We start from the raw sequence: 60,948 nt of genomic DNA, 5'->3' as shown, positions 1-60,948 counted from the left end.
ACGACTGTCCAGGCTGACATCTGTGTGTGATCTCAGCTCCTGTAGCTGACACCGGACGGCCCTCCATCGCGGTACTTGAAAGCTTCACTGAGTACCTGAGAAGCAATCTTGACGTCAGAAAGCGTAATAACAATCTATGCCTTTCCCCTTCCGTTCAATACTCCGCCCCGGCACGTTCCAGGAGGCGTTGACCTACTCTTTAAAGGAGGTGCCCGAGGTCTCTCAGACCCGCCCCTATCACTTTTGGCTCTGCTACTCAACTTCCGGCCTCCGTGAATAATTCGGCGTTTAATAATGCATGAACGGAAGTTCCCAACCAGGCTTCCTGGAGGCCCCTTTAAACCGGCGCGTGAGCTGGGCGGAGTTAGGATAGGTCTCGCCCCTGTGTCCGAGCCGCGCGGTATCGCGAGATTTGCTCTGTCCGGAACTTCCGGGTCTTGTCTGCCAGGGTGGACTGGCTGTAGTTATGCGCCCCAGGTTAGTTTGGAATGTTTTTCGGGGCTTTTGGGCCCGCCGGCATGTCGTCCCGGGCCGCCGACATCTAAGCTGCAGTAACCTGCCCCTGGAGGAGCTGTTCGCCCGCGGCGGACCTCTGCGGACCTTCCTCGAGCGCGAGGTAGGCTCTGAAGCCCAGTTACAGGTCAGGCGGCCTGAGCTGGTGGCGGTGGCCAAACTTCTGAGCGACAAGGAGCAGGAGCTGCAGGAGACCCAGCACCTGCTGCATGGTAAGGGCCTGGCTTAGGGCAGCGGGATTCAGAGCCGAGTCTTGACTCTTCATTTGCCCTTTGCACCAAGCCGCCGCTCACGTCTCCACATACTCTGATTTTGAAGTTTTTACTCAGTTGCAGCTCTTTATGGTTTATACCAGAGGTCAAGACATCATTATGTTAGTTCTGGTCCCATCCTCTCCTTGTGCTCTCCTAACAGTGCTGTACGCCCTTTTACAAAACTTAAGTTGACTTTAATTGGTTGCGTATTTAATGGCAGGAGATGAGCTCACCGAAGACAAGGCCCTATTCCTGTTAAGGAGTCGAGAGCAGTGTTTCTCGGTGTGGTAGAGCGGCCACCCGCAAAAGTGACAGAAGAAATGCGTGCTAAGTAAACCCAGACTGGAACTCTGAGACTTGGAAACATGCGGCGGTTTTAACAAGCTTGCCAAGTGATTCATGCCCATCCTAATCTGGATTGGGCTCAGGTCACTTAATTTGCACAAATTCCTGGGGATGCCTAGTGGCTGGCCTGTGGCCCACAGAGGAAAGGTTCTAGAGAGGAGCACAGTCTACTGAAGCAAGAAATTTAATTCTGATACAGCCGATAAGTGAGAACATAGATCAGTAAAGACCTGGGAGAGCAAGGAGAACTTGGAAGGAGAAAGGCTTGTACAGGGATAAAGGCCCAACCTTAGATGATATAATAATAGTTTAACTTTTATCGATCCTTTGCCTACTCTAGGCTTTGCTTTTCTTTATCTATTAACTCATCCAGTTCACATAATAAACTATGAAGTAGGTTCTATTAGCTCATGCAACAGAAGAGGAACCTGAGATACAAAGAGAACATAGCTCTGCCCAGGTTAAACTGCTCTTAAGGAATAGTGCGTGAATAGGACTGACTCCATATCTCATGCTCTTAATCACTGAGTTCTGTGTTAACTGAGGATGGGGTTAGGTTTGGGGAGGGTGGGGAGTGGGGTTAACCATTTTGTAAGAGGGCTCAAATACTAACCTGCAAAGTTTGGTTTCATCCTTTTGGCAGAAGGAAGCCAGCAGAAGCTTTTGGACTGGGAGTGAATAATAGGAATAGCTTTGTTGCTTAGGAACTTTGATGGGTGGCAGTTTAGAAGCAATCTGGAACGGGACTAAAGATGCCATGGAAGACAGAAGGCTAATGCAACTGTATAGTTGAGGCTTAAGGAGAGTCTAAATTAAGTGATTTAAGAGAAGCTGCCCAGAGTGTTAAAGAAAAAAAAATCAGAAGTAGTATCTTTTAGGGGAAAATTAAATCAGTTTCATAAGCCAAGCTTCAAGTCCACATAGCAGCCACAAAGCCTCAATATAAAAAAAAATTATATTCATTACATGTTGAAATTGATAGTGTTTGGGGGACCTGAATTAAGTAAAATGTAGTGTTTAAGTTAGATTACTTCTACACTCTAGTTCAGTCTTCTTCATCTTAACCGGAACACTACATTTCAGAACTAATAAGGCCCCTTAGAGGTCATCCAACTGAGATCTTTCATTTTACTCTTAAGATTACTAAGATTCAGAGAAGTTAGGAGAGAGATTCTAAGAGAACCTTAGTGGTTGAACTGGGGCTCTAATTCGTTTTTGCTTTTTTTTAGTGAAGCACATTTTTCCATTTCACCAAATCTCATAACCCATTCTTACCAAAATAATTTCCTGCCATGTCACCAACACTCCCTGTATTTGTTTATCTCAATTTGCTGTTGTTATTATCTCATTGAGTTAATCCTTTTTTCCTTTATTCTGCCCATCCCTAAAACAAGCAAAAAATTCCTTCTGCATGCTGTTATTTTAACATTTAACCACATAATGTTTTAGGCTGTTATTTTTTGTGAGCTTTTCTCCCCTATAATAATATAAAGAAACTAAAATGATCTAAAATCCTGCCTTGAGGGCAAGTCTTACATGTTATTCCCAATTCCCAGCATAATTGGTTCTTAGTAAATGAATAAGACATTCCAGCCAATACAGAGTTTGATCTTTCAACAGAGATAGCAAACTATAATAGCTAATACAATTTCCCCTTCTCTCCTTTTTATAGGTTGCATGTTGTCCATCAGATAGAGGAAAGAGGAGGTATATTTTGTAAGGTAAAAGTGAAAACTAGATGAAATAAGAACTAGAATAAAGCCTGAAAGAGAAGAAGAGTACTTCATGTAGATACTCTGTAAATATCAGGCAGGGTCTAAATGTTTAGGTGGATAATTTTATATTAATGAAACATTTACTAATAAGACAATAAATAACTTTCTACTTTTTAACTCAGTTTTGGCTTTACTAATGGAACCTTATATTCCCCTCTGATCCAACTCATTGCATTCATCCGTTATCGTAGAGTCTAAGTTTGAAAACTAAAAGCATATTTGTTAATATGAATAGTTGGGAGAGGAAGAATTACAGAAAAGTTTAGTAGTTTGTTTGTATTTTCCTATAGAGATTATTTTTATTTCTAACTTCTATCCTTCTCATCAGGGAAAAAGTTTTTGTTTTTTAACTGCATGCTCATAAAAACTAGTGCATAAAGTGCTATAAATTAATGACTTATTAAAAAAGGATAATTGTTATGTTTCCCTTCAGCAATGACAGAACTTTTGCCTTGAACTCTGTTAGCTATTTAATACTAATTAAGGAAAACTCAACCTGCTGCCTTTTTTTCCTTAGATGAAAATGAGGACTTAAGGAAACTTGCCGAAAATGAAATAACTTCATGTGAAAAAGAAATAGCTCAGTTAAAGCATCAGGTATGACATTTGTGCAAAATTAAAACATTTTACTATTACTTCTATTATATTTTATTATAACTTTATAAAAGCAAGTCAAGAACTAATCAGCATGCTAGTATTTACAATTATAAACCTGGTTTTTAAAGCAGAAAAAGCATACTCCTTGTAGCTCTGTTTTTATCATACTAAAAGGATTGTAGAAGTCTGAAAGAAAGATGAATGTCACATTAATAGAATTTTCCAAGAAGGCAATGAAATGTTGATAATGTTTTCTCTCTCGTTTTTTAAGAGCGGTGAGGGCGGGGGTAGACATGAGTAGAAGAGACTGTGGAGCAATGGTAGATGGAAGCAGGAATATTTCTTTATCTTTTTTGTCTTTGACACTCTTCTAGAGTCCCAGCCTAGACTAAGCCCCTCAGGATTTGGAAACAGAATTGCATTTATATCTAAGAGTATTGGCCTTACATCTAGGAGAACTGCAGAAGAGCGTATTAAGTTAGATGAAAAATCATGAAATTAGATCCATTGTTTGTTAATTCTGTGAAGCAGAGCTTTAAGGTTTACAGCAGTTATCTCTGGAAATATAAATCAAAGAACATGATAAAATGAGGACAGAGCTTGGAACTGGGATGCTTAACTTAGAAATTCTCTCTCTCTACCTAAGTGTGGAACTTACCAAAAATTAATTTCCCCACCACCTACTCTAGAAGAAAAGTTCCACAATAGACTGAAAAGCCTCAGGTAACTTGCCTTCTACTCTATAAACGTTTTGTGAGGTAGAAGAATGCGTGTATTAATGGTTTCTGTTCGTTGCTTGTAGTTCACAGGTGTAAATTGCATCGTGCTAGTTTAGGATGTGAATGGTCACATTCTGTTGGCACAGGCTAGAGCGATGGAAAAGCAGGAGAACAAGGATAGCTCCTGACCAACACAACGTGGCGATGCTTCAGAACTCAGGGAGAGTTGGGTTCAAGTTCTAGCCCTTCCACGTTCTAGTTGTAGGGTATTGGCCAACTAGGGTTAAACTTATTAGTTAAGTTAAACTTAGAGAAACTTAGTTTTCACATTTTAAGGTGGAGCTGTTAATAGTACCTGCCCAAGATGTATTAAGAATTAAAATACATGAAGTCCTTAGCAGAGTGCCTCTCTATTATAAAGAACCATTTTATAAATGTTGGCAGCTTTTCTTTCTTAATTCACCTCATCAGAGAAATCTTAATTCTATGTGTCTGTGACTGATACACACTGAAGTGTGAAACATACAATTTTAATGGAAGGAAGACTGACTTAGGCACAAGGATCTGAGTTCCAGTAACTGACACTTGGCTTTTTAATTCATCATTGCACTCTGTTAACCTCATTTTCTTTGACTTGTAAAATGAGGGAATTGGACCAGATCATTTCTAAGAGCCTGTTGGCACAGGCTAGAGTTCCAGTTCCAAAATTGCAAGTGTCTCTTCCATATTAAAGAAGCTTAGAAAAAATACAGATGGAATCTGGGTGTTCTTTCCCTGCCATAGTAGGCTATAAATCTTCAAGGATTGCTTCTTCTGCTTGCTACACACAATACAGTGTCCTACTCACAGCAAGGACTTAATCATTAACCAAATAGAGAACTAATATAAAGTATATATGAGCACCAAAAAGAAAGAAACTTGTAAGTTTTAGCTGAACCTTATAGTATTTGTAATGTAGTTATAACATTAATATTTTTGGAAGTTTATACAGAGTGAAGTAAGCCAGAAAGAAAAACACCAATACAGTATACTAACACATATATATGGAATTTAGGAAGATGGCAATGACGACCCTGTATGCAAGACAGGAAAAAAGACACAGATGTGTATAACGGACTTTTGGACTCAGAGGGAGAGGGAGAGGGTGGGATGATTTGGGAGAATGGCATTCTAACATGTATACTATCATGTAAGAATTGAATCGCCAGTCTGTGTCTGACGCAGGATACAGCATGCTTGGGGCTGGTGCATGGGGATGACCCAGAGAGATGTTTTGGGGAGGGAGGTGGGAGGGGGGTTCATGTTTGGGAACGCATGTAAGAATTAAAGATTTTAAAATTTAAAAAAAATAATAATAAAATAAAATTCTATATCTAATCACTGAGCTCTTTTTCAAAAAGTTTTAAATCGTAATTATAGGAGGGGTGATATTTTTTATTTGCAGATTATCTTACTTTTGGTTCCCTCGGAAGAAACAGATAAAAATGATTTGATCCTGGAGGTAACTGCAGGAGTTGGGGGTCAGGAGGCAATGTTGTTTACCTCAGAGATATTTGACATGTATCAGCAGTATGCTGCATTTAAAAGATGGCATTTTGAAACCCTGGAATATTTTCCAAGTGAAATAGGTCAGTAAACTGTTCAGTTTGTTTTGAGAAAAGCATAGATTTTATTTATTTATCTATGTGTATTTTAGGGAAAAGGGTTGGAAAGACCAGGATTAAGCTTTGTAATTTTTGTGTAAGGAGGATTAAGTAGTTTTATGCGTATCATTTACTTAATAATTGTTGCTGTTCAGTTGCTAAGTCATGTCCAACTTTTTGCAACCCCATGAACTGCAGCATGCTAGTCTTCCCTGACCTTCACTATTTTGCAGAGTTTGCTCAAACTTAATAATGTTGAATACAGAAATATTACCAGTTTTGAAATGGCCTATAAAATACTTGTCATTCAATGGCTAATGGTCTTTTAAAAGTGGTCCTTCAGGGTGTTACTGAGTCAGTTTATTGACACCATAAATGCTTTATGTTTAATAATTATAACCAATAAAGACACTAAAACACTGAATATCATAGACTTGCTAAAGGCTTTCAGTGTTTCACAGTTGATGAGTTTATATAAGTTTGTAGCTCCTTTAATTATATTTCAAGATGGTAGAAGTGATGGTCAGTTATTTATAACTGGCAAGAATAACAAACCTCTTTCACCAATGTTTTCAAGGTGGCCTTAGACATGCATCTGCCAGCATTGGAGGTTCAGAAGCCTATAAGCACATGAAGTTTGAAGGAGGTGTGCACAGAGTCCAGAGAGTGCCCAAGACAGAGAAGCAAGGCCGCATCCACACCAGCACCATGACTGTAGCCATCCTACCCCAGCCCAGCGAGGTGAGGCGCCATAGCCCCCATTCCTGGGAGTCCTAGCCCAGCACAGCGCCTTGCCCCCAAGTAACACTCACCTCACTGAACTGAGTATCTCCTTTTCTTATTTGACTTTCATCTTGTATTTGAACTGATTTTTCAGATATATTATCACCGTCCAATAGGTATGATTTTAACAATAAATGGTAAGAATTAAGGATATATAAGTGAACGTAAGGGCTTCCCTAGTGGTTCAGTGGTTAAGAACCCACCTGCCAATGCTGGAAATGCGGGTTCAATTCCTGGGTTGGAAAGATCCCCTGGAGAAGGAAATGGCAACCCACTCCTATGTTCTTGCCTGGGAAATCCCATGGACAGAGGAGCCTGGAGGGCTGCAGTCCATGGGGTTGCAAGTTGAACATATTCAGTTCAGTTCAGTCGCTCAGTCGTGCCCGACTCTTTGCAACCCATGGACTGCAGCATGCCAGGTTTCCCTGTCCATCACCAACTCCCGGAACTTAACTCAAACTCATGTCCATTGAGTTGATGATGCCATCTAACCATCTCATCACCTGTCATCCCCTTCTCCTCCCACCTTCCATCTTTCCCAGCATCAGAGTCTTTTCAAATGAGTCAGTTCTTTGCATCAGGTGGCCAAAGGATTGGAGCTTCAGCTTCAACAACAGTCCTTCCAATGAATATTCAGGACTGATTTCCTTTAGGATTGATGGGTTGGATCTCCTTGCAGTCCAAGGGACTCTGAAGAGTCTTCTCCAACACCACAGTTCAAAAAAAGTATCAGTTCTTCAGCGCTCAGCTTTCTTTATAGTTCAACTCTCACAACCATACATGACTATTGGAAAAACCATAGTTTGACTAGACGGACCTTTGGTGGCCAGGTAATGTCTCTGCTTTTTAATATGCTGTCTAGGTTGGTCACAGCTTTTCTACCAAGGAGCGAGCGTCTTTTAGTTTCATGGCTGCAGTCACCATCTGCAGTGATTTTGGAACCAAAAAAAAAAAATAAAGGCCGTCACTGTTTCCATTTTTTCCCCATCTAATTTGCTATGAAGTGGTGGGACCGGATGCCATGATGTTAGTTTTCTGAATGTTGAGTTTTAAGTCAACTTTTTCACTCTCCTCTTTCACTTTCATCAAGAGGCTCTTTAGTTCTTCTTCACTTTCTGCCATAAGGATGATGTCATCTGCATATCTGAGGTTATTGATATTTCTCCTGGCAGTTTTGATTCCAGCTTGTGTTTCATCCAGTCCGACATTTCCCATGATGTACTCTACATATAAGTTAAATAAGCAGGGTGACAGTATGTAGCCTTGACATACTCCTTTCCCTATTTGGAACCAGTCTGTTGTTCCATGTCCAGTTGTAACTATTTCTTCTTGACCTGCATATAGATTTCTCAGGAGGCAAGTCAGGTGGTCTGGTGTTCCCATCTCTTTAAGAATTTTCCAGTTTGTTGGCGTAGTCAATAAAGCAGAAGTAGATGTCTTTCTGGAACTCTTGCTTTTTTGATGACCCAGCGGTTTTGGCAATTTGATCTCTGGTTCCTCTGCCTTTTCTAAATCCAGGTTGAACATCTGGAAGTTTATGGTTCACGTACTGTTGAAGCCTGACTTGGAGAATTTTGAGCATTACTTTGCTAGCATGTGAGATGAGTGCAATTGTGCGGTCATTTGAATATTCTTTGGCATTGCCTGTCTTTGGAACTGGAATGAAAACTGACCTTTTCCAGTCCTGTGGCCACTGCTGAGTTTTCCAAATTTGCTGACACTGAGTGAAGCACTTTGACAGCATCATCTTTTAGGATTTGAAATAGCTCAACTGGAATTACATCACCTCCGCTAGCTTTGTTCATAATGATGCTTCCTAAGGCCCACTTGACTTTACATTCGAGGATGTCTGGCTCTAGGTGAGTGATCACACCATCATGGTTATCTAGGTCATGAAGATCTTTCTTGTATAGTTCTTCTGTGTATTCTTGCCTCCTCCCCTTAATATCTTCTGCTTCTGTTAGGTCCATACTGTTTCTGGCCTTTATTGTGTCCGTCTTTGCATGATTTGGTGACTAAACAACAACAAAGTCATATAATCTTGCATGGTCAATTTTTCTCCACTACTAAGCTTACAGCAGGTATTTTGAGACCATCTAAAGGAGAAGTTTACGAGCTGCTTGCCTTTATGGAGACTTGCTTTGTGTGACTTGTTCCCAGAAGATCAATAGCAAGTATCCTGTTTTAACAAAGGGTAACTACTTTACTGACTTCCCTGGTGGCTCAGACGGTAAAGTGTCTGTCTACAATGCGGGAGACCCAGGTTCGATCACTTGGTTAGCAAGAACCTTTGGAGAAGGAAATGGCAATCCACTCCAGTACTATTGCCTAGAAAATCCTACGGACAGAGGAGCCTGGTAGGCTACAGTCCATGGGGCTGCAAAGAGTTGGACACGACTGAGAGACTTCAGGTTCATTGATTCAACTACTTTACAGAATTGCTAGTTTATAATCCAATCATATTGAAATAGTAACATTGCTACATTGTACACAATGAGTATTCTTTCTTTTCACCAGCGAATTCTCAGTCTATATATTTTTAAGTAGCTTAGTTGGGAAGTTATATTTTGCTTACATCACTTACACTGAAAAGTGATGGGAAATTTGTAACTTGTTTTTTAGAATGAGATAAGAAGCACATTAGAAGGAAGCTTCAGGATTTCTGTTTATTACTATTTAGAAAGTCTGTATTACTGTCTAATAGGGTACACGGAGTTCCTTTCTTTAGTCTAATTTTTGTAGGAAATCTAGGTGAAGAACAGGATAGTTAAGGGAGAGAGGGAAGCAGGATAAATGGCAAAAGTGACACCTTGATACTAGTCACTTTGGCTTTAGCATCTTGGAGATGGAGGTTTTCAGGAAAAGATGGAGGCTGAGGTCCATATGTCATCTCATTTAATTCTTCCTAGCAACAGTAAAGAGATTCATAGGGAGACCTAGAAGGCCTGTGAATGATAAGATGCCTGCTGCTAGAGTAGTGGACATCTCACAGCGTGGGTAGAGTTCATGCAACAGCTTTTTAACTGCCAGGACAGAGCATTATGCTGACATCAGATCCAGTGTAGTTGTGAATTGAGTCTGTATCCTTGACTTCTTGGTATTTGCCATTTCCATTCATCTCTGCTCTGCCTCTAGGTATGTTTAAGTCCTGTATTTAAAATGAAACAAAATAAAACCTTCCTATAGTGTTTTAGTGTCTTTTTTTTCCTCCGCTAAAGTCTTTTTGAACTCAGAAATCATTTTAGTGATTATATTCACACTTCTGTTAATAGCTGAGATCTGCCATTGGTAAGAAGAGGGTAATTTACAGAGAAGTCTAGTTTTTGAGGATTAGGGAGGGTTTGGGTTTTTTTGCATTATATTTTGATACTTATCCACTGTGTGCATGCCAAGACACTTTAGTCGCTTTGTGACCCTGTGGACTGTAGCCCATCAGGCTCCTCTGTCCATGGGATTCTCCAGGCAAGAATACTAGAGTGGGTTACCATTTCCTTCTCCAGGGGATCTTCCTGTCCCAGAGATTGAACCTACGTCTCTGACGTCTCCTGTACTAGCACGCGGCTTCTTTACCACTACTGCCACTTGGTAAGCCCCATGCTTCCAATAAGAAAAGTCTTTAAAAAAATGGTATCCTTTCAATTACTTTCTGTTCTTAAACCTTCCAAATCTTACGTAAATATTATCTATGACATGCATTTTTATAAATAATTCTCTTTGAACAGATCACACATGTAATTTTCAAAACTCCCAACTTTTCTCTTACGTATAGATTAACCTGGTGATTAATCCTAAGGATTTGAGGATTGATACTAAGCGAGCCAGTGGAGCCGGGGGGCAGCATGTGAACACCACAGACAGTGCTGTCCGGGTCGTTCATCTCCCAACGGGTGCGTGGTTCCTTCTTCAACATAAAAATCAAACTCTGAATGACTTTCCCTCTGAAACAGATCTTCAGTTACCAGCGACATATAGGCTATTAGGAACTGTTTATTTTCAACACTTGATTTATCTAGATTCCTTAGCTGAAACTCTTTAGGGTAATTACAAACGCAGGAATGGGGGAGAGATCCATTTCCAGGAAATTTCCACGTTAGTGATTATATCACTAATTTAAATCCTCACAGTGAAGTAATATCATGGGTGATTCTTTAAAAGAAAATGCTCTCAATCACCAGTTTTTAGTGTTTTTTGGAGGGAGGAAGAAATGCATTCCTTTGAGAAAATGAAAACTTGGACCTTCTACCCAGAAACATGCTTATATGCAAAGTTTCGCATGTAATTTCAGGGGCTTCTTTCCATTAAGTCCATCTGCAGACATCTGGGGGTTCTGTCCTGATTATAGTGTTAGGCAGTGGAGCTGTAATTTTTCTTAAGTCTTTAGAATTGTGTTAGATAGAACTACATGTGTTTTTACAAGTATTGCTCCAGTGATTTACACGTGAAAAAGAGCACAGGGATAGGAAACCTCAATCTTCCTATAAATGTTCTGATAGGCGTAATTCCCATGGTTGGTAGTGCTTCCTGGGAGTCCTTGCTTGGTTTTTTCCTTTTTTTTTAATGAGAAAATTCTCATGTTAAACTTTAAGATGATGTTTTATATAACACCTAGTATATAAACAGGAATAAAAAAGTGAACCTCAAAAATATTAATAGTGATTATCTCTGGTAATAACATTAACTTTTATAGTTTAGTTTGTATAATGAGTAGTTACTACTTTTTGAAAAAAATTGTGGTGACTTGCTAAAAGTACCAGAAAATAATCCATATTAAGTGACTAATGCTTACTGTTCAGTATGTATGCTTTCAGGATGTAAATATTTTGAGCTATATGTCCAATTTTCAGTTTTCTAATAACTGTAAAGTTATCTGTTATGTGTATAGTATTCCTTTCTTAATATCAGAGTCCTATTTTTTCCCCTCATAAAGGAAGAAGGAAAAGGAGTATTCCTTGATAATACATGAAGAAGATGTTTCTATGAAAACTCTTTTAATTCTGATAACACTATTCAGGTATTGTTTCCGAATGCCAACAAGAAAGATCTCAACTGAAAAATAAAGAGATGGCTATGAAAAAGTTACGTGCAAAACTGTACAGCCTGCAGCTAGAAGAAGAAACAAGTAAACGATACAATGCTAGAAAGATTCAGGTAAAACTGAATTTTTTTAAATGCTTTGAAAGGATAAAAATAGTTTTAGATTACCCAGTTTTAATATCTATTAAAATTATTTCACTGTATTTGTCAAAGTTAAAGTATAATTCATATCATTCAACCAAGGGCTTGTTTTATAGTAATCTCATTACACATTTACACTGTTTTTTGTATTCAAAGGTGTCTTTCTCAGACTTTTCAGCAAAGTTATCTTAAAAAGATATACCAAATTCCCGTTCATTTTGAATCCTTTCAAAATTATGGAAGAAAGTTGGAAAGGAAATTGAACTTAACCTTCTTCCTGTTTGGCAGTTGATTTTATAATTACAGAGCCCTTCTATTAACTCCTTTATTATGGAGAGTTGATCACTTTGTTATCACTGATGATAACCAGATTAACTCACAGAGATTATATATATTTAGCTACCACTTTCGGATATCAGCTCTGTGCCAGGCTGTATGTGTACACTATCACTGTGTAGTAGGTATTATCTGTATTTTATAAATGGGGAAACTAAAGTTTAAAGTTGAAATAAATTACTTGAAATTATAAAGTAAAAACTGGCAGAGAGGATTCAAAATTCAAGTATTAAGCTCTCTGACTTTTCAAGCCTATGTTCTTTTTTCTGTATCAAGTGCCCATGTTATTTGAGAATCCAAAATGTTTAAAATTTGGTTTTTAACATTGTGTTTCAAATTATAAACCAAGAGCTTAATCTCCAGGTAAATTAACTTTGTAGGTTTAGTTGCCATGAGTTTAACTATCTTGTATCCTTTTTTTTTCTCTTTTAATATGTAGATTGGCACAAAAGGAAGGTCAGAGAAAATAAGAACATACAATTTTCCACAGGACCGGGTCACAGATCACAGAATAAACAAGTCACTTCATGATCTTGAAACTTTTATGCAAGGAGAGTACCTACTGGATGAACTTGTACAGTCATTGAAGGACTATGCTAATTATGAGTCTTTAGTAGAAATTATTTCCAAAAAAGTTTAAGTTGATTTGTTATTAAAGACTTGTATAGCTTCTGAAAATTCTGTTATAGCAAATCAGGTTGTGTATACACAGTACTCTCTTGAAACACATGAGTTAACACAGTTGAGAGTAACATTTTTAATAAACATAATTTATGTACGTCTCTGAACGTATTAAGTGAAAAAATATATAATCATGACTCTGGCTGGATATTTTGAACTCTTCCTTACAAGAAGTAGACGAAAGAGAATAGTCCTTTGTTTTATGTAAAGTATTTAATGAGTGATCAGAAATCTGGTTTATCTCTTAAGGGAAACTTGAAACATGAAATGATAAGACTGTCTTCAGAGGATGGAAGCCTGAGAGGGAAGGAAAGCCCAGGAACGTCTGCTTGAGGCTGCACAGCTGTCAAGGACCTCTTGGTGTTTAGAGCAACACCAATAAGTCATGTGCTTGATAAACAGACCCTCACGGTTTTTCCATGGTGTGTGTGCTCCTTCACTTCAAAATATTAATAAATCCAACCCTAACTACAGAAAAGAAATAGGACATGTCAGTTATCCTGTAAAAAAGTGAGAAGCAGGAAATGCTGGCTCAAGAATATTCTATAAGCATAAACTCCAGGATGACAATTACAAAGAGCTCTGCTGCTGCTGCTAAGTCACTTCAGTCGTGTCCGACTCTGTGCGACCCCATAGCCGGCAGCCCACCAGGCTCCCCCGTCCCTGGGAATCTCCAGGCAAGAACACTGGAGTGGGTTGCCATTTCCTTCTCCAACGAGTGAAAAGTGAAAGTGAAGTCGCACATAGTAGATAATGAATAAATGTTAACTTTATGCTAGTCAGAACAAGTTAGGTAGGATTTCCAGAGGAGGAAAAGCAATTTCACTATTAAGGTTATATGATTTATATGTTAGAGAACCAGGAGACATTTAGTTAACTCTCAGAATTGCACATTTTTCCATATTTGTTAAAATCAATAGTTGTCTGAATTTTGATGGGCATATGTATGACGATTCAAACCTACATTATTGTCAGGTAACTCTTTCCTCTTTCTGTAGTCAACATTTGTTAGCCAGATTTCCTTTAGAGTTCCAGCATGTGCTAAATTTCAGAGTAATTTTACGTTGGTGGCTTCTTACTGCTCTAAAAGGGAGGTGTAGAAAAACTGTTAAAGACAGTTAAAAATTTAAGCTAGCCAAAGGTTATCAAATACATCAGAGAATTTTAATTTGAAGAGTACCCCTCTCCCCTGGAATGTTCTGCTCATGAGAGGCATTCTGTTCTGCCTTCACAAGAACAGCTGATGAATGCCGCTTTTAGTGACCTAAGCAACCAAGATTATGGCAAGCCATGTTCCTTCAACAATATTCACTATCCACATTGCAAGCCTGGCTCTACCGGACTTATCAGTTTCCCCTTGGGTCTTAGGTTTCCTTTTAGAATGAAAAGGACATGGCTGCAGGTCATTAAATATTTCAGTTCAGTCGCTCAGTCATGTCCAACTCTGCGACCCCAGGAATCACAGCACACCAGGCCTCCCTGTCCATCACCATCTCCCAGAGTTCACTCAGACCCACGTCCATAAAGTCTGTGATGCCATCCAGCCATCTCATCCTCTGTAGTCCCATTCTCCTCCTGCCCTCAATCCATCCCAGCATCAGAGTCTTTTCCAATGAGTCAACTCTCCGCATGAGGTCCAAAGTACCGGAGTTTCAGCTTTAGCATCATTAAGAACACCCAGGGCTGATCTCCAGAATGGACTGGTTGGATTTCCTTGCAGTCCAAGGGACTCTCAAGAGTCTTCTCCAACATCACAGTTCAAAAGCATCAATTCTTCGGCACTCTGCCTTCACAGTGCAACTCACATCCATACATGACCACAGGAAAAACCATAGCCTTGACTAGACGGACCTTAGTCGGCAAAGTAATGTCTCTGCTTTTAAATATACTATCTAGATTGGTCATAACTTTTCTTCCAAGGAGTAAGCGTCTTTTAATTTCATGGCTGCAGTCACCATCTGCAGTGATTTTGGAGCCCAAGAAAATAAAAGTCTGACAATGTTTCCACTGTTTCCCCACCTATTTCCCATGAAGTGATGGGACCAGATGCCATGATCTTCGTTTTCTGAATTTTGAGCTTTAAGCCAACTTTTTCACTCTCCTCTTTCACTTTCAAGAGGCTTTTTAGTTCCTCTTCACTTTCTGCCATAAGGGTGGTGTCATCTGCATATCTGAGGTGATTGATATTTCTCCCAGCAATCTTGATTCCAGCTTGTGTTTCTTGCAACCCAGCATTTCTCATGATGTACTCTGCATGTAAGTTAAATAAGCAGGGTGACAATATACAGCCTTGACGTACTCCTTTTCCTATTTGGAACCAGTCTGTTGTTCCATGTCCAGTTCTCACTGTTGCTTCCTGACCTGCATATAGGTTTATCAAGAGGCAGGTTAGGTGGTCTGGTATGCCCATCTCTTTCAGAATTTTCCACAGTTTCTTGTGATCCACACAGTCAAAGGCTTTCGCATAGTCAATAAAGCAGAAATAGATGTTTTTCTGGAACTCTCTTGCTTTTACCATGATCCAGCGGATGTTGGCAATTTGATCTCTGGTTCCTCTGCCTTTTCTAAAACCAGCCTGAACATCAGGGAGTTTGCGGTTCATGTATTGCTGAAGCCTGGCGTGGAGAATTTTGAGCATTCCTTTACTAGCATGTGAGATGAGTGCAATTGTGCGGTAGTTTGTGCATTCTTTTGCATTGCCTTTCTTTGGAATTGGAATGAAAACTGACCTTTTCCAGTCCTGTGGCCACTGCTGAGTTTTCCAAATTTGCTGACATATTGAGTGCAGCACTTTCACAGCATCATCTTTCAGGATTTGAAATAGCACAACTGGAATTCCATCACCTCCACTAGCTTTGTTCGTAGTGATGCTTTCTAAGGCCCACTTGACTTCACATTCTAAGATGTCTGGCTCTAGATTAGTGATCACATCATCGTGATTATCTTGGTCATGAAGATCTTTTTTGTACAGTTCTTTCATGTATTCTTGCCACCTCTTCTTTACACCATACTATATAATATACAGTATATAAAAGACTTAATTTCTCTCATTTTATTAGTTATAGGGGAAAATTAGAAAAGTTGGATTGAGGGATTTCCTGGTAGTTCAGTGGTTAAGACTCCATCTTGTGATACAGAGGGTGCAGGTTCTGTCCCTCTGGGGAACTAAGATCCCATATGCCTCATGGCTCAGCCAAAAGAAAAAAGAAGCTGGATTGAAATTGTGAAGGGTCTTGAATTTTAGATTTTACTCTGGGAACAGGAGACAGCCAGTAATTTTCTTACTCTCTAATAAAAGAATATCCTCTAATATTCTCTGTCCCTTCCTCTCTGCCCCCAGGAGAAAAAGTGTGAGAACTGTACTGATGAAGTTGGGAAAAGACCTTCCGTGAATTTTCAAACCTTCCCATTAGAACACCTTATTGGTGTGAAGTGAAGTCACTCAGTCATGTCTGACTCTTTGAGACCCCATGGACTGTAGCCTATCAGGCTCCTCCATCCATGGGATTTTCCAGGCAAGAGTGCTGGAGTGGATTGCCATTTCCTTCTCCAGGGGACCTTCCCAACCCAGGAATCAAACCTCGGTCTCCCAGGCAGGCAGACGCTTTACTGTCTGAGCCACCAGGGAAGCTTATTGGTTAGAAGAAATCTTAATACTTTGGTAATTTTAACAATATAAACTTAAGATATGTACCATTATCACTGTGTATTATGAAAACATATGAAGTAACTGACAAATTCTGGTCTAAATTGGCATTGGCTCCCACTTTATTCACTAATCTAAATTAGTTAATTCCTTCATAACCAAAAGTAATTTTTAGAACCCAGACAAAGATAAGAGTAGAGCAACATAATTTTTGCCAGAAGCCTACTGGAACTCTACACCTAATACTTCTAAGGATCTTAGAATTAACCATTTTAGATCTAACTGCCTTTTAGATCTTAGTGCCATTGGGTCTTGAGGAGACGAGAATGAAGAAAACCACTTTGTTTATAAAGAGACAATGTGAGAGGGTTGTTAAGACCTTTAAGGGTCTTAGAATTTAGTAGGTGTTTGTACAAACTTTGCATCTACACAGCTACCTGAATTACACAGTATGCGTTGTCACTCACACCTGCCTTTGCTCTCCCTGCCCTCTCTGCCTAAAATACACACTTCACAGACAGACTTCAAGGTCCACCTAAAGGGCATCTTAGCCCTAGGCCGAATTCACTACTCCGCATTAGTATTCCACACAGTATGACAACACGGATGGTAAGGCAATAAATGCCCTGGTATACTTCTATCTCGGGTATGTATGCTTAACAAGGAAATGGGAAAGGGTGGGTCAGGGAATGAAATCTCTTATTAACCCTCTCAAGTGTTCTTGCCTGGAGAATCCCAGGGACGGGGGAGCCTGGTGGGCTTCCATCTCTGGGGTCGCACAGAGTCGGACAGACTGAAGCGACTGCGCAGCAGCAGCAGCAGCAGCAGCAGCAATAAGCTCTTTATAAAAATTTTTTTTCTTCATTCTTTTCAAGACCTAAATGGCACTAAGATACATAAAAGGCAGATCTAAAGTGATTTATCTAGAAATCTGGTGTATTATTCAGAACCAAAACTGAACTTCATTACAAAATGGCCTATAACATCAGTTAATCAAAACTCATGCAGTCAGAATGGCAATTTTGAAGATGTATAAACAGATTTGTTGTTTAGTCTCTAGGTTGTCTCCTACTCTTTGTGACCCCATGGACTGTAGCCCTGCCAGGCTCTCTGTCCAGGCAAGAATACTGGAGTGGATTTCCGTTTCCTCCTCTAGGGGATTGTTCCAACCCAGAGACTGAACCATCCTCTCCTGCACTGCAGGCAGATTCTTTGGGATTGAACCACTGGGAAGCCAGTATAAGTAGATAATCACTGTCTAAAATGAAACTTGTCCTATTCCTCTACAACCTGTTTCTCGTGGTGTGATCTCAGTTTCTTTCCTGGCATGATCATCTTCCCTCTCAAATTTAAATTGTATTCGTCTTTGATTCCTCTTCCTCAGTTCACTTCAGTCACCGTCATGTCCGAATCGCTGCGACCCCATGGTCACTAGGCCTCCCTGTCCATCGCCAAGTGCCAGAGTATATTCAAACTCATGTCCTTTAAGTCAATGCCATCCAACCATCTCATCCTCTATCATCCCCTCCTCCCACTTTCAATCTTTCCCAGCATCAGGGTCTTTTCAGATGAGTCAGCTCTTCACAACAGATGGCCAAAGTATTGAAATTTCAGCTTCACCATCAGTCCTACCAATGAATATTCAGGACTGATTTCCTTTAGGATGGACTGGTTGGATCTCCTTGCAGTCCAAGGGACTCTCAAGAGTCTCCTCCAACACCACAGTTCAGAAGGCGGGCAATCAGCTTTCTTTATTGTCCAGCTCTCACAACCATACATGACTACTGGAGAAACCATAGCTTTGACTTGATGGACCTTGGTTGGCAAAGTAATGTCTCTGCTTTTTAATATGCTGTCTAGGTTGGTCATAACTTTTCTTCCAAGGAGCGTCTTTTAATTTCTTGGCAAGTCTGTCAACTGTTTCCACTATTTCCCCATCTATTTGCCATAATGTGATGGGACCAGATGCCATGATCTTAGTTTTCTGAATGTTGAGTTTTAAGTCAACTTTTTCACTCCTCTTTCACTTTCATCAAGAGGCTCTATAGTTCTTCTTTGCTTTCTGCCCTAAGGGTGGTGTCATCTGCATATCTGAGGTTATTGATATTTCTTCCGGTAATCTTGATTCCAGCTTGTGCTTCTTCCAGCCCAGCATTTCTCATGATGTACTCTGCATATAAGTTAAATAAGCAGGGTGACAATATACAGACTTGACGTACTCCTTTCCCTATTTGGAACCAGTCTGTTGTTCCAGTTCTAACTGTTGCTTCCTGACATGCATACAGATTTCTCAGGAGGAAGGTCAGGTGGTCTGGTACTCCCATCTCTTTCAGAATTTGCCAGAATTTGTTGTGATACAGAAAGTCAAAGCCTTTGGCATAGTCAATAAAGCAGAAATAGATGTTTTTCTGGAACTCTCGCTTTTTCGAGGATCCAACGGATGTTGACAATTTGATCTCTAGTTCCTTCGCCTCTTCTAAACCCAGCTAGAACATCTGAAAGTTCATGCTTCACATATTGTTGAAGCCTGGCTTGGAGAATTTTGAGCATGACTTTACAAGCGTGTGAGATGAGTGCAATTGTGCGGTAGTTTGAGCATTCTTTGGCATTGCCTTTCTTTGGAATTGGAATGAAAACTGACCTTTTCCAGTCCTGTGGCCACTGCTGAGTTTTCCAAATTTGCTGGCATATTGAGTGCAGCAGTTTCACAGCATCATCTTTCAGGATTTGAAATAGCTCAACTGGAATTCCATCACCTCCACTAGGTTTGTTCATAGTGATGCTTCCTAAGCCCACTTGACTTCTCATTCCAGGATGTCTGGCTGTAGATTGGTGATCACGCCATCGTGATTATCTAGGTCATGTAGATCTTTTTTGTATAGTTCCTCCGTGTATTGTTGCCACCTCTTCTTAATATCTTCTGCTTTGGTTAGGTCCATACCATTTCTGTCCTTTTTTGAGCCCATCTTTACATGAAATGTTCTCTTGGTATCTCTAATTTTCTTGAAGAGATCTCTAGACTTTCCCATTCTATTGTTTTCCTCTATTTCTTTGTACTCATTGCTGAGGAAGGCTTTCTTATCTCTCCTTGCTATTTGGAAATCTGCATTCAAATGGGTATATCTTTCCTTTTCTCCTTTGCCTTTTTACCTTCTCTTCTATTCACAGCTATTTGTAAGGCCTCCTCAGACAACCGTTTTACCTCTTTGCATTTCTTTTCCATGGGGATGGTATTGATCTCTGCCTCATGTACAAGGTCAGGAACCTCTATCCATAGTTCTTCAGGCACTCTGTCTATCAGATCTTATCCCTTGAATCTATTTGTCACTTCCACTGTATAATTGTAAGGGATTTGATTTAGGTCATAACTGAATGGTCTAGTGGTTTTCCCCATTTTGTTCAATTTAAGTCTGAATTTGGCAGTAAGGAGTTCATGATCTGAGCCACAGTCAGCTCCTGGTCTTGTTTTTGCTGACTGCATAGAACTTTTCCATCTTTGGCTGCAAAGAATATAATCTATTTGATTTTGGTGTTGCCCATCTGGTGATGTCCATGTGTAGAGTCTTCTCTTGTGTTGTTGGAAGAGGGTGTTTGCTATGACCAGTGCGTTCTCTTGCCAAAACTCTATTAGCCTTTGCCCTGCCTCATTTTGTACTCCAAGGCCAAATTTGCCTGTTATCCCAGATATTTCTTGACTCCCTACTTTTGCATTCCAGACCCCTCTAATGAAAAGGACACCTTTTTTGGGTTTTAGTTCTAGAATGTCTTGTAGGTCTTCATAGAACCATTCAAGTTCAGCTTCAGCATTACTCATCAGGGCATAGACTTGGATTACCATGATACTGCGTTGTTTGCCTTGGAAACAAACACAGATCATTCTGTCATTTTTGAGACTGCATCCAAGCACTGCATTTTGGACTCTTTTGTTGACTATGATGGCTACTCCATTTCTTCTAAGGGATTCTTGCCTACAGTAGTAGACATAATGGTCATCTGAGTTAAATTCACCCATTCCAGTCGATTTTAGTTCACTGATTCCTAAAATATCGATGTTCACTCTTGCCATCTCCTGTTTGACCGCTTCCAATTTGCCTTGACTCATGGACCTAACATCCAGGTTCCTATGCAATATTGCTCTTTACAGCATTGGACTTTACTTCCGTCACCAGTCACATCCACAACTGGTTGTTGTTTTTGCTTTGGCTCCGTCTCTTCATTCTTTCTGGAGTTATTTCTCCACTGATCTCCAGTAGTATTTTGGGCACGTACTGACCTGGGGAGCCCATCTTTTAGTGTCCTATCTTTTTGCCTTTTCATACTGTTCATGGGGTTCTCAAGGTAAGAATATTGAAGTGGACCACGTTTTGTCAGAACTTTCCACCATGATCCGTCCGTCTTGGGTGGCCCTACAAGGCATGGCTCATAGTTTCATTGAGTTAGACAAGGCTGTGGTCCATGATATCAGATTGGATAGTTTCCTATGATTGTGATTTTCAGTCTGTCTGCCCTCTGATGGAGAAGGGTAAGAGGCTTATGGAAGCTTCCTGATGGGAGAGACTGAGGAGGAAATTGGGTGTTGCTCTGATGGGCGGGGCCATGTACAGTTCAGTTCAGTTCAGTCGCTCATTTGTGTCCAACTCTTTGCGACCCCATGAATCACAGCACGCTAGGCCTCCCTGTCCATCACCAACGCCTGGAGTTCACTCAAACTTATGTCCATCGAGTCAGTGATGCCATCCAGCCATCTCATCCTCTGTGGTTCCCTTCTCCTCCTGCCCCCAATCCCTGCCGGCATCAGAGTCTTTTCCAATGGGTCAACTCTTCGCAAGAGGTAGCCAAAGTACCGGAGTTTAAGCTTTAGCATCATTCCTTCCAAAGAACACCCAAGACTGATCTCCTTTAGGATGGACTGGTTGGATCTCCATGCAGTTCAAGGGACTCTCAAGAGTCTTCTCCAACACCACAGTTCAAAAGCATCAATTCCTCAGCGCTCAGTTTTCTTTACAGTCCATCTCTCACATCCATACATGACCACAGGAAAAACCATAGCCTTGACTGGATGCACCTTTGTTGGCAAAGTAATATCTCTGCTTTTGAATATGCTATCTAGATTGCTCATAACTTTTCTTCCAAGGAGCAAGCATCTTTTAATTTCATGGCTGCAGGCACCATCTGCATTGATTTTGGAGCCCAGAAAAACAAAGACTGACAGTTTCCACTGTTTCCCCATCTATTTCCCATGAAGTGATGGGACCAGGTGCCATGATCTTAGTTTTCTGAACGTTGAGCTCTTAGCCAACTTTTTCACTGTCTTCTTTCACTTTCACCAAGAAGCTTTTTAGTTCTTCTTCACTTTCTGCCATAAGGGTGGTATCATCTGCATATCTGAGGTTATTGATATTTCTCCCGGCAATCTTGATTCCAGCTTGTGCTTCTTCCAGCCCCACGTTTCTCATGATGTACTCTGCATATAAGTTAAATAAGCAGGGTGACAATATACAGCCTTGACGTACCCTTTTTCTATTTGGAGTCAGTCTGTTGTTCCATGTCCAGTTCTCACTGTTGCTTCCTGACCTGCATACAGATTTCTCAAGAGGCAGGTTAGGTGGTCTGGTATGCCCATCTCTTTCAGAATTTTCCACAGTTTCTTGTGATCCACACAGTCAAAGGCTTTCGCATAGTCAATAAAGCAGAAGTAGATGTTTTTCTGGAACTCTCTTGTTTTTTCGATGATCCAGCGGAGGTTGACAATTTGATCTCTAGTTCGTTTGCCTTTTCTGAAACCAGCTTGAACATCTGGAAGTTCACACTTCACATATTGCTGAAGCCTGGCTTGGAGAATTTTGAGCATGACTTTACTAGCGTGTGAGATGAGTGCAATGGTGCGGTAGTTTGAGCATTCTTTTGCATTGCCTTTCTTTGGAATTGGAATGAAAACTGACCTTTTCCAGTCCTGTGGCCACTGCTGAGTTTTCCAAATTTGCTGGCATATTGAATGCAGCACCATGAACACAGCATCATCTTTCAGGATTTGAAAGAGCTCAACTGGAATTCCATCACCTCCACTAGCTTTGTTCGTAGTGATGCTTTCTAAGGCCCACTTGACTTCACATTCCAGGTCGTAGTGATGCTTTCTATGGCCCACTTGACTTCACATTCCAGGATTTCTGGCTCTAGGTGAGTGATCACACCATCATAATTATCTTGGTCGTGAAGATCTTTCTTGTACAGTTCTTCTGTGTATTCTTGCCACCTCTGCTTAATATCTTCTGCGTCTCTTAGGTCCATACCATTTCTGTCCTTTTTCGAGCCCATCTTTGCATGAAATGTTCCCTTGGTATCTCTAATTTTCTTTAAGAGATCTCTAATCGTTCCCATTCTGTGGTTTTCCTCTATTTCTTTGCATTGATCACTGAGGAAGGCTTTCTTATCTCTTCTTGCTATTCTTTGGAAATCTGCATTCAGATGCTTATATGGCCATGTACAGTAAATCTTTAATCCAGTTTTCTGTTGATGGGTGGGATTGTGTTCCCTCCCTGTTATTTACCTGGGGCCAAACTATGGTGACTATGCCAAAGCCTTTGACTCTGTGGATCACAATAAACTGTGGAAAATTCTGAAAGAGATGGGAATACCAGACTACCTGACTTGCCTCTTGATAAACCTATATGCAGGTCAGGAAGCAACAGTGAGAACTGGACGTGGAACAACAGATTGGTTCCAAATAGGAAAAGGAGTACGTCAAGGCTGTATATTGTCACCCTGCTCATTTAACTTATATGCAGAGTACATCATGAGAAACGTGGGGCTGGAAGAAGCACAAGCTGGAATCAAGATTGCCGGGAGAAATATCAATAACCTCAGATATGCAGATGATACCACCCTTATGGCAGAAAGTGAAGAGGAACTAAAGAGCCTCTTGATGAAAGTGAAAGAGGAGAGTAAAAAATTTGGCTTAAAGCTCAACATTCAGAAAACGAAGATCATGGCATCCAATCCCATCACTTCATGGCAAATAGATGGGGAAACAGTAGAAACAGTGTCAGACTTTATTTTTTGGAAGTCCATAATCACTGCAGATGGTGAGTACAGCCATGAAATTAAAAGACATTTACTCCTTTGAAGAAAAGTTATGACCAATCTAGATAGCATACTCAAAAGCAGAGATATTACTTTGCGAACAAAGGTCCATCTAGTTAAGGCTATGGTTTTTCTAGTGGTCATGTATGGATGCGAGAGCTGGACTGTGAAGAAAGCTGAGCACCGAAGAATTGATGCTTTTGAACTGTGGTATTGGAGAAGACTCTTGAGAGTCCCTTGAACTGCAAGGAGATCCAACCAGTCCATTCTGAAGGAGATCCATCCTGGGTGTTCATTGGAAGGACTGATGCTGAGCTGAAACTCCGGTACTTTGGCTACCTCATGCGAAGAGTTGACTCACTGGAAAGACACTGATGCTGGGAGGGATTGAGGCAGGAGGAGAAGGGGATGACAGAGGATGAGATGGCTGAATGGCATCACCAACTCGATGGACATGAGGTTGAGTGAACTCCGGGAGTTGGTGATGGACAGGGAGGCCTGGCGTGCTGTGATTCATGGGGTCGCAAAGATTCGGACACGACTGAGTGACTGAACTGAACTGAACTGAAGCTATGGTGGAAGTAATGAAGATAAAGGTGACCTCCTTGAAAAGGTCCCATGCGTGTACTGCTATACTCAGTGCCCTGCATCAGGCCACTTCCGACCCACGCCTCCGCCAGAGATTCCTAGACACTCACAGGCAAGTTTCGGTCAGTCTCTTGTGGAGTCACTGCTCCTTTCTCCTGGGTCCTGGAGCGCACGAGCCTCTGTTTGTGCCCACCAAGAGTTTGTTTCCCAGACTGTGTAAGTTCTGACGGCTCTATGGTGGGGTTAATGGTGACCTCCTCCAAGAGGGCTTATGCTATACCCAAGTCTGCTGCACCCAGAGCCCCTGCACCTGTGGCAGTCCACCGCTGACCCGTATCTCCACAGGAGATGCTCACAGTTCTGTCTCTGTCTCTGTGGGGTCTCTGGGTCCTGGTGCATACAAAGTAGTTTGAGCCTTCTGAGCGTCTTTGGAGGGTATGGGGTTTGACTCTGAATACGGTTTTGCCCCTCCTACCATCTTGCTGGTGCTTCTTCTTTGTTCTTGGACATGGGGTATCTCCTCAGAGCCGCTCCAGCACTGCACTGCTGCTGCTCCAGCGCCTACCATCTTGCTGGGGCTTCACTGCTCCTCTTCCTCTTAGGCAGTTATTGCTCACACCTCGTCTCTTACTAAACACCCTCATCTTCACAGATTCCATTCCAATCTTGTCCAAAATTACATCTCCTGGACTACTTGCATAGTCCCCTGCATCCTCTCTAATTCAGATCACACATACATAACCACCAGGTTCATCTTCCTAAAACACAAGGTTCTGATCTTGTCATACCCTACAGTGCACAGCACAGCCTCCATAACAAAGAATTGTCATCTGTCTAAAATGTCAGTAGTGCTGAGGCTGACAAACCTTGTCCTGTACTCTTACCCTGGGATACAGAAGTCACTCCTCTATTGTATAATATAGTCACTCTATTCTATAAAAATTCCACTGTAACTAGATGTGTTTGACTCATCCGGTGTTCACAACTATATTATGTACACCTTATCCTCTACCCCCTGTACTCATAATACTTTTATTCAAAGATTATTTACTGAGAATCTACAACTATTAGGTTGCAGGCCCAGATAGTAAGCAAAGGGGGCAGGCACCACATCTCAATTATTTCCAGACACCCCACATATACAATAAGGATTTGGTGAGAATAAAGACAGTTCTCTCTGCACTTCATTTTCCACCTAAAAACAACAATTCTGATACAGATTTGCAAAAAGAAAGAGGTACATACATCTGTTGACATCTAGTAAAATTCAGAAAGGCCCTGCCCAAACTTCCCACTAAGAATAAAACTAACAGGTGCTCATGAGGCTATTGAAAGTTAATTGTCAGTTAAGAATAACATTTCACCAAAACTGAAAAAGACTTATGTACCCCCAATGACTCCCCTGGTGGCTTAGATGGTAAAGAATCTGCCTGCAATGCAGGAGACCTGGGTTCAATCCCTGGGCTGGGAAGATCCCTTGGAGGATGGAATGGCACCCCACTCCAGTATTTCTGACTGGAGAATTTCATGGACAGAGGAGGCTGGGCAGGCAGGCTATAGTCTACAGGGTCGCAAAGAGTCAGACACGACTGAGCAACTAACACTTTCACATTTTCACTCTTCACACCAATGTTCATTGCAGCACTATTTATAATAGCTAGGACATGGAAGCAACCTAGATGTCCATCAACAGATGCGTGGTTATAAAGAAGCTATGGTACATATACACAATTCAATACTGCTCAACCATAAAAAGGAACACATTTGAGTCAGTTCTAAAGTGAGGCCGATCAACCTAGAGCCTATTATACAGAGTAAAGTAAGTCAGAAAGAGAAAAAAAAAAATTGTATATTAATGCATATATACAGGATCTAGAAAGATGGTACTGATTAACCTATTTGCAAGGCAGCAATAGAGACGCAGACAGAGATTTATGGACAAGGGCTGAGGAGAGTAAGGAGAGAGTGAGATGGAGACAGTAGCATGGAAGCATATATACTACTGTATATAAAATAGATAGCTTATGGAAATACACTGTATGACTCAGAGTGACTCAAACCAGGGCTCTGTAATAACCTAGAGGGGTGGGGAAGCGTGGGCGGGAGGTTCAAGAGGGAAGGGACATATGTACACCTATGACTAATTCATGCTGTATGGCAAAAATCAAACAAATTTTGTAAAGCAATCATCAATCAAAAATAAGTATAAAAAATAGCATTTCACTATAAAGCTCTAATAGTTAAAATCAATATTAACTTAATCAACTTAGAGAAAAAGACTATTTCAGCATGCAATAAAACATGCTTCAATCTTTATCTTACCTTACATTACAACAGTAATTTTAATTTCCCCAATATCTTAGTCTTTTTCTGAAAATAAATTTTAAAAATAACTGGAGAACCCCCTCCCTTCAAATTTCATATATATGTCTTCATCTAAAAATAAAGGAGGTGAATAAAAATTTCTAAGGTCAAATGGGAAGTGAAACTGGTGTGTTGTTTCCGGGGCTCTGAAGAGCTTTGGTACCATAGACCTTTATAGCTCAGTGCAGAAAGAATTCAGCAAGAGGCAAAGTGGTACATAAGAAGTGATTTACTAGAATCACCTGGGCTTCCCAAGTGACTGAAATGGTAATGTGGCAGTTCCAGGTTCAATCCCTGGGTGGAGAAGATCCCCTACAGAAGGAAATGGCAGCCCACTCTAGTATTCTTTCCTGGAGAATTCCATCAACAAAGTAGCCTGGCGGGCTACAGACTACAGGGTTGAAAAGAATTGGGCACAAATGAGTGACTAACACACACACTAGAACAGGATGCTTGTGAGGTTAACAAGTGGGTGGGAAAGGGGGTGTTGCACCATGAACTTACTGGGCAACAGTTTCATAATCAAAAGAAAAGTGGGGAGAAGAGCTTCTGCGTCTTTCTTGAGTAGATTTCATGCTTCCATCATTAGTTCCTCCTCCAGGTTAAGCAGAGGAGTTTTCTTGCCCTTACATGGTCACGCGAGGTCCACAAATAATTGTTTTTATGTTTTATGTTTTTATGCAGAGAGCATGTCCTAGGGATCATTTACTTACTGAGCTCACTGTGCATGATGGGGGTGTCACGCCTCCATTGTTTTATTGTCCTGGGGCATGTCATGAGCTTCTGTTACATGGTTTTGCTGCTAAGCAAACCTGCTTCCTTGAGTAATTATTCTTTCTTGAGTAATTATTAATAATAAGTTCTTGAGTAATTATTAATAATTTCTTGAGAAATTATTAACTTACAGGGGTCTCCCATATTGTTTACTTAAATCCCCTAGTTGGATTAACTATCATCACCTGTTTTGTCCCTTTACTTTGCCCCTGTCAAAAGCAACATGAAAATGTACATATAAACAATCAGGTCTCCCACAAATATTACTCCCCAGTGGAACACAGAGGAAAGTACATGCTCTATTCCCAAAGACTCAAGCTGGAATTTTTGCTTACTAGCTGTGTCATTCTTTGAGAATGAACTTACACTTTGAAGCACAATCAGAAAATGAAAATGCTAAGGTTATTGTGAGAATTAAAGACTAACATTTACAAAGTGCCTATCAGATCAAAAAGCTACCATAGTTTTAATATTCATTTAACAAATCATTCCCTTGCAAACATCCCTCAAACAGTTAACCACAATCTATAGGATCTGGCTTCTACCTGACCTTCACTCCTACAGTCTTTTGCTCTGCTGGCTCTAGAATTCCCTCAAGTCCTGGAATAAGCCATGCACCTTCGGCCTCCTTCCTCTGCTCATTATGCAGATCTTTGCATTGCCACCTCAGCATTCCAAACTTTGTCCAAAGCCTCAGAAACCTTCCTGAGCACCCAAAGTCCTTAGCCATGCGCTTCCAGTCAGCCCATTCTCTACCCTCTTATGTTGTTTTATAGGGCTTCCCAGGTGGGCTAGTACTACAGAATCTGCCTGCCAATGCAGGAGATGTAAAAGACTCTGGTTCGATACCTGGGTTGGGAAGATGTTTTATATTCTTATGTTGTTTTATATTCTTCTTTCATTCAATGAAACTGTCAACTGCCAATTTCTTTCCCATCAGAATGTAAACTCCCTGAAGGTCGGGACTTCTGTCTTTTCAACCATGTGTCTCCAGGACTTAGCACCCAGGGCCAGGGTGGGGTGAGAGACAGGACCCAGGTGCAAAATTTAAAAGGACGCCAAAAATTTCAGCAACCAAGAAAAATACTAATTTAAGGCAACATTCTAAAAAGTAAAAATAAACGCAGAAAACCACGATGAACTATAAAAAAAGTTTACACAAAGAGAGGATCAACTCAGCATTTGCAGGATTCACCTTGATCCCCGCCCTGCTTCACAAAGGACTTGATAACAACTTAACTTAGCACTTGTGTGTTGCATGCTAAGTCTGACTTTTCAACAACATGGACCATGGCCACCAGGAGTGGGTTGCCATTTCCTCCTGGGAGCGGAGCGGGGGGTGGGGCAGAATCTTCCCAATCCAGGGATCGAACGTCTTGTCTTCTGCATTTGCTTACCACACCAACTATTAACTCTCCTGGAGGCTGCAGAAAGGCAGAAAACTGCAAAAGACAGGAATTCGGACATTCGGGAGCTTACATCCTTTGGCTTCACTGTGTTCTGACCAAAATCGAAACTGGGGAATGCATTGTCACTTTTACGGACAGAGTTAAAACTTCAGCATGACACGTACGGAACAACTTGCTATAGAAGACTTAGCAATGAATACTTCCACCCTTTCCTCCATCATTAGAAAATCATGGCCAAGGGCCTTCAGACTCAGGGAGTCGGGTTTGGAACTCCTAGGACAGGATGTGGCATCCCACTCCAGTACTCTTGCCTGGAAAATCCCATGGGCGGAGGAGCCTGGTAGGCTGCAGTCCACGGGGTCGCTGAATCGGACACAACAGTGACTTCACTTTCACTTTTCACTTTCATGCATTGGAGAAGGAAATGGCAGCCCACTCCAGTATTCTTGCCTGGAGAATCCCAGGGACGGGGGAGCCTGGTGGGCTGCCGTCTGTGGGGTCGCACAGAGTCGGACACGACTGAAGCGACTTAGCAGCAGCAGGACAGGATAACTGATTCATTCATTCATTGATTCTGGAATAGGATTACAGTGTGTGCTTGAAAGGAAACCCAGGAGAGTAAAGTAGATATATATTTAATAAGCTTAAACGTCCATGATTAAAGCAAGGTGACTGAGGAACAATGATCGAAAATAAAAAAACAAACACGCTTACAAAAAAGAACAGACGGTCCCAGTCTCATCCCTTCAGCAAGGGCCCAAGGAGATTCACGTCAGTCGGGGTCTCCCGCCACCTGAGGAGGCAGGACCAGCTCCGCGCGCCTGAGGGACGCGGCCCCACCCACCGCTGCCGAGGGCTCTCCGCCACCCCCGCCTCCAGAGAGAAACGCGGGGTACCCCAGCGCGCAAGCGCCAACCCGCCAACTCCAAGGCGGCCGCCCACCACCAGCGCTTGCGCGAAAGCGCTGAGGAGAGGGAGGGGCGAAACTAGAAGGCGAGAGGAGCGCGCCTAAATCCTAGAGAGGCGGGCTAAGCCGAGCTGGGGGGAGGGTTCGTCTTCCGGAAAGTCTGCATTCTCGGACAGTCAGGAGTCGCCGCTCATCAAACTCCCGCTGGAGAGATGACCGGAGGAAATCAGCCGTGCTCTGCACCCATCGGACTTCCTCAGACACAAGCCGGAGCAGCCTTCAGGATGAAATTAGGACCTGCCGGAGGCCGGTCCCTCAGACTGCAGAGGAGAGCGTGGCGGGAACGCGCGTGCGTGGTAGGAGCCCTCCACGTGCGGCCGAGCCGAGGCCTCCCCGCGCTCCGAGGCCCCGCCCCGGCCCCGCCCCCGGCCTCCGCATCTTTCCGGACGAGCGGAGCTGGAGAGGGAGGGAGGAGGCTGGGTCTGGTGGCTCGGCTCCGCCTCGGCAGCCTCCCATTGGGCACGAGTGAGGGGACGCCCTCCCGCCGCCCTCCTATTGGGTCGCGCGTGCGAGCTGCGCGCCCCATTGGGTCGTGCGGATTTGGGCACCAAATTCAAAGATTTTAAAAGTACCAGCTGGCGCCTTTTGGAAGATAAGAGCTCTGAGAAGGTGGCCGCTCGCTCTCCTGCCGCGGCCGCAGCTCTCTCACCTGAGGCCGACCCCTCTCTTGCCCCTGGCATGAGCCGGCGGCCCTGCAGCTGCTCCCTACGGCCGCTCTCCGGTTCCTGCCGCTGCAGCTACGGCGCCCTGACAGCCGCCGGGCGCCCTTGCCCCTCGGACGGTGGGTGAGAGGAGAGGGTGCGAGCGGGGCGCCCCTTTCAGAAGGGGTGTCCGGCGGGGGAATGACGGTGGCTTGGTGGCGGGGGGGTGGTGGACAACGACCTGGATCCGACACCCTCCCGAGTCCAATCGTGCGGCCCCTTGCTGGTCCTTGGGCGGGCGGGGAGCGGGTCCCCCGGAACCCGGAGGAAGAAGGCAAGGGGGAGGCCGGAGAAGGGAAGCAGAGGTCCCGGGGCAGGATGGCTGGCGCGCCTGGGTCCAGCCGTGCCGGCGAGCCGGGGCGCCAGCCCCCCTGGGAGGTGTGGGTCGGGGCCTCCTCACCCTGGGCAGGGCTACCTACCTCCACCCCGCGGGCCCGGGCGCCAAATGCCCCCTGCCGCCCCTCCCCCACCCCGGAGCCTCGGCGCTGACAGGGCCCGCGAGCCAGCGGCCCTCAGAGTCCAGCCGGGTGCCCGACCCCTCACTTCAGCGCCCCTTCTCCACTCCTGCCCCGCACTCTCAGGTCGGAAGTCAGTCCTCCCAGGTTTTCGCCACCTCAGTCTTCCTGGCGGGCGCGGGAGATCGTGCTCGCTGTTATCTCCCGCCTCCGCCGGTCCGCGCCCTGAGGGCCACCCGTCCTACCCCTCGGGATTTCCAGGGTCTCCGCTTCCCCAGTCCCCGCCAAATGAAGGGACCCCTCTCATCGGGCCAAGGCTCTGTTGGGGATGTCCGAACAAAAACGTTGAATTTCTCCTTTTTTCCCCCTTGAACCCAGTGAGTGACTCAGTCTCAAGGCCTGGACTGAAATGGAAGGAGGGAAAAAGGCATTTTTAATGCAGAAACCCCGAATTTGTCCAAATGTAGCTGATTTTGAAGAATTTGGGAAGAAGATCTGAGAAGTGAAGAATTAGTTTGTTGTTTTTTTTTTCCCTGTGCTTCTGGAGACCCAATCTTTTATTCCAGCTCTTGGGTGGAATGGAAGGCACCCAAATGAACGCTTACTTTTATCCTCTTTGTTGCTGTCTCTTAAAAAGACCCAGCTGCATTCATTTTACTTTAGAAATTGTGAAAAATTTTAGAAGTTAACGACTTGATGGTGTATATTTGGTAATCACTGAAAGACGCTCCTTTCTTTAGAAAAGGAATCTAGAAGACTCAAAAAATATTTTAACAGGTTAAGTCTGTGTCTAGAAATCCCTGACTCATAAAACCCTCTGAAATTCTGGAGATTGGTAGCTTTAAGAAGGGATTTTTTTGGTTGCTTAACTCCAGTTGTCTTTACTACCTTGCCCCTCACGAGAGTATTTGCTGTCCCCTGGATTTTTTTCTATATTTGAAAATTTGAGAAAATGAAATTTAAAAATCTGTTGCATTCAAATATTTCTGAAATAGGCTTTTCTAAAATATTCTCTTGGGGATTATGACTGATTTTTGCAGTTTATGGCAGCAGGTTTGAGACTCTTAAAGGAATAGCCATGCCTCATTGATATTGGGCACATGCTGGTTATCATGTAGATACTGGAGGTTGTAGGGCTTAATTATTTAGCATTGGGATAGCTGTAAAGGTTTTTTAACTTTAAGCACTATAGTCTTTTTAACTATTATATTTTACTATGAAATGTTAAATCTACATTGGGAAGCTAAATAGAAGTTAACTTTGTACAGTTAACTACCTAATACCACTTTTTCATGATTGGACTATTGAGTTGGTAAATAAGAGGTTTTAAAAATGCAGTGGTGAATCTTTACCAACTCCATGAGGTAGATATTATGGATATAGTATCTCCATTTTAAAGAAATTGAAAGACCAATTCAGTGTTCTAGATCACAAAATGGCAAAAGGCTGAGCAAGGACTTTCATTTGAAGTTGGATTTGATTCCTAGGGAAAAATATAATCTGAAATGCATAAGTCTGTGTAGAATGGATTTTGCCACTTTGAACATGTTCGTGATTTAAATATAAAGAATATGAAGGGTTTGGCTTACAAAAATAGCACAGTGAAAATAGATTCTGTTTATTAAACTATATGTGATGGAAACTGTGCCATGCATTTAGTCCAGTTTGGTTTTCTTACCTGCATTTTATACATGAGGAAACAAAGCTTTAAGGATTAACTTGCTCGGTTTTTTTTCACCTGAGATGCTCATGATTTAAACCCAGGGTATTCACATCTAATACAGTTTATCACCAACCTCTGTTGACTTTACCCTTCTGAAAAGGTCTCAGATCTATTCAGTTATCCTTATTTGCCCTGCGGTCATCCTAGTCTTGGGTACCCAACTCTCTAGACTCCTGTGATAAGCATTTCTACCTAGCCTCCCTGCTTTCACTTGTATTGGATTAGCCAAGAAGTTTGTTCAAATTTTCTTACAGGAGAAGTTTTCAAGTTTTTCCACAGTGTCTTTTGAAAAAACCCAACGAACTTCTTGGCCAACCCTATACCTTCCTATTAATATAATCCAATATTTTCCACAGCTGGCAATCATTTGTTTATTTATTTGTGTGTTAGTTGCACAGCCATGTTCGATTCTTTGCAACCTCACAGACTGTATCCTGCCAGGCTCCTCTGTCCATGGGACCATGGGATTCTCCAGGCAAGAATACTGAAGTGGATTGCCATTCCCTTCTCCAGAGGATCTTCTCGAGCCAGGAATCGAACCCTGATCCCCTGCATTGCAGACAGATTCTTTACCGTTTGAGCTACAGGGAAATCCTAGCGTTAACCAGATGTCTCACTTAGAACCCCTCAAAGGCTCTTTATTACACAATGAATAAAAGCCAATCTACTCTAAAAATCCTATAGCATTCTATACTTCTTCAACATTAATTTTCAATCCTTATGCCCCTATCGGTTACCAAGTCACAGCCCTGCAGGCCTTCCTCTTCCTTGAAAGTTCAACACTTTTCCTTTCAGGGTCCACCTCTCTCTGGATTTTCACAAGGCTTTCAAGATATCAGGATTTCACCTTCAAAAGATCTATGGCTAGTTTCTTTCCTTCTCAAGACTCTGTCACTAAGTAGGCATTGGGCAAATGAAATGGCAGAGCTAGACTCTGTTGCTCATCGCTCAGTTGTGTCCAGCTCTTTGCAACCCCATGGACTGCAGCATGCCAGGCTTCCCTGTCCTTCACTGTCTCCAGAGTTTGCTCAAATTCATCTCCACTGAATCATTGATGCCATCCAACCATCTCATCCTCCGTCGTCCCCTTCTGCCTTCAATCTTTCACAGCATTGGGGTCTTTTGAGTCTGCTGTAAACATCAGGTGGCCAAAGTATTGGAGCTTCAGCTTCAGTCCTTGTAATGAATATTCAAGGTTGATTTCCTTTAGGATTGACTCTTAACCCTCATCTTTCTGATTCAAGAGGTCTCTGAACTGTGAGATTTATATATATACTTTTTTAATGATCCTTGTGACTCAGCTAGTAAAGAATCCACCTGCAATGCGGGAGACCTGTGTTTGATCCCTGGTTTGGGGAGATCACCTGGAGAAGGGAAAGGCTACCACTCCAACATTCTGGCCTGGAGAAGTCCATGGGGTCACAAAAAGTCCGGCATGACTGAGCGTTGGCTGAGTGTCTTTCACTTCACATTCTACCTCAAAATTTGGAGCACATGTTTGGAAATGTTGGAAATTGTTGACTGCTAAACAATTATAAAGTAGCTGAATCATTATTAGCTCTGAACTTAAGGAACTGTCCATACTCAGAACAATGTTGAATGAATGGGGTTCTTTAGGATAGTCTAGGAACTGAGTTGAAAAGGCAGCAGAGGAAGAATGCCTTGAGTTTCTGAAATACAGTTTCAGGCCTCTTCCCTTTAGGATTTCCCAGGTGGTGCTAGTGGTAAAGAGCCCACCTGCCATTGCAGGAGACACAAAAGACGGGGTGCTATCCCTGGGTCAGAGAAGATCCCCAGGAGAAGGGCATGGCAACCCACCCCAGTATTCTTGCCTGGAGAATTCCATGGACAGAGGAGTCCATAGGGTCAGAAAGTGTGGCATGATTGAACATGCCCATTCCCTTTAGGGAACTAAACAAAATAAAACGTGTCTTTGTTGGTGGCTTCTTTATCTTCAGATAACATGTGTGGTCTTAGCTAAATCATGCTTAATTCCTTACTTGAGGCAAAAATAAAAATCTCAGAAGTTTTTACTCTTTTCTGAGTACAAGAGAACAACTCAGAATAATTTGTTCTAGAGTTAGGGTTAACTGGGGGAATATTTATGTCCCTAAACTTTTAATTTAAACTTAGTTAGAAGAAAGTTTGTATCTACAAGGTGTCCTTTAGTGCTTAGTGGTTCTGTTCTAAGTAAAAACAGTAAATTCCTTATGAACAGATTACCAGTGTTTAGTACAGACCAAACATACTGACTGTACTTAGGTATATTTACTTATAGGGTAAATTGTTATCTACCTGTGATTGGTTTGCAGGAGGTATAGTATAGTAGATGGGGAAGTACATTAGAAGCGCATACAATCCATATACTCTGCCTTAAAAAATGCTAAGCAGTTTTCTTAAACCCACCTACATATTCCTTCCCAGCCACTACTGCCTGCCAGAAATCCTAATCATCTTTTAAAACAGCAGTTCTTAACTGAGAATGGGAGAGATTTTGCCCCTGCTAGCTTCCCCCACTCCAGTATTCTTGCCTGGAGAATCCCATGGACAAAGGAGCCTGGTGGGCTAGTCCATGGGGTCGCAAAGAGTTGGATACAACTGAGCGGCTAACACACACACACACAACTTCGCCCTACTCCCAACATTTGGCAATAAATGGTTGCTGGAGACATTTTTTGTTGTCCTGCTGGAGGAATAGTGGCTGCTAATGGCATCAGATAGCTAAAAGTTGCTAAACATCTGCAACAGACAGGACAACCCCCAGCAAAATTATCCTGCTCCAGAAGTCACTAGTGTGGTTAATTTGTGCGTGTGTGCTTAGGCGGATTCTAAACACTACCATGGGGGAAACCCCCAGTGGTTAATTTACAAATGATTAAATTTATTGGCTCTTTAGTCCTTTGCCTAAACTTCCTATAGATTTTGTGATTATTATATAAGACTTATAATTGTTCTTTAGTCGCTAAATTGTGTCCAGCTCTTTGCGACCCCATGGATTGTAGCACACCAGGCTCCCCTGTTCTTAGGTATTCCCAGAGTTTGCTCAAATTCTTATCCATTGAGTTGGTGATGCTAGGTAACCATCTTGTCCTCTGCCGCCCCTTTCTCCTTTTACCTTCAATCTTTCCCAGCATCAGGGTCTTTTCCAATGAGTCAGTTATAATAATTACTAACATTTAAATATATGTTTTTTGCAACTTTTATCAAAACTGTTTTGACCCTTATGCATGCTGTCTTCTGTTATCTTAACCAACCACATTTCTAGAAGTATTTGATTTCTCTAAGTATGTCTCTTACCTCAGGCCCCACTCTTGATGCATCATATTTCCTTATTCTATACGCATAGACTATTTGTTAAATAGTCCCTTTTGTCACTATTTTCTACTCAGATATGACTCTAAAAGCCAGATGGTATAGTTACACCAGATTGAAAAGCAGACTAGTGAAGTACTCCCTCAAGAATAAGATATATGTACTTACTAGGTTTTAGTAATACTTTCTCACATTACACTTGGATAATATCATAGCTAATTTCGTGGAAAGTACACGGTTCTGAAGAATGCAAAGTGATTAAATCTGTATCCCAAAGTTAAAGAAGTAGTGATTATATGGAAATTTTTGCCATGGGGCATAATGTTATGTTCTTTTTGTAGGTTGTAAAGAAGCAAGTTCCACTCTCTCTGTCACAATGAAGTGTGATTTTAACTATAACCATGTTTGTTCTGGAATTAAACCAGTCAAGCCTGATGACTGTAGAAGACAAGGTTCCTGCACTACTGCATATTTGGAGGGCTCTTCTAAAGACTGCATTAAAGACTATGAAAGGTTATCTGATGTTGGGTCCCCAGCTGTGAGCCCCAGGATTGTAGAACTTGAAACTGAAAGCAAGCCGTTGCATAACAAGGAAAATCAATGCATACAACGAACACTTGATAGTTCCAATGACATACAAGAACTAGAGACCAGCAGATGTTATGAAGACAGTGGCTACTCTTCATTTTCCCAACAAAGTGGCCTCAGTGAACATGAAGACAGTAGCCTTGCCCTGGTGGAAAGTTTCAGTGACAGTCCACAATGCTGCCTGCTACGAACACAAAGCCCAGACCAATATCCCAACAAAAACTTGCTGCCAGCTCTTCATTTTGAAAAAGTGGTTTGTTCAACGTTAAAAAAAAATTGTAAACGAAATCCTAAAATAGATTGGGAGAAGCTGAAGGAATTTATATCCAGTGGAAATTTTAGACTACAAAATATAATTGGTAGGAAAATGGGCCTTGAATGTCTAGATATTCTCAGTGAGCTCTTTCGAAGAGGACTCAAACATCTCTTAGCAAATATTTTAACACAACTCAGTGAGATGGACTTAGTCAAGTAAGTATTGTTGCTCTGAGTGTATGTATTAGTATAATCCATGAACATTTTTGTTAAATAGCTCAGCACTACCAGCTCATGCAATGATAGTAGTGTAGTCTTGCACTGTAGTTTTAATTGAGGTGATGAAAGTATGCTTTTAATCCAGTTACTTCAAATTTCATATTATGCTAGTGAAAGCTATTTCTGTTAGGTTGGGATCTTTGTTTCTTTTGGTTCTGAAGTTGTTCATATCTAAGTTACGTCTCCTGGTCATAACTATAAAAACAACAGCCTAGGGGTCTGCTGTACAGGTCCAATGGGAATTCGATTTTTGTGACACAGGAAAGTATGAAGTAATTATTTCTGTTCTTTTTAGACCATTTTCAAGTTTAAAAGTGATAAAAATGCAGAAACATACAAATGGGTCTGATTATGACTGTTTCTTAGAAACCTTTTACTGACTGCCCTTTCTTCCCTATCCAACCAGAGAAAACCTTTTAGGATGAGATAACAGAGAATTAGGGCTTCCCTAGTGGCTCAATGGTAAAGAATCCACCTGCCAATGCAGAAGACTTGCGTTTAGTCCCTGGGTCGGGAAGATTTGGAGAAGGAAATGGCAACCCGCTCCAGTATTCTTTTTTTTTTTTAATTTATTTATTTATTTTAATTGGAGGCTGATTACAGTATTGTAGTGGTTTTTGCCATACATTGACACGAATCAGCCATGGGTATACATGTGTCCCCCATCCTGAACCCTCCTCGCATCCCACTCCAGTATTTTTGACTGGGAAATCCCATGGACAGAGGAACCTGGCAGGTTGTAGTCCGTGGGATCACAAGAGTTGACACAGCTTAGCAACTAAACAACAATTGAGGATTTAAATGATTATCCAGAGTATTGGATTAGATTGCCTCCAACTTGGTTCATTTTTGGCTTTTTGAAAAAATTTTAGAGGTACTGTTTGTTACTTTACACTGGTCCATGAAATATAACTGAACCAAAACAGGCACAAGTATTGATTTTTATTATTGGCTAGCTTCTTGAGGGATAATCAACATCACAACATTTTTGTTAACAAAATGGCTTTTAAAAATTGATTTCTACTAGTAGCAATGTGTTGAATGTTTGAAATTTGTCTAATGTTAATAAATAGCCATAATACACAATGGGGTTTCCGATTTGATATTTGTGGAATATTGTGAAAAAATGAAGTGTTGGGGTTCCTAAGCCTAGATCTACTTAGAATTACTTGATGGTGAACTTTTTAAAAGGTGGGGTGTGTGTGGGGGACTCGAGCCCTGGCCCCCATTTTAGACCAATTAAACCCAAGTGACTAGGCATGGGCCATCCTTAAATCTTAAGTGCATGCCACAGGCATTTCTAAGTATAGTCAGGTTTGCGAAGCACTGCTAATATAAATTTTTTTTTGTACTGGTTATGTTTCTGTAATATATTCATCTTAGCCTTCATGGTGCTTAATTGTTCCCTTTATAATCATTTACTTTTCCAGTGTGTCTAAAGTGAGCACAACTTGGAAGAAGATTCTGGAAGATGACAAGGTGGCATTGCAATTGTACAATAAAGCAATACAAAGAATTACTGTAAGTCTTTGCAGTTGTTTTAATTTTAAGATATAAACAGCTAGTGCTCTCTACCTTTGAAATGGGAGAGGGAAATAGTAAAGATAACAGATGATCTGGAAATCCTTTACATTCATAACTCATTAAAAGAAAATTCAAAGATAAAAGGGCTGGGATTTTATCTGTTACAAAGTAGTAAAATTATCTACATATAGAAGATTTTTAGTATAGGAAGGGAATTCATTCACTTTGCAAAATACTTAGTAACTTTGGAGATGTTTCTGAGAATAAAGATCAACACACGATTAAAATTTCAGACTTAGCAGTTGGCAGACTAAGATCAAGTGTTGCTTAAATTCTCCAGATTCAGTTTCTTTATCCATAAGCTGGTGTTAATGAAAAATTTTCTACCTCAATAGATTGTTTTGAATCCCTTCATAGCACTGATGTGACATGTGAACGTGACTATTGCCACCTACTGGTGGGTGGGAAGAATGACCTTTGTTCTGGTGGTGCTTCGGCTGCTGCTAAGTCACTTCAGTCGTGTCCGACTCTGTGCCACCCCATAGACGGCAGCCCTCCAGGCTCCCCGTCCCTGGGATTCTCCAGCCAAGAACACTGGAGTGGGTTGCCATTTCCTTCTCGAGTGCGTGAAAGTGAAGTCACTCAGTCATGCCCGACTCTTCGCAGCCCCATGGACTGCAGCCTAGCAGGCTCCTCTGCCCATGGGATTTTTCAGGCAAGAGTACTGGAGTGGGGTGCCATTGTCTTCTCCGTAGTGCTTTATAAATCATGTATTAAATGCTGGGTACTAAGCATGTAGGCCTGGTGTGCTATGATTCTTGGGGTCGCAGAGTCAGACACAACTGAGCGACTGAACTGAACTGAAGCATGTAAAGTTGCTTTCTCACCGCTTCTGATTCATAGTTTCTCTCAGTAACTTAGTTGTTAGGCTTTAAATGTTTGAATAGTTGTGGGTGGCTGTGCTTCAGCACATGCAGGTAAATTGAATACAGGAATAAATCCTTTATATTCTCATTTGCCCTTTTTTACATGTACAAACATAATAAAAATTGATTATTGAGAATATAGAAGGATATTTTTTAATCCTATTCAAACTTTTTTTTTAATTAGGAAAAAAACATTAAGTTTTCACCACACGCTTCGACCAGAGAGTATGTTTTATTCAGAACCCCTTTAGCATCTGTGCAAAAATCAGCAACCCAGACTCTCCCCAAAAAAGATGCTCGAACTAAGTTACCTGATCCAGGTGATCAGAAAGGTTCTACTTACAGTCGACACAGTGAATTCTCTGAGGTAATTTTTTGTTTATCAATAAATTGGAAACATGAGGTATTTATTGTTAAAAGGATTTAGAGTAAGAAAACTGTTTTTACTCAAGTAATCAAATTAGGAAAGTACACAGAGATGTCTTTCTATGCCAAAAATAATAGATATTATTTGGCATTGTTTATGACAGTTCAGTGGTGTTGAGCTCTAATTTAGAAACACTTAAGAAAATAAGGAGAAACCTTGAAGTTTCTTCTAAAATTTAAATACTACATTTCACAATTATTGCCTTTGATAACTGAGGAAGAGAATTAAGCAAAAAGTCAATTTTATCAGGTACTACATAGACAGGGAAACATGGTAACCTTCATAGCTGCATAAAGGTAAATGCCATATAATGTGAAAGGTTTTTTTTTTTTTAAAGAAAAACTAGAGCTAGAGGTAAAAGAGCAACCAACTCCTGATTTCACAGAAAAGGTGGCACTGTTGTGGGAGTAGCATTTATGAATAAGAGCATATTTGTAGCATTAAGCAACAACCACTGGGTCAGTTGACAGTCTGTTCCCCCATTGAGCAGTCCTGAAAGGCAGGAGTTGTGTTGGTGCTTTATACATGTATTGGGGAAGTGCCCTCATTTTGACTAGCTAATTTACATTCAGTTCTTAGTAAAATATATGTATGGATTTTCTTCTTTCTAGGTCGCCAAAACTTTGAAAAAGAATGAAAGCCTTAAAGCCTGTATTCGCTGTAATTCACCTGCAAAATATGATTGCTATTTACAACGGGCAACCTGTAAACGAGAAAGCTGTGGATTTGATTATTGTACAAAGTGTTTGTGTACTTATCATACCACTGAAGACTGTTCAAATGGCAAACCCCTAAAAGCCAGTTATAAAATGGGTCCTTTGCCTGGTACTAAGAAAAGCAAGAAGAATTTACGACGATTATGATTGCTTATTACATCAATTGAGATTGATCATGAAGGCTAGTTAGAAAAGTGTTAGGTTTTAATTTGAAAAAAATAAAAAATGTATTGTGATGTTCAATTTTATGTTGAAATCAGTGTAATACATGGGATTTTTCCCCTCAGTGAAAAAAGAGGGCACACAACTTCTTAAAATATTTTACAATTTAATAGTGAAAAAATTTAAAACTCTCAATGTAAATCAGAAAATATAAATATTTTAAGAAAAAAAGGGGCTTTTATCTGCAGACCGGGCGGCCGGGTGGGCTCCGGGTCCCTGCCGACTCCCCAGACGCGAGCGCTGTGTCGGTCGGGCAGCGGCGGCGGCGGCGGCTCCCAGCCGAGTTCTGCCTCCGCGTCCCCGCCAGCCCGAAAAAAAAAAGAAAAAGAAAAAAAGGGAAATTATGAGGATTGTGATTCAGAGGTAAAATAAAAAATTCATTCCATTTTATGGTAAAGGAAGACCATGTCATTTTACCTAGACAGTCTTAAAAGTAAATCTTCTTTACCATCTATTAACAGGTGGTTTTATTTGCTTTACCAACTTAATAATATCTATTGAAATGTCAGCTTCTGGTGTCTCCATGTAAATGTTTTGTCACCTTTGTTTTACCTCTTTTTTAGAGTGTGTTTCCCAAAAAAGTATCCTTTGTGAAGTTTTGCTGGTTTTCCTTATTTGTAAAGTTTGTATGTTTTAATATTTTGTACATATGTAAATATTTCTGTGTTTTTTATGTCAGAGTAAGAAAATAAATGCCTTTTGTATATATATGTAATTTTTTTTCCTATTATGAATAAAATTGTTACAAGCTTGATAAATAATATGAGTCTTTTATGTAGGTAAACGTTTAAATCTTGGAAACAGCTGAAGAAGCTGTAGGAGACCGACGTGTGGAAAGGCATTGAGTGGGTCTTTGTCTCCTTATTGGGAACCTTGTGGGATTGTTATTCGGTCACCAAAGTGAAAGTGAGGTTGCTCAGTTGTGGCCGACTCTTTGCGACCTCATGGACTGTAGCCTACCAGGCTTCTCTGTCCGTGGGATTTTCCAGGCAAGAGTTCTGGAGTGGTTTTCTATTTCTTTCTCCAGGGCATCTTCCCATCTCGGGCTGAACCCAGGTGTCCCGAACTGTAGGCAGATGCTTTACTCTCTGAGCCACCAGGGAAGATGATCTAATCAGTCACTAAGTCCTGTCCAACTCTGCAGCCCCATGAACTGCAGCACGCAAGGATCCTTCGCCCTCTACTGTCTCCTGGACTTTACTCAAACTTGTAGAATTATATATTCTAATTTCAATTTTCTTGCCACCCAGTATCTTAGTAGTGGAGTTGGATCTTGAAATAAGCATTTCAAGATGGATCAAAGCATGATCATAAAACACACTTTGGGAAATGCTGGTGTATTAATTCACTCATTACTTTTTCACTCTCTTCTTTCACTTTCAAGAGGCTCTTTAGTTTTTGGGTTTTTTTCTGCCATAAGAATGGTGTCATCTGTACATCTGAGGTTATTGATATTTCTCCCTGAAATCTTGATTCCAGCTTGGGCTTCATCCAGCCTGGCATTTCTTATGATGTACTCTGCAGAGAAGTTAAATAGGCAGCCTTGACATCCCTTACCAATTTGGAACCAGTCCATTGTTCCATGTCTAATTCCATGTTCTAATTGTTCTTGACCTGCATACAGGTTTCACAGGAGGCAGGTCTAGTGGTTTTCCCTAATTGAAGTATGAATTTTGCAATAAGAAACTCATGATCTGAGCCATAGTCAGCTCCAGCTATTATTTTTGCAGAATGTATAGAGCTCCATCTGCTGCAAAGAATGTAATTTGATATTGACCATCTGGTGATATCCATGTTTAGTCTGTCTCTTGTGTTGGAGGAGGAGGGTGGTGGTTGCTATGACCAGTGTTTTTGATTAAGATTACCTTGATTTATCTCAATCAATGAGCTGCTCAGAGGCTTAAGGGCTTTGCCCTTGATCTCAGCAGAAAACCAAGATAGAGGATTTATCTTAAATGGATTATCTTAAATGGGTGTGTCTTTCTAATGGAATAAAATCTCCAATGAAATTTACAATGATTTTCTTAAAGGAGCTTTGTAAAATCAACAAACAAAAGCATTAAAGTATGTAATTTGACATACACATGCATGAAGCCATCACTTGCCAGATGAAGGTAATGAATATTACCATTTTTTCCTGCCCATTTGTAATCCCTCCTGTTAGTCCCCAGGCAATCACTGATCTGTCACTGTAGATTACTTTGCCTTTTCTAGAATTTTCTATAAATGAAATCACTTTGTACTATATGACTACTTTCAATGAATATTACTTTAAGTTTCATCCATTTTGTGTGCACAGTAATCCATCCTTTCTCTTAATAAGAAATATACTGTCAGATACACCAGTTTGTTTATATGTATGTTGGTGCCTCAGACGGTAAAGCATCTGTCTACAATGCAGGAGACCTGGGTTGAATCCCTGGGTCGGGAAGATCCCCTGGAGAAGGAAAGGGCAATCCACTCCAGTACTATTGCCTGGAAAATCCCATGGACAGAGGAGCTTGGTAGGCTCCAGTCCATGGGGTCGCAAAGAGTTGGACATGACTGAGTGACTTCACTTTCCTTTCCTTTCACCCTGGTAGTTGGATGTTTGGATTTTTCACCCATTTTTTTGCTACCAGAAATGAAGGTGTTATAATCATTTATATACAAGTCTTTGCAAGTTGTATTTTTAACTTCTCTTGGCAAATATCTAGAGGGGCTTCCCTGGTAGCTCAGCTGGTAAAGAATCTGGCTGCAGTGCAGGAGACCCCGGTTCAATTCCTGGGTCGGGAAGATCCACTGGAGAAGGGATAGGCTACCCACTCCAGTATGCTTGTGCTTCCCTTGGGGCTTACCTGGTAAAGAATCCACCTGCAATGCAGGAGACCTGGGTTTGATCCCTGGGTTGGGAAGATTCCCTGGAGAAGGGAAAGCTACTCACTCCAGTATCCTGACCTGGCCTGGAGAATTCCATGGACGGTATGTGTCCACAGGGTCACAAAGAGTTGGACACAACTCTTTTGCTTTCCAATATCTAGTAGTAGAATGTTTGGGCTATAGAATCATTATATGTTTAACTTTTTTAAGAAAATACCAAAATGTTTCCAAAGTGACTACCATTTTATTTTCCGCTGCACTGGATCTTCGTTTCTGTGCTCCTTCTTTCTTTGCGGTGAGCAGAGGCTACCCTTTCTTTGCGGTGCGCAGACTTCTCGTTTCAGTGGTTCGTCTTGTTGCAGAGCAGAATCTCTGTGGTGCCCAGGCTCAGCAGTTGTGGCTCATGCACTTAGTTGCCCCTCAGCATGTGGAATCTTCCCTGATCAGGAACCAAACTGGTCCCCTGCATTGGCAGGTGAATTCTTAACCACTGGGCCACCAGGGAAGTCAATGAGTACTGTTTCACATTCTCACACGGAGTGTGTGAGAGTCCCATTTACTTCATGTGCTCATCAGCACATGGTATAGTCTGTTTTAATTTTAGCTTTTGAATGTGTTTGTAGCAGTATCTCATTGTGGTTTTAATTTACATCTCCCTGATGATGTTGGCCATTGTTATTTGCCATTGTACATTTTCTTTGGTCAAGTGTCTATCAAATCATTTGTGTGTTATTATTGCTATTTGAGAGTATACAGTTGGTACAAGTGTTTTATCAGAGTTTGTCTTGTCTTTCATTTTCCTAGTGACTTTGGAAAAGTTTTTATTTTTGATCATATACAAATTATTAACATTTGTCTTTAACACATCATGCTTTGAGTGTTACATCTCAGAACTTTGCCTAACCTCAAAACACTGACATAAATCAGAGCAGGATTCTCTATGAACCACATCCCAGAGTAAGGGAAATAAAAGCAAAAATAAACAAATGGGACCTAATTAAACTTAAAAGCTTTTGCACAATGAAGGAAACTATAAGCAAGGTGAAAAGACAGCCTCCAGAATGGGAGAAAATAATAGCAAACAAAGCAACTGAGAATTAATCTCAAAAATATACAAGCAGCTCAAGTAGCTCAATACCAGAAAAACAGCCCAATCAAAAAATGGGCCAAAGAACTAAACAGACATTTCTCCAAAGAAGACATACAAATGGCCAACAAACACATGAAAAGATGCTCAACATCACTCTATCACAGAACTGCAAATCAAAACCTCAATGAGGTACCATCTCATGCCAGTCAGAATGGCAGCTATCAAAAAGTCTACAAACAATAAATGCTGGAGAGGGTGTGGAGAAAAGGGAACCCTCTTACACTGCTGGTGGGAATGCAAACTAGCACAGTCACTCTGGAGAACAGTGTGGAGATTCCTCAAAAAACTAAATAGAACTGCCATATGACCCAGCAATCCCACTTCTGGGCATACACACCAAGGGAACCAGAATCGAAAGAGACACGTGTACCCCCATGTTCATCACAGCACTGTTTACAATAGCTAGGACATGGAAGCAAGATAGATGTCCATCAGCAGACGAATGGATAAGATAGTTGTGGTACATACACACAATGGAATATTACTCAACTATTCAAAAGAATGCATTTGAATCAGTTCTTATGAGGTGGATGAAACTGGAGTCTATTATACAGAGTGAAGTAAGCCAGAAAGAAAAATACCAATACAGTATACTAACACATACATATGGAATTTAGAAAGATGGTAACAATGATTCTACATGTGTGATAGCAAAAGAGACACAGAGATAAAGAACAGACTTTTGCACTCTGGGAGAAGGCAAGGGTGGGATGATTTGAGAGAATACCATTGAAACATGTATATTACCATATGTGAAATAGATCGCCAGTCCAGTTTTGATGCATGAGACAGGCCACTCAGGGCCGGTGCACCGGGACAACCCTAAGGGATGGGGTGGAGAGGGAGGTGGGAAGGGGATTTGGGATGGGGGACACATGTACACCCATGGCTGATTCATGTCAGTGTCAAAAAACCACTACAGTATTGTAAAGTAATTAGCCTCCAATTAAATAATTTAAAAAAAAACAAATTTGCCTAACTTAAGAGCATATGTATCTTTCTCCTTTGTTTTCTTCTAGAAGCTTTATAGTTTTAAAATTCACATTTAGGTCTGTGGTCCATCTGCAGTTTACATTTGGAATGTAGTGGGAGGTATCATTTGAAATGAGTGTCCACTTGCTCCAGCATCATTTGTTGACAAGACTCATTTCTTTACTGAAATGTCTTTGCATCTTGGTCAGAAATCAATTTTACATAAACATGAGGGACTATTTCAGGACTCTATACTGTTTAATTGACCTGTTTGTCTCTTGAATTCCAAAACCACACTGCCTTGATCACTAGCTTTATAAGTCTTGGAATAAAGTAGTGACAGTCCTTTTCTATTTTAAAATTTTTTTCTAAGTTATTTGTCTATCATAGGTCGTTTTTATTTCTACATAAATTTTATAATTAGCTTGTCAATTTCTACAAACATACAAATTGGTATTTTGATTGAGATTGCAATGAACCTATTCATCTATTGGATTAGATGAGGATAAATTTGTCATTTTGACAGCACTGAGTTTTCCAACTTGTGTACATATTTGTTCTTCCCTTTACATCTTTTAAAATGTCTCTTAGCTGTTTCATCTTTTAATTGTCATGTCTTACACATCCTATGTCATATTTATTCCTGTTTTATATATTAATGCTACTGTAAATGGTGTCTTTCAGTTTTCAATTATTCATTGTTAACATATTGAACTGTAATTGACTGAACTTGTAGTCCACAACCTTGCTAAACTCAGTTACTGGATTTTCTGTGTAGATGATCAATGTTTTCTGAAAATTAGGACAGCTTTATTTCTGCCATTATAGTCTACATGCGTTTATTTCTTTTTCTTGCCATATTATACTGTCTTAAATCTTCAGTAAAATGTGAATAGAAGAGCCTTTAAAATATCCCTCGGTGAACCCAGCCTCTTGGTATTTACAACTTTGTGTAATCTCCTGCACTCCCTCGGGTTTGGTCTACATGACTAACAGACTACAGCAGAAGTGATGGCACGTCACTTTCAAGTCTACGTTGTAAAAAGCATGGTAGTTTCTACCTCCCTTTATTTCTCTCATCACCCACTGGGGGAGGTCCATTGTCAGCAGTCTAGAGAGGCCCACACTGTGAGGAGCTTAGGTCTTTGAAAGAATTGAGTCTGTGAGTCTTCTTGAAAGTAGATCTTCCAGTTCCAGTTCAGACTTCAAATTTTAGTCCCTGCTGACATCCTGAGTAAAAACTGAGTCACCCAGCTAAACTGATCCCAAATTCCTGAACTCCTCAGATAATAAATGTTTATCGTTTTAAGCCCCATCGTTTGAGAATGATTTGTTATGCAATTATAGACAACAAATGCAAAGTGGGCACCCCTTTCTAGGACCTTGGACTAGAGAAAGGTGAGTAGAAGTCTTTCCTTACACTGTTCAATTAACTGCACTAATCATTTTTAAGAATGTCAATTCCTCCCCAGGGCTCTGAGATGTGACCTGAAATCAACATTAATATGACTACAGGAGGCTAAGCCATCCTGCAGCTGTGTAGAATGTCCCTGAATAAAGAACACATACTCCAGCACCAGAATAGATCACCAAAATGGACTATTGTAAGTCTGCTACAGAAGGGAGAATGAATAACTTGCAGATGTTAGTGCTTTCATGGTGACTGATACATGTGGTATTTTTTTTAATGATTCCTTTTTTTTTTTTTTTTAGAGAAAGTTACAGTATTGACTTTAAGCTTCCTAAAATGTCTTTGCGTTCTGGTATCCAGGGAAACCCTGTATGTTTTATGGATTGAATCTAAATAAATTTTATGTCAAGAGATTTCTTGGGATTCCCCTGGTGGTCCAATGGCTCCCAATTCTGTGGGCCCCTTTCAATCTCTGTTCAGGGAACTAGATCCTACACACCTCTGCAATTAAAAAGATCCTGCATGCTGCAATGGAGATCAAAAATCCTGCATGTGACAACTAAGACACGGAGCAGCCAAACAAATAAAAATAAATAAATACTAAAAAAAAAAAAAGAGAGAGAGAGAGAGATTCCTTAGGTGCTTCATGTTGTGGCAGGAATCTATAACTACATTCAGAAGAGCCCTTGAGCTGACCCTGGTCAAACACGGTCTCTCCTGGGAGCTAGTCTCCTAAATGACCACCTTCACATGGCTTCTCTTGTCAAGCGAGTGAGTAGTCTGTACTCTCAGAGTCACTCTTGGCGACTCTACCACAGTGCTGGGGCCAGTTGGTATTTCCGATTAGTTAAAGCGACCATCTAGTGGCAAATGCTGCTTCACTGAGGCTTTTATTCTAACGAAGAATGTTCAGGTTTGGCAGCTCTGTAGTAATTCTGTCATCATTTAAATGGTTGAGATTATATTCCTGGATTTCTGCTAAAATCTCAGTGTATTCATAGGCATTGGCCTTGTGTGAGTATTCTCTTTGTCATATTCCACTGGAGCAAATACCATACTCATATATTAGCACTAAAACCTTACTTGCCTTTGACCAGGGTTCATGTTAAAATGTTATCTGACACCCAGAGATTGGTATTTCCATATCCTCTACCTGGCTGAGAAGTTTGTCAAGCCTGGTTCATACAACTCAAGGGTCTGCCTGAAAGATTTCATATGAGATCAACAATGATAGTTCCTCCATTATTACTTAAAATTTAAGAAATTTAAGCTAATTTCTTGAAATCATAATCGCACCTTGATTGCTTGGAGTTGTCCCCTTTTCCTCAAATCGGCTTCAACATTGTAAATAGCAGTATGCCACTAGATGGCGCTCTTACAACATCACACCCAATTTGTTCATTTCTGTGAGGTTTAGTGTAAAAATGGATGAAACAATGTTACTGCTTTTCTATTCGATCTGTACTGTCAGATTATAGCATAAAGCCCACAACATAGTGTTTATCGAGGATCAGTTGTCCTTGTAGAGACTCTGTCCTATGTAGCCAGTGTGAGAGAGCTACGTCTTGTCGACCGTTAGTCTTACTCAGTATTCTTATATCTGGTTCCTGGAAGGTTTTCCAGCCATTCTCATGAACTTGCAAAAGTTTCTAGAGCCCAGAATGTCAGGGAACTTACTGCTGTCTCTTCCTGTTGCCCTTCATGTTTCCTTGTGTTTCTTTCTTTGGTTTTCCACCAGAGGGTATACTACACTTAGCTAACTTACGGTTTCTTGCCTGGAGAATCCCAGGGATGGGAGAGCCTGGTGGGCTGTTGTCTATGGGGTCGCACAGAGTCGGACACGACTGAAGTGACTTACCAGCATGGGCACTTTGGGGCTTCGCGGGTGGTGTTAGTGGTAAAGAACCCACCTGCCAATGCAGGAAACATAAGAAATGCGGGTTTGGTTCCTGGGTTGGGAAGATTCCTTGGAGGAGGGCACGGCAACCCAGTCTGGTTTTCTTGCCTGGAGAATCCCATGGACAGGGGAACCGAGTGGGCCGGTCCAAAGAGTCACTTCTGAAGTGACTTAGCAAGCACTCATGGGCACTTTTAATACGTGAAGTGAAACTTTTTGGAATTACCTAGAATGGTTCTAATTTTATTACTACAAGGTGTTGTGGTTAAGAGCAGAATCTCTGAAGCCAAACTTTGTGAATTCAGATGCCAGCTCTACTATTTACCAGCTTGTGATCTTGGTAAATTTCTTAATTTTCTTTCTAAGCATCACTGTTCTTATCCTTATGAAATGAGAATAACAACCTACCTCATAGGATTGAATGACTGTGGATACATACGTAAAGCACTTAGAATCATGCCTGGCTTAGAGTAAGCATGAAGAAGTGAGAACTGCTATGAAAATTTATGAATATGGCAATTTTACTTACCTGTGAGTTACCTGGAAAACACCAGAAAGCTAATGCCAACTGCTAATTACTACCATTTTTGAGCATCAGTAATGTGCTGGACCCTAGTGATAGCATCATTTCCACGCAGGGCTTTCTAGGTGGGGCTAGTGGTAAAGAATTCACCTGCCAATGCAGGAGACATGAGACTCTCCTCTTGGGTCGGGAAGATTCCCCTGGAGGAGGGCATGGCAACCCACTCCAGTATTCTTGCCTGGAGAATCCCATGGACAGAGGAGCCTGGTAGGCTACAGTCTTCAGGATCACCAAGAGTTGGACACTGAAGCCCAACAGTCATAAGAGGAAGAAGTCTGTGTCAGTTTATTCATTGATCCATCCAAAGCTAGACCAGTGGCCAGTACACTGGAGGTGTTCAAGATATATGTTGTAAATGAATGTAAGATAATTGGTATGAACCGTGTTTTCAGGTAAGAAAACAGAGGCTCAAGGAATTGATGTAAGTTACCTAGGATCACACAAGTGGAGTATGTTGTGTCTAAACCCAAATATGTCTGATTTCAAAAAACATCTTCTTTCCATAAAGTTTTCCTACTTAGGAAAAATTTTGAAGGAATGGAGAAAATGAGCTTCTTGTTGATTCTTGTAACTGAAATATCAGGCTACATTTTTATAGCTATTGGGGGAGAATGAGACATTCTCTTTAGTAACACTTATGCCCCAGGATTTAAACAGTGCTTAGCAAAAAATTAACCTGAATGAAGGAATTACTTAATTACTCTCAAGCAAGTATAGCCTATATTCCTCATTCACACTTTTCCTGGGGCATTTTGCACCCTATTTCCCATAATGAAAAGGGAATAAGCAAAATATAAAGAAAAAAGAAATTTGAAAACTTGCTTGCACTTAAATATGCTTTTTGGAGGGCACAATGGCTGGTTCAGAGTTCATGTTTGATATGTGTTCGTTGAATGCCTGAGGGTGAGAGGGAACAGAAACAAATAACTGGGTTAAGGATTCTAGTGCCTTGATAGACCACGTGGGTCTGCTGCCCAACTGCAACAGCATCTGAAAAACTGCTAGCAACGCTAGACCTACTGAGTCTGATTCCACAGTTTGGTAAGATCCCCAGGTGATTTGGAAGAAAAGCTATGACAAAACTAGTGAAAGAAAGTGAAAGTGAACTCGCTCAGTCGTGTCCGACTCTTTGCGACCCCATGGACTGTAGCCTACCAGGCTTTTCTGTCCATGGGATTTTCCAGGCAAGAGTACCGGAATGGCTTACCATTTCCTTCTCCAGGGTATCTTCCCGACCCAGGGATTGAACCCAGGTCTCCCGCATTGCAGGCAGACACTTTACCTCTGAGCCACTAGGGAAGCAAACCTAGACAGCATATTAAAAAGCAAAGACATAACTTTGCTGACAAAGGTCCATATAGCTATGGCCCATCAAAGCTATGGTTTTTCCAGTAGTTACGTATGGATGTGAGAGTCAGACCATAAAGAAGGCTGAGTGCCGAAGAATAGAGGCCTTCAAACTGCGGTGCTGGAGAAGACTCTTAAGAGTCCCTTGGATTTCAAGGAGATCAAAACCAGTCAATCCTAAAGGAAATCGACTCTGAATATTCATTGGAAGGACTGATGCTGAAGCTGAAGCTCCAATCCTTTGGCCACCTGATGCAAAGAGTCAGTTCATTGGAAAAGACCCTGATGCTGGGAAAGATTGAGGGCAGTAGGAGAAGGGAGCAACAGAGAATGAGCTGGTTGGATGGCATCACTGACTCAATGGACATGAGTTTGAGCAAACTCTGGCAGATAGTGAAGGAAAAGGAAGCCTGATGTGCTGCAATCCATTGGGTCTCAGAGTCAGATGTGACATAGTGACTGAACAACAACAACCAGGTGATTTATATGCACATTGAAGATTCAGAATCACTGTTCTACTCAACATGGTTAACTGCAGAAAACAAATGATTGATTCCACTAACTAATTAATCATTTCTTAGGAAGTATGTTTCAAAAAGCAAGCAACGGGAAGAAAGTTAATGCTGGGCACCATAAAATTCCAAAATATGTGTTTTGGAAGGAAGGGAAGAAGAACTCTGAGTACGTTTAAAAAATGGAAACTACACACATTTATTTTTTCTTTTTTAAGGACTTGTGCCCATCATGCCAGTATAGGATAGGTGTCTCCAAATTTACACAATGATTTTCTTACATGGATTACTTATATGAAAGTCTTGAGTTCTCTTTATTTATGGGTCTATATAGCCTGATGTCATTTTATTGTCAATAATACTTTTATGCTATATATATGAATCATCAAAATGTGTTTCCTAAATCCAGAGTGGAGGTAAACAGTCAAGCTAAAATTTATGGAACTGTCATTCCCTGTGACAGATGTCTCGTGTTAGGTTATAAAAGTTTTCTGTCTCTGAAAAGACAAGGAAATCTGCAGTGATATACATAGGTTTCAGTTATTAAAATGCACTGTAAGTATACTTCTGCCTAACATACTGTATATCATATATGCATATGTATATACACATAACATATGTATATACATCTATAGATATTATTTGATGATACATTATTTATATGTATTTTATATGTAAATGTGCATAACTTCTATAAAAGTTGTAGCATCCTCTCAGATTTTTTTTCAAAAGTTTATAGGCACCAGGACTTCCCTGGAGGTCCAGGGGGTAAGACTTCGCCTTCTGGTGTAGTTGGTATGGATTTGGTTCCTGGTTGGCCACATGTCTTGGGATCTTAGAAAACAGAAAACAGAAATAATGTTGTAGCAAATTCAATAAAGATTTTAAAATAGGTCCACATCAAAAAAAGTCTTTAAAACATTTGATAGACACCAAAATATAACAATTTGTTATCGTAAAAGCACATCTCTGTAATTACTTTAAAAATTATAACCCAGACTTATATTCCAGCACTGGAATATTTTGGTAAATATCTTTTTCTTTTTATTATTCAACCATATCTCTATATAGTCCACAACTAAAAATTGTTAATAAACTAGGAATAATATAGTAATAAAGCCATGCCTCACAAAATTTCTTTCATTAAATTAGCCACACAAATATTTTTCTTTCTACAAAATCAAACTCTGTCTTTTAAAAATAGGATCTTGATTACTATCCTTGAATAAGTCACTTGCCTCTCTGACTTGAAATTAACTCATCTATAATAGTAAGTATTTGATTCAGTTACCTCTGAAATTACAAGTTCAGAACCAAAAAATGGCTGTGTTTCTTTCCCTTTAAATCTTGATGAAATTACACAGTCATAGATTTTTCTATCTACAGTGTTTTGCCTTACTCCAGAATCTAATTGAATAAAACAGCAGCGTTCGTGAGCCCACTGTGCGTTTGAGGCCTGTCCTTCCAATAGACAAAAAGGAAAGGAAATAAGAGGGCATCACAGGCTGCAGCAGTGTGTTTACCTGGAAAACTACCAACTTTCCATTCTGTATTCACCTCTGTGAAGCAGGAGCTTTATTCTGCTGAAAATGGTATGTCCTTGTTTGTGAAGACAGCTGTCTTCCTCTTTCTCTCTTGAACACTGTTGTAGATGATGAGTCTGTAGAAACTAAAAGGGAGCTTTCACAGTGTTTTACTGATTGACTGAAGCTATGTAGGAATGTAGTCCAAGTGAAGAATTTCCTCAATAGCAAGAGTTTAGGTCGTTAGGAATGCAAAAGTATTTATGAAACATAATTTTGGTTATATTTTATTATATTGCTTTTTTGTTTTAATTGGAAATGGTTTCAACATATTATGGAATTCATAGTCAAGGTTCCAACCTTACGATTCAATATGTGTAAGAAAAGGGAACATCAAATATAAGGAAAAGAATACACTGTTGGTTTTGTGCTAGTTAAATATATTCTATGGGAATTTGATCTATGAGGACTGATTAGCAAAAGATTTTCAAGGGGTTTCTAGTGACAGATATTTCATGAGGCCCAAATGAAATAGAGTAGAGCGAGTATTTTCACCAACAGCAAGATCGCTCAAGAGCTTCTTAACTGAATTCCCTTCTTCCATTACTAGCAAATTTCCACCCAATGTAAAAGTGATACTTACAAAAAGTAAATCAGATTGTGTCCTAGATGCTCCAGAGGAACAAAAGTGTTAGAAAAACAAAATGGTCCTATCCTTAAGGAGGTTTCAATATGTCAATGGCCTTAGGAGAGACCCTGGAGTCAAGGCCAGTTTCACGACTGCTCATCTGTACATTCACACTGAACTCTGCCATCGGGAGTCCTGAAGAGCTTACTGCTCTACTGTGACCCTCCCGAAGGCCTTGTAATTTTATCTTTTTAAGTAATTTATCTTTTGTAAATGAAGTCTAATGGGACAACTTTGCCTTGTTAATTCTTTAAACAGATTAAAGGTATTTTCTGCACCTTAGTTGAGGAGATATATTGATATAGAAGCAGTGACAGGTTTTATTTTCATGGGCTCCAAAATAACTGTGAATGGTGACTGCAGCCGTGAAATTAAAAGATGCTTGCTCCTTGGAAGAAAAGCTATGACAAACCTAAACAACATATTAAAAAGCTGAGATATCACTTTGCCAACAAAGGTCCATGTAGTCAAAGCTATGGTTTTTTCCAGTATGAATGTCAGAGTTGGACCATCAGATCAGTTCAGTTCAGTTCAGTTCAGTCGCTCAGTTGTGTCTGACTCTTTGCCACCCCATGAATCGCAGCACGCCAGGCCTCGCTGTCCATCACCAACTCCCAGTGTTCACTCAAACTCACGTCCATCGAGTTGGTGATGCCATCCAGCCATCTCATCTTTTGTTGTCCCCTTCTCCTCCTACTCCCAATCCTTCCCAGCATCAGAGTCTTTTCCAATGAGTTAGCTCTTCACATGAGGTGGCCAAAGTATTGGAGTTTCAGCCTCAGCATTAGTCCTTCCAAAGAACACCCAGGACTGATCTCCTGTAGGATGGACTGGTTGGACCTCCTTGCAGTCCAAGGGACTCTCAAGAGTCTTCTCCAACACCACAGTTCAAAAGCATCAATTCTTCAGCACTCAGCCTTCTCCACAGTGCAACTCTCACATACATGACCACTGGAAAAACCATAGCCTGGACTAAATGGACCTTTGTTGGCAAAGTAATATCTCTGCTTTTTAATATGCTGTCTCAGTTCAGTTCACTTCAGTCGCTCAGTCGTGTCTGACACTTTGTGACCCCATGAATCATAGCACGCCAGGCCTCCCTGTCCATCACCAACTCCCGGAGTTCACTCAGAGTCGGGTCCATTGAGTCAGTGATGCCATCCAGCCATCTTATCCTCGGTCGTCCCCTTCTCCTCCTGCCCCCAATCCCTCCCAGCATCAGAGTCTTCTCCAGTGAGTCAACTCTTCGCATGAGGTGTCCAAAGTACTGGAGCTTCAGCTTTAGCATCATTCCTTCCAAAGAAATCCCAGGGTTGATCTCCTTGAGAATGGACTGGTTGGATCTCCTTGCAGTCCAAGGGACCCTCAAGAGTCTTCTCCAACACCACAGTTCAAACACATCAATTCTTCGGCACTCAGCCTTCTTCACAGTCCAACTCTCACATCCATACATGACCACAGGAAAAACCATAGCCTTGACTAGATGGACCTTAGTTGGCAAAGTAATGTCTCTGCTTTTGAATATACTATCTAGGTTGGTCATAACTTTTCTTCCAAGGAGTAAGCGTCTTTTAATTTCATGGCTGCAATCACCATCTGCAGTGATTTTGGAGCCCAAAAAAGTAAAGTCTGACACTGTTTCTACTGTTTCCCCATCTATTTCCCATGAAGTGATGGGACCAGATGCCATGATCTTCATTTTCTGAATGTTGAGCTTTAAGCCAACTTTTTCACTCTCCTCTTTCACTTTCATCAAGAGACTTTTTCATTCCTTTTCACTTTCTGCCATAATGGTGGTGTCATCTGCATATCTGAGGTGATTGATATTTCTCCCAGCAATCTTGATTCCAGCTTGTGTTTCTTGCAACCCAGCATTTCTCATGATGTACTCTGCATGTAAGTTAAATAAGCAGGGTGACAATATACAGCCTTGACGTACTCCTTTTCCTATTTGGAACCAGTCTGTTGTTCCATGTCCAGTTCTAACTGTTGCTTCCTGACCTGCATACAGATTTCTCAAGAGGCAGGTTAGGTGGTCTGGTATGCCCATCTCTTTCAGAATTTTCCACAGTTTCTTGTGATCCACACAGTCAAAGGCTTTCGCATAGTCAATAAAGCAGAAATAGATGTTTTTCTGGAACTCTCTTGCTTTTACCATGATCCAGCGGATGTTGGCAATTTGATCTCTGGTTCCTCTGCCTTTTCTAAAACCAGCCTGAACATCAGGGAGTTTGCGGTTCATGTATTGCTGAAGCCTGGCGTGGAGAATTTTGAGCATTCCTTTACTAGCATGTGAGATGAGTGCAATTGTGCAGTAGTTTGTGCATTCTTTTGCATTGCCTTTCTTTGGAATTGGAATGAAAACTGACCTTTTCCAGTCCTGTGGCCACTGCTGAGTTTTCCAAACTTGCTGGCGTATTGAGTGCAGCACTTTCACAGCATCATCTTTCAGGATTTGAAAGAGCTCAACTGGAATTCCATCACCTCCACTAGCTTTGTTCGTAGTGATGCTTTCTAAGGCCCACTTGACTTCACATTCCAAGATGTCTGGCTCTAGATTAATGATCACATCATCATGAAGATCTTTTTTGTACAGTTCATAACTTTCCTTCCAAGGAGTAAGCATCTTTTAACTTCATGGCTGCAATCACCATCTGCAGCAATTTGGGAGCCCAAGAAAATAAAGTCTCTTACTGTTTCCATAGTTTCCCCATCTACTTGCCATGAAGTGATGGGACCAGATGCCATGATCTTAGCTTTTTGAATGTTGAGTTTTAAGCCAGCGTTTTCACTCTCCTCTTTCATCAAGAGGATCTTTAGTTCCTCTTCACTTTCTGACACAAGGGTGGTATCATTTGCATATCTGATGTTATTGATATTTCTCCCAGCAATCTTGATTCCAGCTTGTGCTTCTTCCAGCCCAGCATTTCTCATGATGTACTCTGCATAGAAGTTAAAGAAGCAGGGTGACAATATACAGCCTTGACATACTCCTTTCCCAATTTGGAGCCAGTCTGTTGTTCCATGTCCACTTCTAATTGTTGCTTCTTGACCTGCATCCAGGTTTCTCAAGAGGCAGGTAGGATGGTATTCCCATCTCTTTCAGAATTTTCCACAGTTTGCTGTGATCCACACAGTCAAAGGCTTTAGCATAGTTAATGAAGCAAAAGTAGATGTTTTTCTGGAATTCTCTTGCTTTTTGTGTGATACAATGGATGTTGGCAACACCAACTCCACCCACACTGGGTAACCAGGGTCTTTGTATCTTACTCTCTCTTCTCTGCCTTCTGTCTACAAAACTCTTCTATCTAGAAGGGCTTTGTTTGATAATGAACCTCACTATACTTTTAGGTCAAAGTGTCATGTCTTTGAAGAACTCATATTTTTAGTTTTTAATCCCTAATCAAAGTAAAGTTTCTCTTGCAGAATAAATTTTGGAATTGACTAGAAAACATTTTGGGAACAGGAGACTTACTGGATACCTTTGAAATTATACCCCACAGATGTGCATCTCCTTTATGACTAAGACTGACCTTTATAGGGACTATTGGTATTTTTTCCCTCTTTAGTCCTAGAGCTAGGACTGCCATCTTAGATGATAAAAGAGAAGGGAAAAAATACAACAACAACTAAGACTATAAATGACACAGATATGAGTCACAGGAAGAAAATGACAATGTAGCTATTCTCAAATGGCAATTATATTTGGTCTAATCTACCTTTCGTCAAATACAGGGTGTGGACAGAGCTATTATTCTTGTTTTTTTTCAAAATACTTGGAAGTTTTACAATAACTTTTAAATACAACTATAAGAAAAACAGATACATCAGATGAATAAAATGATTCTTTCAAATTTAGCATCGGATAACTGGCTTTCATCCCTGGAGGAGGCATGGCAACCCACTCCAGGATTCTTGCTTGGAGAATCTCCCTGGGCAGAGGAGCCTGGTGGGCTACAGCCCACAGGGTCACAAAGAATCAGACACGACTGAGCGACTAAGCACAGCACAGCACAGCTGGCTTTTATATAGATGATTCTCTTTTGCATATTTACATATAAGCACTGTGTCAGTTTAGGAGAATTTATGTCTATTTTTCATTTTTTTCTGTAGTTTGTATTCTATACCAAGTTCATCTTATATTTTTAAGTGTTTAGCTTATATTTTTAAGTTATTTAAATTCATTCAAAATGTGTTTAGTATAATCTTTTATTGTGACACTATAGACTTAATTGTTTTTACAGGGCAAAACACTACAAGGTGGAAATAACTGATGATGTTGAAATATTGAGCATTTTATTAAAAGTGACAGATTTCCTCAGGCAGAATGAATAAGGCAAGCATGAATAAAATCTGTCTATATTATTATGAGGTACTGCAACTATGAGTAATTCATTTCTTAGCTATCATCAGAGTAAGAGAAATGAAATTATTTTAAAATCCTAAAATACTCTTAATTAGCCTGATTTTTCTTTTTAGATTATAATGTAACAGCAAAATACATTAAGTTATTTTATTTATTATTTTTAATGTGCTAAGATCATATAATTAATAACAAAAATCAGAACTGGAAAATAATAACTAGGTAAATAGACCAAATATTACCAGCAACCATTATGCAAAACAAATGGGAATATCTAACAGTCTGCCAAAATACGTTCTTTCTTTCTGAATTTGAGTATACATTTATTTTTTAAATCTATATTTCCAATTATTAAAAGCTACTATATATATTTTTGTTTAATAATATTTTATGGTATAAAATGAGTTTAAAAATAAAGATCATGAGACATTCTTTTATTTATGAACATTAGAGAGTACAGGTTAGATGGTTATCAGGATAATTATCAACTGATGCAAATTAACCTTCACATAATATCTGACTTTAAAATGCAGAGGGCTGTGGAAAATGTAGACAGAGCGGAGGTTGGGAAAATGCATCTTCAGTGATGTTGAAAGTTAATCATTTCTTCCTTCAAATGTTTGTTTTATACAGGGTGGCAGATTCTGTTAGGCACAGGGGATTTACCTGTGAAGAAGGCAGTTATGGTCCTTGAGCTCACCGCACTTATAGCATCTATTCTAGAGGAGAAAATGGATAATTAATTAGGGAATGGGCTTCCCAGGTGGCACTAGCGGTAAAGAACCCTCCTACCAATGCAGGAGACATAAGAGACATGGGTTTGACCCCTGGGTTGGGAAGATCCCCTGGAGGAGGGCATGGCAACTCACTCCAGTGTTCTTGCCTGGAGAATCTCATGGACAGAGCAGCCCAGCAGGCTACAGTCCACAGTGTCACAGAGTCAGACGTAATTGAAGTGCCTTAGCATGCATAGAAGTAGAAAATAGCAACCCCTTCCAGTATTCTTGCCTAGAAAATACTATGGACAAAGGATCCTGGTGGGCTACAGTCCATGCAGTTGCAAAGAGTCGGACATGACTGAGTGACTAAACAACAAAATCCTTGGCCATATCTGACCATGAGTAAATATATCAAGGAGACTGCTATAGACTGAATGTTTGGTGGTGATTTAGTTGCTGTCATGCCCGACTCTTGCAACCCAATGGACTGTATCCTGCCAGGCTCTTCTGTCCATGGGATTCTCCAGGTGAGAATAGTGGAGCAGGTTTTCTTTCTCCACGGGATCTTCCCAACCCAGGATTCAAACCCAGGTCTGCACTGCAGGCAGATTCTTTACCAACTGAGCTACAATCAAATTTGTATCCTCCCCACCCCAAATTCATATACTGGCTTCTAACCTAATCCCCAAAGTTGATAATAATATTTTGAGATAAGATCTTTGGGAGATAATTAGGTTGTGAGGGTGGACCCCTCATGAATGAGATTAGTGCCCTCATTAGGAGCAACAGAGAACTCCTTTACCCCTCCTACCAGGTGAGAACACAACAAGAAGAGGACCATCTATGAACCAGAAGGCGGGTCTTCACCAGATACTGAATCTGCTAGTGCCTTGATCTTGGACTTCCCAACATCCAGAGCTGTGAGAAATCAATTTGTTTGGTTTATGAACCACTTAGTCCATGGTATCTTGGGCACAGCAGTCCTAACAGTCTAAGATAGACACCTACTACAGGAGAGGGTCAAGAGGGTTTCCATTTGGTCACGATTGAAAAGTATATATTAAGCTTAAATAGCACAGAATCAGTGTCAATGCTCGTAGCTTAATTATTTAGAAATTCATTCATTGATTAATTCAGTCAGCAAGTATTTATTGGAAAATTATGATGTGCCAGCCACTCTGCAGTATATTTAGAGAAAAAAAACAAAATCTCTTTGGTGAGATCTCATTTGTGATGGCCAGGTAAACTGCACCATTTGTTTGCAGATTACAAACTGGCTTATAGGGCTGGTTTATATCAATCACTGAATGTTTCTAAGCAGAAAATAGAATGCATTAGCCTTGCAAATATTTCCAAAAATTACTAAGCTCCAAAACTTGCTGTTTTGGGCTTCTGTATTTTGCCATGTCTTATTCAAAATACTGCTTCCTTTCTGTCCGTTTGTCACTTCTTTTCATCACTTAAAACATCAGTTCAGTTCAGTTCAGTCACTCAGCCATGTCCGACTCTTTGCAACCCCATGAATTGCAGCATGCCAGGCCTCCCTGTTTGAGTTCACTCAAACTCATGTCCATTGAGTCAGTGATGCCATCCAGCCATCTCATCCTCTGTCGTCCCTTCTCCTCCTGCCCCCAATCCCTCCCAGCATCAAGCTTTTTTCCAATGAGTCAACTCTTCTCATGTGGTGGCCAAAGTATTGGAGTTTCAGCTTCAGCATCAGTCCTTCCAATGAACACCCAGGACTGATCTCCTTTAGGATGGACTGGTTGGATCTCCCTGCAGTCCAAGGGACTCTCAAGAGTCTTCTCCAACACCACAGTTCAAAAGCATCAATTCTTTGGCACTCAGCTTTCTTCACAGTCCAACTCTCACATCCATACATGACCACAGGAAAAACCATAGCCTTGACTAGACGGACCGCTGTTGGAAAGTAATATCTCTGCTTTTCAATATGCTATCTAGGTTGGTCATAACTTTCCTTCCGAGGAGTAAGTGTCCTTTAATTTCATGTCTGCAATAACCATCTTACCTGTAACAATCAATCAATCAATATATGCCTTTATTTACCACCAATTCTAAGAGCCAATTCATTGGGAAAGACCCTGACACTGGAAAAGACTGAGGGCAGGAGAAGGGAGCAACAGAGG

At 40.9% G+C, this 60,948-nt stretch overlaps 2 protein-coding genes across 17 annotated transcripts; both read left to right on the top strand.

Moving 5' to 3' along the window:
• The first annotated feature begins 274 nt into the window (after positions 1-274).
• On the top strand, positions 275-13,239 carry MTRF1L (mitochondrial translation release factor 1 like). 15 transcript variants are annotated; one of them, XR_011258694.1, is made up of 9 exons: positions 391-725; positions 3,405-3,484; positions 5,648-5,831; positions 6,424-6,587; positions 8,148-8,488; positions 10,130-10,214; positions 10,399-10,516; positions 11,641-11,777; positions 12,580-13,239. XR_011258694.1 is itself a non-coding variant. In XM_070292500.1 (8 exons), the coding sequence occupies exons 4-8, from the start codon at positions 5,735-5,737 to the stop codon at positions 12,778-12,780; spliced, it is 717 nt and encodes a 238-aa protein (XP_070148601.1). In that variant the 5' UTR covers positions 403-616; positions 2,785-2,833; positions 3,405-3,484; positions 5,648-5,734; the 3' UTR covers positions 12,781-13,239. The 15 variants fall into 15 exon arrangements, 4 of the variants coding, with proteins under 4 accessions (XP_069454842.1, XP_069454843.1, XP_070148601.1 ...); XM_070292500.1 differs by lacking the exons at positions 8,148-8,488; positions 10,130-10,214 and adding an exon at positions 2,785-2,833 and having other exon boundaries at positions 403-616; XR_011258696.1 differs by lacking the exon at positions 8,148-8,488 and having other exon boundaries at positions 414-725.
• A 16,396-nt stretch (positions 13,240-29,635) lies between these two features.
• Positions 29,636-41,538, top strand: FBXO5 (F-box protein 5). Of its 2 annotated transcripts, XM_069599313.1 has the most exons (5): positions 29,636-30,430; positions 36,182-36,899; positions 38,393-38,483; positions 39,597-39,779; positions 40,451-41,538. In XM_069599313.1, exons 1-5 carry the CDS (start codon positions 30,328-30,330, stop codon positions 40,700-40,702), a joined length of 1,347 nt encoding a protein of 448 aa, XP_069455414.1. In that variant the 5' UTR covers positions 29,636-30,327; the 3' UTR covers positions 40,703-41,538. The 2 variants fall into 2 exon arrangements, with proteins under 2 accessions (XP_069455414.1, XP_069455415.1); XM_069599314.1 differs by lacking the exon at positions 39,597-39,779 and having other exon boundaries at positions 29,678-30,430.
• Positions 41,539-60,948: the final 19,410 nt, after the last annotated feature.

This window comes from Ovis canadensis, chromosome 8 (assembly GCF_042477335.2).
Source record: "Ovis canadensis isolate MfBH-ARS-UI-01 breed Bighorn chromosome 8, ARS-UI_OviCan_v2, whole genome shotgun sequence".
Lineage (NCBI taxonomy): Eukaryota > Metazoa > Chordata > Mammalia > Artiodactyla > Bovidae > Ovis > Ovis canadensis.
Note: the sequence above shows the minus strand (reverse complement) of the source record. Positions and strands in the feature narration are given on the sequence as shown.

Coding starts and splice junctions, on each gene's coding strand:
- MTRF1L (XM_069598741.1), top strand. CDS start 467: ATGCGCCCCAGGTTAGTTTGGAATGTTTTTCGGGGCTTTTGGGCCCGC. Junction 6,588..10,398: donor TCCTACCCCAGCCCAGCGAG/GTGAGGCGCCAT, acceptor TCTTACGTATAG/ATTAACCTGGTGATTAATCC. Junction 10,517..11,640: donor GGTCGTTCATCTCCCAACGG/GTGCGTGGTTCC, acceptor AACACTATTCAG/GTATTGTTTCCGAATGCCAA.
- FBXO5 (XM_069599313.1), top strand. CDS start 30,328: ATGAGCCGGCGGCCCTGCAGCTGCTCCCTACGGCCGCTCTCCGGTTCC. Junction 30,431..36,181: donor GCGCCCTTGCCCCTCGGACG/GTGGGTGAGAGG, acceptor TTCTTTTTGTAG/GTTGTAAAGAAGCAAGTTCC. Junction 38,484..39,596: donor AAGCAATACAAAGAATTACT/GTAAGTCTTTGC, acceptor TTTTTTAATTAG/GAAAAAAACATTAAGTTTTC.